The following is a 53833-nucleotide window of genomic DNA, read 5'->3' as shown; positions in this document are numbered from 1 at the left end:
TTCTCCAACAGAACACGTAGATTTTTCGAGCACCCTAGGCATTAAATTTACACATAGGGTCCCAAAGACTTCTTTAACAAGAGATCAATGTTCCTTAAGCCTATACTTTTTACACAATAATTGGAGAATAATGGTCCTTTCTTATCTGATTTTCACTGAGATCTTCTCATACAATGACTGGTGAGATGTGCAGTCCTGGGCACAGGCACAATATGCAGCCAGCAGCTAATATGTTCCTTGGCATAATAACTCACCTTGCCAGAGTGACCCAAAGAAGCTCTGCCTGGTGAATTCTCCTGAGCCATATGGGCTGTTAGTTGACCTTGGACTGGCTGCTTACATTTTCCTAGCTTCATTAACTTCCCTTACATAGTTGGGGAAGGTTCAAATGAGGTAATCCAGGTAAAAACCATTTGTAAACTACTAAAAGCTACAGAAACATGAGCTGTTAATATAAACATGCTCTAATAACGTACCAATAGGAGAAACCAACATAATTATTTAAAATTTTTAATAATTAGGTTCATAAAAATTCAAGGATTTTGGAATCACTCTCTGTACCTTTTCTGTATCTTTAGGTTTGGCAATACTCAAGAAATATCCCAATTATGGGGAAAATCACAAATGCTATTGACTGCACAAAGCCAGGAATTCAGTCTAGTGGTGAAATTCTTATGGTTAACCTTTTGTCCCCATTACTAAACCTTACCCCAAAAGAGAATGGAGAGAGTGTGTGGAATCTCTTCGGGAGACTATTCAAGAGGAAGTAACATTCCTACTTGTCCATTCTCTGCCTGCTTCCCCACACTGCACAGTACTTAGGCTCCTCCTCATCCTTGGTCTGGATTCTTTTAGTGATTCTAATTATATGCATGACCTTGGCTTTCAGTCTAAGGTAACCTTTATGGCCAATTTGTGGGCTATTTTCAAAGAAATTTCCTGGTGTTTTACAGGGACTTTACTTTCACAAGACCTCATCCATGTATTCATTATAAAGAACCATATTGGTTTGCTTTTCTACTCTTTCCTGCTCTGCCACCTCTACAGGAAATTACATTGCAGGCAGAGGCATCACGCAGAGAAAAGACGCCTCCTTATTCAGTGGAAGCAATTTCTGTCTTATGTGTTACTTCAACTGTCATAACATTCTCAGGCATGAACTTCACTCTCTTGATTAATATTTATAACCTCCTCTTTAGACACCTGTAATGTCAGTGCCTGTTGGGGTGGGAAGCTCAGTACATGGCAGGCAGGAGAGTTAATACAGTCTGTTAATACTTAAAGAGACGAGGGTTATCTAAAGGTTCCATTGTCAAAGGAAGCCCGGGGATGGATTCTGGCTACAAACCAGGGAGGGACATTTCTATCTAGCCTTGCACTAGTCCTAATTGGAAGTGGCATGACCCACCGGACTCGGAGCAGGAGTATCTACTTGCTGCTGGCTTGTTCTGTGAGTTGGGGTAATTCCCTGATGTCTGATACCTTTATTTCCCCAACTGTAACATGGACTAACTGAGTGATTGCCTACCTGGGCTTGTTATAAATAGGACAAATAGCATGTCTGTGCAGCTGCTTTAATTCTTCTGCTCTCAGAATGGTTAAAACCAGGGTATTTAATTTCCCTTGGAAAGAAAGATTTTTAGGGGCAGCTTGGAGTTATAGGCACTGAAAAGGGAGGATGGGTGCCCATCACTCTATTGGCTCTCAGACACTGCCCACCTCTGGAGCAACACAATATCACACACGTCTGGTAGATCATGATACAGGATCTGAGAAGACTTGAAGATTAAAAGAAAAATTAAAGCTGGGAATGTATATTTGGACTGAAAAGGGTTCATGGGGCCTCCTAAGCTCCAGTCCTGAACATTTAACAAACTGTTTTCTGCCTGCATCCTCTGCACCCAAACATTCAATTGTATTTTCAACCTGAAAATGCCTAAAATGGAACGCATTATTCTATAAGCTTTTCTAATCTTTGTCATTAAATTAGTGAATGATTTTTGATAATGTACATTGTTTCTTTGTGTCCATTTTTATCATTCATTAATTCATTTATTGTGATTTATCCAATCAACTTGTATTCCTGGAGAATCTAATATGTCTAAGACATAGAAGGTTATCCAAACATAAAGGTGCAAATGCTGCCTTTTCCACAATTTTTTTCTCTGGTACTCAGTTGCAGGCAATCTTCTTTCCTTGGCTTCACTACTTTCTAACTTTCTTACAATACTTATCATGTGCTGATACATATAATGTTATTTGTGTACATGTTTTATTTTCCATACTATAAGTTTTATTATCTTAAAACCTTTAAACTGTCTACGCCATCCCCTTGTGCTTTACAGATAATAAATATAGAATGGAAAACATATACAAAAATAACAATAATGTAACACAATATATAATGACATATGCGCATATGGGTGGTAGACATTAAAAAGTGCTCTGGGAATGAAGAGATGAATTGATCAGGGAAAAGCACTTGGAAGTAGGGCGGTTGATATGGTTTGGCCCTGTGTCTCCATCCAAATTTCACCTCAAATTATAATCCCCATAATCCCCATGTGTTGAGGGATGGAACAGGTGGGAGGTGACTGGATCATGGGGGTGTTTACCCCCATGCTGTTCTCATGATAGTGGGTGAGTTCTCACAAGATCTGACGGTTTTATAAGGCAGTTTTTCCTCCTCTTGCTGGCTTTCTCTCACCTGCCATCATGTAAGATGTGCCTCTTCCCCTTCCTCCATGACTGTAAGTTTCCTGAAGCCTCCCCAGCCATGCGGAACTATGAGTCAATTAAACCCCTTTCCTTTATAAATTACCCAGTTTTGGGTGTTTCTTTATAGCAGTGTGAAAATGGGCTAATCCAGTCGTCATGGGAGAGGTGGGGTGAAGTCATTCCAGGTAGAGAAAAAACATTAGCAACTGGTGCCCATAGGAAAGAATATATCTTTGGGAAACCAGGGGTGATGATGATGGACAGTAAATAGCCACTAGAGGATGGGACATTGCAAATGCCAAACTAAGATGATTAGGCTCTTCCATAAGCAAAGATTAGATAAAAAATTTTTTTGAGCAGTTGAGTGCCATATCAAAGAGACATTTTCAAGAGATTTCTCAGGTAATGGCATGCGAGTTGGTGAGACAGCTTGGAGGCAGAAAAAATCAGAAGAATTAGTGACTTGTGCAAGAGTATGTGAACATCTTGGAACAGATATAAAGGCGTAAGACAGAGTAACTAGAGCAGGAGAGTGGAATCCTCAGATTATAAAGAGATGATCAATAAGACATTGCAATTGAGTTTGAGGATAAGGAAAGGGGTAAATAAAAACCCATTTCTAGGTCTCGTGTTTAAATTATGTTAAAAATTGTGATACCATTGATAAACGGTGGAAAATCAATTTTGGAGGAAAAATAATGCATTCAGTTTTAGACATTTTCAGGTTGAAAATGCAATGGTGGAATGTTTGGGTGCAGAGGAAGCAGGCGTTAACCAGTCTGTTAAATGTTCAAGACTGGAGCTTAGAAGGGAGATCAGAGGTTAGAAAGTAAATACAAGGCCTGCATGTTAGCTCACACCTGTAATACCGGCATTTTCGGAGGCCAAGGCAGGAGGATCGCTTGAGGCCAGGAGTTTGACAACAGCCTGGACAGCATAGTGAAGACCTATCTCTACAAAAATATAATCAAAAAGTTAGCCAGGCATGTGGTGCATGACTGTAGCTCTAGTTACTCAGGGGGCTGAGGCAGGAGGATTGCTTGGGCCCAAGAGTTTGAGGCTGCAGTGAGCTATGATCATGCCACTGTACTCTACCCTGGATGACAGAGTGAGACTCTGTGTCTAAATAAATAAATAAAAAGGAAAGTAAAAATGTATAGATGAAATGATGAAAAAGAGTTGTCCACTTCCTTCCTTTGTTGTAATTTCTCTGTTATAAGCTCCTTGAAGGTAGGACCAAGTCCTATGTGTTTTTGTTATCTGGCTTTGCATGTGACATACCTGGTACATAATCCTCATTTTATGAGTCATTTTTCTGGAAAGCTACCTAGACCCATATGTCACCCTATGTTACTTGTGCTAACGAGATACAAAGAGAACACTTATGTGTAAAATTCACAGACAAGTGGAATTTTTAGGTAATAGCCTCAATCTTCCCTTTCTCCTAGAAAATAATTTATTACTACAAGTTACCAAATTAAAATTTATATATATTTTTTCATCTGATGATAGGTTGAAAGGCTTTAAGCCTATTACAGATAGGAAGTCTTAGTTAATTGCTATTTTGTACTTGCTGATTTCTCAGGTCCCTTAAAATTTTAAGAAATCTAAGTTTAAGTCGGGTGAGAAGGAACTAGATAAAGCTACGAATCCTTGACATATTAGGAGTGCACATTACTCCAAAACCTCTATTTATTTTTTTCTCCGTGTTTCTCTGTAAATTAGCCCAGCACTGAGAAATGATGGCTGAGCCTTGTAAAAGAGCACCTTCTGGTTCAACTTCTGTAGCTTAATCTGCTTCTCCCCTCCCAGCATGGGAGAGCTCAAGCAATGCATGTTTCCAAGTGTGGAGGGAAAAAGTCAGGGCCCTGTCTCCGCCAGCCCAGCAGTTCTCAGAGGAGCTGGAGCGATGCCCGGTTGCTCCTGGGAATCGTGCGGTCGCCAGTGCAGCTGCACTCCTCATTACATGGTGGCCAAGAAGAGTCTCTTTCTATGCGCTGATTTTTCAGCTCATAGACATTGAGGCACCAGGATGTTGTAGGGGATTGGGGAGGCACTCTGCCCTACAAATATGACTTTCCCAAAGTTGCCCCTCCTTCTCCTCACTCTGGCCACAGTTTACACAGGAACACAGGAGAAAGATTGCATATTTAAGTCTTTTCTTCCTTCAAGGGAGAGACAGTCACCCCTGCTTAGGTGCAGAGAAAGAGAGGAGAGTGGAGAGACAGAAAATAGGCCTCCTTTAGTCTCCCTTCAGTGGCTGGAGGAGGTGCGGCACAGTGGCACAGTGGGAGAGCCCCAGACTCAGAGGCAGTCAGAGATCTGCTACTGGGACTCTATCACCCTGGACCTTCATTTCCTCTTTGCAAAATGAGGGGCTCTAACCAGATCTCTAAAATCTCTTTCCTGGCTGGGCGTGGTGGCTCATGCTTGTAACCCTAGCAATTTGGGAGGCAGAGGTGGGTGGATTGCATGAGGCCAGGAGTTCGAGACCAGCCTGACCAACATGGCAAAATCCCATCTACTAAAACTACAAAAATTAGCCGGGTGTGCTAGTGCACACATGTAATCTCAGCTACTCGGGAGGCTGAGGCACGAGAATTGCTTGAACCCGGGAGGGGGAGGTTGCAGTGACCTGAGATTGCACCACTGCACTCTAGCCTGGGCCACAGAGTGAGACTGTGTCTCAAACAAAAACAACAACAACAAAACAAAACAAACAAAAAACAAAACAAAGAAACAAAAAGAAAAGTATCTTTCCTGTCCTAATATCCTATTTTTTTTATTTCATGAAATGAAAAATAATACACACCCCAAGTTATTCTTGACGTAATTCCACTAGAGTACTGGGCAACATCTAGCTCATGTAGAAACACTTCTCCATGCCTTTTGAAATACTTTGGAGGAGAATACGGAAAAGGTAAATCTGAGAGAATACAATTAATTCTGACATTTCTGTTAAATTTGGAAAACTACAATCTTGAACTAGAATTTGTAGGTTGGCCAGAACCTAAGTTTTGAGGAAGTATCTTCTAGGCTGAACTGATTTATGCTGGCCTTGAGCATGCAAGGACTCCCAGCCTGAAGGACTGCGATACAGTTTGGAGGCAAACTGTCTTTGATTAAACTGTTCCATCTAGTCCTGCTCCTGGTTACTGAGGGTGTGCTGTTAGTTACCACTGTGAGTGAGAAGTGGAGTCCACGTAGATACTTGGCAAGGGTTGGCATCTATGTGGTCATGTGTGTTGTTTGTGCTGAAATCCCATAATACCTCCAGGCAGTTTAATTCTGTGGCAGAACCAACTTGAATAATTAAACAAAGCTAAGATTTGACAACACTGCACTTGTGGTACAACACAGCTGTGATTCCATGAGCTCAGCAGGGAGAAGGAGTTGGGGGAGTCTGTCATAGCAAAAGCATGCTTTGTAACAAATAACAATTTAGCAGACATCCAAAGTGCTATGGAACAGAGGCTATAAAGAGTATGGTCTGTCAGGAGTGAATGGGTCATCGTGTCTGTTCTTGGGGGGTGGTTGATCACATCTGCTTGAATCATGGGTGTCTTATGAAATGAAACCTCTTGCCAGAGATGGATCGCCCCATGATGCTCTCCTCCTATAAACACTTTTGTCAACTGATTTATAAATTGTCAGTAAGTAAACATTTTTGGGGAGAAAAGATCACTTTTGGGAACCACTAAAAATTTGATACTTTTTTGTGTGTGTGTGTCTGGGATAGCCCTAGAGATTAAGGAAGACTAAAGACTCTTTGTTTATTAGATACAATAGAAGTTTGTATATTTGAAAGGATTTCTTTCCTGCTGCCTTTTCTTATTGGGTAAAGCTTAAAAAAATAAAAATCCTTTTGTGAAGTAACTAATTTTCTGATGCTAGACTTTGGGATCTCTATTGCAAAAGGGTTCTTCTTTATTTTATCCTGAGTGTGATGGCTTTTTGGGTTCCCAAGTCGTTCAGGAGATGCTTTTCAATGGCTGTTTCCTCGCCAGTCACATTTAGTCCTGCAGAAGCCACTTGTATAGCTAACATGAGCCACTCAGCAAGTGAGAGCTGGAGCATATTAAGCGCTGGAATCATTTTACTGCAGAGCAGAAAAGATCTTGAATTTTAATGTTTAAGACTTTTGAATTGTGGGGCTCAGCTACCCAAATAGATCAGTATGTGATTCTAAAGAGCAGTAAAATTGATACGTGATTTGCATGCTTGGACTTCAGAAGTCTTCAACATAAGTTAAATTACTATTATGCTTTTGTTTTGTGATTAATGTAACTGTAATTGCAGATGTTTTCTCAAAAGATCAGTTTACCTCAGAATTATGTTTTCTCTCTCTCTCTCTTTTTTTTTTTTGAGATGGAGTGTCACTCTGTTGCCAGGCTGGAGTGCAGTGGCACGATCTTGGCTCACTGTAACATCCGCCTGCCAGGTTCAATGCCTTAGCCTCCCAAGTAGCTAGGACTACAGGTGCGCACCACCATGCCCAGCTAATTTTTGTATGTTTAGTAGAGACGGGGTTTCACCATGTTGGCCAGGATGGTGTCTATCTCTTGACCTCAGGTGATCCACCCACCTTGGCCTCCCAAAGTGCTGGGATTACAGGCGTGAGCCACCGCGCCTGGCTTCTTTTCTCATTTTTAACATGGGCAATTCATTAGCTTAAAATCATAATAAACTTCTAGAATGATATATTTCAGATTTTATAGAAGATGTGTAAAAACAAATATTAAACACTGATTTATAAAAAACTCTTTAAAATCTTTCTTTTAATCTGATCTGTCTTGGCATTTTTTTTTTCCTGCTTCTGTTCCCATTAATTTTTCCTGTCTTGTCTCTGGATTCTTCTTCTTTTTTGTTTTTTAAATATAGAGACAGGGTCTTTCCATCTTGCCCAGGCTGGTCTTGAACTCCTGGGCTCAAGTAGTCCTCCTGCCTTGGCCTCCCAAAGTGCTGGGATTACAGGTGTGAGCCACCATGCCCAGCCTGATTCTTCTTTTGGAGGCATTTTCTTTTTGTCTTCTGAAAGAGATTCCACTGAGAATCCACCCCACTTTCCTGTTATAGTTTCTTCACTGTCCAGTGTCTTTATACTCTTTTTTTTTTTTTTTTTTTTTTTTTTTTTTTTGAGACAGAGTGTCGCTCTGTGGCCCAGGCTGGAGTGCAGTGGTGTGATTTTGGCTCACTGCAACCTCTGCCTTCTGGGTTCAAGCGATTCTCCTGCCTCAGCCTCCGGGGTAGTTGGGACTACAGGCATGCACGGCCACGCCCCCTCTAATTTTCGTATTTTTAGTAGAAATGGGATTTCACCATGTTGGCCAGGCTGGTCTTTAACTCCTGACCTCAGGCAATCCGCCTGCCTCGGCCTCCCAAAATGCTAAGATTCAGTCATGAGCCACAGTGCCCAGCCCTTCATACTCTTCTGATGACCACTGCACAACCCAAATATCTGTCAATTGCTCCAGTTCCTTCCTTCGTCAGACTTCTCGTGTCCCTGCTACACAATAGCTGCCTGAGAGGTCAGCCTACACAGAGCCTAAGTCATTTTCTTTATGAAGTACTTCTCTTCACTCAGTTCCTACGGTTAGTCTCCCGTCTCAAAACCCTACTCTGTATTCTAATTCAGTCACTCAGAGAACTCTGGCATTTCTTCTGATGGCTCACCCTCCCATTCTCAGGTATCTCTTGCCTGTATATCAAGCTTGTCCAACTCACAGCCTTCGGGCTGCCTGTGGTCCAGAATGGCTTTGAATGTGGCCCAACACAATTTGTAAACTTTCTTAAAACATTATGGAATTTTTTTTGGCTTTTTTTTTTTTTTTTTAGCTCATCAGCTATCATTAGTGTTAGCATATTGTATGTGTGGCCCAAGACAATTCTTATTCCAGTGTGGCCCACGGAAGCCTAAAGACTGGACACCCCTGCATATTTTTACTTGATTTTCCTGTCTGAAGTTTCTGGATTTTGGTCACCATAAAATGCTTCGGTGCAAAAATTTCTTTGCTTTCTGGTGTGTTTTTAACTCACTTTGCTTCAAATTCTTTCATCAGATTTCTTTTATCTTTACCTGTAATTTATCCGTTGGTAATTTTTAGGATGAAGCTTTCAGCCTCCTGTTACTTGTACCCTTTCTATAAAGTCTTGTCCATTGTCAGCCACATTCTTCCCACAGGCTTATTTCCAAATGTGCTTTACATCTTTTCCTGTGTTCTGGAATACACTCCTGTCTCTTCTTTGCCAAACCACCTTCTGTATGGCGTAGTGGTTTAGAGTATGACCACTGGCACCAGAGTGCCTGGTTTCAAATTCTAGCTCTGCCACTCACTAACTGATCCATGGTTGTATGGGACACTTAACCTCTCCAAGTCTCAATTTCTTCATTTGTTACATGGGGATGTTAATGATAGACCTGATCATCATTGATAGACCTTAGTAAGGCTGTTGTTAGGATTAAACGAATCGATACCAATGGTCCCCAACTTACATGGTTTGACTTATATGATTTTTTGACTTTATGATAGTGTGAAAGCAATACCCATTCGAGTAGAAACCATGCCTTGAGTATTCATACAATCATTTCATTTTTCCCTTTCAATCCAGTATTCAATAAATTACGTGAGATATTGAACACTTTGTTGTAAAATAGGCTTTGTGTTAGATGATTTTGCCCAACTTAAGCTAATGTTAAGTCCACTGAGCACGATTAAGGTGGCTAGGCGAAGCTACGATGTTTGATAGGTTAGGTGTATTAAATGGATTTTCAATTTATAATATTTTTAGCTTATGGTGGGTTTATTGGGATGTAACTCCATCATAGGTTGGTGAGAAGCTATACATATAAAGTGATTAGAATAGGTTCTGACACAGAGTAAGCACTATTTAAGTGTCAGCTCTTAATCATTTACTCATATCCAGTGTTTCCAGTCCAAACTCATCTCTCTCTCTGCAGCCGCTTTTCATTCCTCTTAGGACCTACCACAAGAGTCTGCACACAAAAGTTGCCCAATAAATCTTTGTTGAAATCATCTAGACAGTGTTACGAGAGAACTGAATTCCATGGATCTCGAATGTGACTCAGTTGCCTTAGCACAGTCTGAGGCATTGTCGTTTGTCACATTAGCTTATGCTGTATCCAAGTCCCCTAGAAGAGTGCCTAACATATGGTAAGTGCTCAAAAATTGTCAAATGAATGAATGAATGAATGAGTGATCAAACTGCTCAAAGCTTAATTTATTAGCCTCTTGGGTCACAATGAAATAAAAAATATAGTTTATTTAAAAAAATAACTTTTTAAGTTAGTAGAACTATATGTCTACATACAAAATACACTTAAATAAAATATAGAGTATATCTGATGTGTGTATATTGTACAACTATATGCATATAATTTATATATGCTTTTGAAAGTTAGCAAAACTAAAATATAAACAATCACATCATCAAAAATACTCATTTGGTGTATAAGTGTTTTCACATTTTTTTCTGTGCAGTATGTGTATAAATTAAAAAAAATTTGGATCATATCACACCTAACATTTAATAAACTCTACCATTTTGTTTACTTAAAATTATAGTGTGAATTAAATGTCTATAATAAACACCAAAAGTAGGTTTAAAAGGCCAGCTATTTTTGTTATTTTCTTCTTTCTACGTGTCTATTCTTTTGGTCTCACGTTCTTATCTTTATGATAAGGTTTGCAATATTACAATTTAAAATGCTGTTTCTGAAAGAAGAAAGTCTAACTTATACTAGAACATGTTAGCATTCCAGAAAATATGCTGAATAACTTTGCTTTATACTTTATTACTTTGGTTTTCCTTTTAGATTGATTTTTTAAAAAAATATTTTATTTTACGTCAACTCACAGGTGAAATTCCCTATTAGTTTTTAGAACAAACACTGAAATTAAGGATTTTATAACAAAGTATAAATGTGATGCACACTTAGGTTAGGAGGTCAAAAACATTGATTTTTGATTCAGGGGACTCCACAGTTTACCAATATTACAGGACCTCACCACTGGCTCTCTCCTCCTGATAGGTGTTGAGAGAGAGTAAGGACACTGCTGTTTTTCCAGATTCCATTTTTATTTAGAAACAACACACAATTTTAAAGGTCAGAATAGTGGCAAAATAGGTTGGCAAAAAGGGAACAACAATTGACCAAAAAGAAAAATGACAATAATTTAAACCAAGTAAATTATTGGGACAAAAGTAATAGAAAATGTGCTGAATCAAAATAAATCTGATTAGATCCTTAAGTGGTAACTCCTTTCCGGAGCATACACTTTCCTCCAGTGTAGCCCTATCCAGGGGCAAGGCCACGTCTGTACTATGAACCAGGAAGTCTCAGGTTGTCAATAAACTGCCTTTGCTTTCACAAATATTTACAAACCACCACCTTCTTCTCCTCATTGCTATAGAAATAAAAAAACAAGGGGAAAAACAGATAGGATCATGAATTTCAGTTTGAGACTTATGAAATATTACAAATAAGAAAATATAAAGAACTATTTTATTTAAAAAAAAACAGGATTTTTGACTCTCGATTCTCTAGCACAGCAAAGCAAGTAAATCTTTAACCAGAACTCAAGATATAATAAATGAATTTCATGTGGAACCTATAAATGAAATTTATCTAAATATCCAATCTATTTTATAAATTTTACTGAGTCTGGAGTTGAGAGGATAACAGGGGAATAAGTAATAATATTGTTATCTTATTAAGAATTATTAGGGTGCTTAATTACATCTACAGAGAAAATATTTAATGAAATGACAAAGGTAACTAAAATAAAGTTTCTACACAATTGCTATACTAAACAATACCTTAAACCAAAAATTACAACATATATACCAGTCAGAGTGTCCATGTAAGTATTTTGAATAATTATATATGTGGCGTATTTTCTTAGTTCAATGGTTAACATCATGCACAAGCCAGAGATACTTCATTATTCCAAAGGTTCTCTAAAAGGATTTTTCAGCTGAAGTGAATCTGTCACTATTAGTGCTCTAGTCATGTCCCTATAGCTATTAGTAGAAAAGTACATTTTTGTGACATTAAATTTTATTTGCTTGGAGTTTGTCTTCCAAATGAGTAATGTCTAAAGAGAATCACAATCTGAAAAGACAGTGAAGCTTCAGCTGGTCAGTTTCATTTCTCCCTCCCTTTAAATCTGTCTTTGGCTTATGCAATACCAACAGAATGGAGTAATTTTTGAAGTATTTACTTTGTAAAGATAGTAATTATCTAAACAAACTTTTTATATATCAGAGGGTGTATGAAAAGTGAAGCCTTATCTGTCTTTCTCTTTCTTTCTGCCCTCCAGTCTCTTGTTTAGTAAAACTTGTAGAGCAAATTGTTTCATTGACCTTGAACATTTTAATCACATTCTCCGAAGAAAGGCAAGAATACAGAATGATTTTTTATAAGGTACTATATTACAAAAGAAAAAGAGTGCCTGATAGTCAATGTTCCAGGTAATAATACTTCTCAGGCTTCCGATTTGGGAATGCACAGATAAGTAGAATATTACAGCTAGGAGGAAAGACTCTTAATGATAACATCAAACCCTTTTGATTTAATATAACTAGAAGATATTTAAGAAATTCCTTATTTCTGCTCCAAACTCAAAATACTATCTATTTTTTTGTTTTATTATTGTTACTATTATTAGTTTGAGCCAGGATTTGGCTCTGTCACTCAGGCTGGAGTGCAGTGGCATGAGCTCAGCTCACTGCAACCTCCAACTCCCAGGCTCAAGCAATCTTCCTGCCTCAGCCTCCTGAGTAGCTGGGACTCACAGGTGGGAGCCACCACACCCAGCCGATTTTTTCTTAATAAAAAATAATACGGAAGTTTAATGTAAAAATTAGGAAAAAACAACAATTACAAATACTTCTGTGCATTCTATCCAGCTTAAAATACAGAACATTACCCTAATCAATATAATGTTGAGTTTTGTATGTTTTTTTAAACTTGATATAGATGGGAATCACAATGTATAATAATTATATGTCTTGCTTCTTTGGATCAATATTTTTTTCATGACGTTGAGCCATGTTGATATGTGGCTGCCCATAGCTTATTTATTTTCATATCTGTATGACATTCCATTGTGAAAGTGTACAACAATTTATCTATTTTTTTGTGACTGAATGTTACTTCCAAATTTTGCAGCATAAACATTGCTGCCATGAACACATGACTACTGGTGGACACGTGCAAGAGATTCTCTACATTATATATCTAGAAAGAGAATTGCTGATCATGTATAATATGCGTTCTTCATTTACTAAATATTACCAAATTGTTTCCCAAAGTGCTTGTACCAGTTTATACATACATAAAAAGTGCTATCAACAGGGTTTAAGTTCTGATTATTCCACATCCATGCCAACACTGGATAAGGATAAACTTTAAAATTTTTGCTTCCCTGGTGGTTGTGAAATGGTATCTTTTGATCTTAATTAGGATTTCTGTGATTACTAACAACATTGAACATCTTTTTATGTGTTTTCTGGAGGGGGGTACATTCTTGTTTTCTTTTGATTGCTTTTCTGTTTAAGTCCTTGCCCATTTTTTTCTATTGGGTTGTTTATAGTCTTCTTAAAATTTACAGAGATTTTAAAGTGTATTTTGGGGCTGGATGCGGTCGCTTACGCCTGTGATCCTAGCACTTTGGGCGGCTGAAATGGATGGATGACCTGAGGTTAGGAGTTCGAGACCAGCCTGACCAACATGGTGAAACCCCATCTCTACTAAAATTACAAAAATTAGCTGGGTGTGGTGGTACATGCCTGTAACCCCAGCTACTCAGGAGGCTGAACTGGGAGAATTGCTTGAATCCTGGAGGTGAAGGTTGCAGTGAGCTGAGATCCCACCACTGCACTCCAGCCTGGGTGACAGAGTGAGCCTCCATCTCAAAAATAAATAAATAAATAAATAAATAAATAAATAAATAAATAAATAGTTTGGATACTAATCTTTTGTTAATTATGTTTTGCAAATATATTTTCTCGCATTTATATTTTTACATCATTTGCCTTTAATTTTGTTTTTATTATGGAGGTCTTACCTACAATCAGCAAAGTGAATAAACCTGTGTACAGAATTATTATATATGTGTATATCCACATAGCCATCCCCTGGATCAGTGTATAAAACACTTCCAAGACCACAGTAGGCTCTCTCATGCCTCCGTTCCAGGTAATGTCTCTGAATCTCCCACACCTCCAGTATTTTCTTCGCTCCCACTCGGGATTAATTTTGCCTTTTTTGAACTCTTAATGAATAGAATCATAAAGTAGGTACTATGTCATATTTGGCTTCTTTCACCCAATATTTTATGTGAGGGATGTTGTGCATAAAACGACTGCGTTCTTTTCATTGCCATGTAGTATTCCAATGTGTTAACATTTTATGATTTCCCATTCTACAATTGATGTGTGTGTAGGTTGTTTCATAGGTTAGACTCTTATGCATATCTGTACTCATCCTTTATTGTACAGCAGCCCTCAATTTCCTTCAGCATGTATCCAGGAGCAGAATTTCTGGGCATAGCATGTATGTATGTTTGGGTTAGTAGGTATAGCCAGAAAGTTTGCCAAAGGGGTTGTGCCAATATATACTCACATCCACGTGTATGACAGTCCAGTTTCTTTATGTCCTCATCAATATGTGGTGTGGTTAGTCCTTGAATTTTAGCCACATTATATTAGGTTGGCACATCTAAAATAATGTTTTTGTAGGTGATTTTATTTTCATTTAGTTAGTTTGTTTTCAGAGACAGAGTCTCGCTCTGTCACTCAGGCTAGAGTGCAGTGGTGCGATCTGGGCTTACTGCAACCTCTGCCTCCTGAGTTCAAGAGATTCTCCTGCCTCAGCCTCCTGGGTAGCTGGGACTACAGGCGCATGCCACCATGCCCGGCTAATTTTAGTAGTTTTAGTAGAGACGTGTTTTCACCATGTTGGCCAGGCAGGTCTTGAATTCCTGACCTCAGGTAATCTGCCTGCCTCGGCCCCCCAAAGTGCTGGGATTACAGGTGTGAGCCACCGCGCCTAGCCTCCAGCTCCATCCATGGCTTTGCAATGAACATTATCTCATTCTTTTTTATGTCTGCATAGTATTCCATTTTCTTTATCCAGTCCATCATTGATGGGCATTTACTTTGATTCCATGTCTTTACTATTAGCAATAGTGCTGCAATGAACATATACATGCATGTATCTTTGTAATAGAATGATTTATATTCTTTTGGGTATATACCCAGTAATGGGATTGCTGGGTTGAATGGTATTTCTCTCTGTAGGTCTTTGAGAACATAAATCTTTTTTATAAAGTCCTATTATCTTTTGCTTGGTTTTTCTGATATTGATTTGTATTTCTTTACATATTATGGATTGATATCCATTGTTGGATGCATATAATGAAACTGCCTTCTTCAGGTTTGTGACTTTCTCTTTTATTCTCTTCGTGTTGTCTTTTAATAAACAGAAGTTCCTAATTTTAATCAAGTCCAATTTATAAATTTCCTATGGTAGTGTTTAACATTACACAAAGGTTTTGTGTTTAAGAAATTTTTGCCTACTCCAAGATTATATGTTTGACTATTTCAGCTTTCATATTTAAGTCTATAAGCCATTTTGAATTTTTTTGTATGTAGTGTGAAGATGTCCAAGTTCATGTTTTTCTATATTAATATTCAATCAACCAAGCACAATTTGTTGAAAAGATTACCCCTTTCCCACTGAATTGCAGTGATACCTTTATCATAAATCAGGTGACTGTAAATGTGTTGGTCTCTTCTGGACTTTCTATCCTGTTCTATTAATCTATTTGTATCATCTCTATGTACCTTTTGTGGATAGTAATTCCAAGATTAAATCTACACAAATATATCAGTCTTTTTCTTTATAGTTTACACAATTTTTGTCTTCCCTAAGATAAGGTAATACAGATATATTTCTATATTTCTTCTAAAATATAGTTTTTTATAGTTTTATCTTCCAGGTTTTAAGGTTTTTCAAATTTATTTAATCAACTTGGCACTGATTTTTGAGACTGGTTTGAAGTAGAGATCTGATTTTATTTTCATTCATGTGTATTTACAATTGTCCCAGCATCATTTATGGAATAGTAATCCCCCTTGGTTTTTGTGTTTTTGTTTTTGTTTTTGTTTTGGTAGAGATGTGGTCTTACTATGTTGCCCGGTCTGGTTTCAAACTCTTAGGCTCAACTGATCCTCCTGCCTCATCCTCCAAAAGTGCTGGGATTATAGGCGTGAGCCATCACACCTAGCTGAATAGTCCCTTTTTTCATCTTTGAGCTACTATGCCAACTCTGGTACAAGTTAACTTTTCATATACTCATGAGTTTGTTCTGGGCTCCAGATTGTGTTTCATTTGTCTATTTCTGTGTCAAGATCATACCATTCTAATCGTAATAGCTTCAAGTCTTCCAGCATTGTACTCATCAGGAGTGTCATGATGATTTTTGATCATTTATAATTCCTTGTGAATTTTAGAATAAGTTGGTCAACTCCACAAAAGTCCCTGTTAGGATTTTGATTGGGTTTGTTTTTGTTGTTTGAGATGGAGTCTCAGTGCGTACTATGATTACATTTCTTTTTTCTTTTTTTTTTTTTGAGACTGAGTCTCGCTCTGTTGCCAGGCTGGAGTACAGTGGCGATCTCGGCTCACTGCAACCTCTGTCTCCTGGGTTCAAGTGATTCTTGTGCCTCAGCCTCCCTAGGAGCGCCCGCCACCACACCCGGCTAATTTTTGTATTTTTAGTAGAGATGGGGTTTGGCCATATTGACCAGGATGGTCTTGATCTCTTGACCTCATGATCTGCCTGCCTTGGCCTCCCAAAGTGCTGGGATTACAGGTGTGAGCCACCGTGCCCGGCCTTCTTTTACATTTTAAAATTCCCAAAGTTCTTTATGTTCTCTGAATGTTTTCTTTTATTCTTTCCTTTCTTTTTCTTTCTTTCCGTCTTTCTCTCTCATTCTCCTTCCCTCCCCGTTTTCTTTGCTGTATTTTTTTTTTAATCTTTAAAAATTTTTTTTATTCTGCTCTCTGCATTTTTCCCTATGTACTTATTTTGATCTTATTTGAGGTTTAAACCAATGTCTGTGGATCCTTGGCTAGTCATTCATACGATGAGTGAGGCACTAAAAACCTGATTGACATCTCTAAGAACATAGATTTTTAGCCAGGGGTGGTGGCAGGCCCCTATAATCTCAGCTACTCAGGAGTCTGAGGCAGGAGAATCACTTGAACCCGGGAGGCAGAGGTTGTAGTCAGCCGAGACTGTGCCACTGCACACCAGCCTGGGCAGGAGAGTGAGACTCCGTCTCAAAAAACAAACAAACAAACAAACAAACAACAAAAAACATAAAAACATGGGTTTCAACATTATGATTTTGTTTTAAGATTCTAGAAGGTCCTCTACAACAAATTTATTTAAGAACATTTTCTTCTATTACTGCTTTGCTAAGAAATGTTTCAAAAACAAAACCAAAAAGAACAGGAATGAATTTCATATTTCAATAAATGTTTTCTTGGCATACACTGAAATCATCATATACTTTTTAACCTTTACTTTGTTAATGTAGTTTCCTAATGGGAGGAGTTTTCTAACAGTAGTCTTTCAGGATGGCTTTACTACTCTTCTCCGAGGAAACACTGAAATATTTTTTAGGAAAGGGGAAAATTTGAGGTGGAAGTCTAACCAGGCTGTTTCTGCTTCCTGTGTCTAGGATTGGTGCTGTACTCTCTTTGTTCTGGGCCATGCAGAGGTTAAGATTTTCCTTTGCAAAACAAGGATTTGACCTAGAATCACTAAAACATATTTTAATAATTCAACTAAATTTGTTGCTATTCTTACATTTTTGTTTTAATGGAATTTTTGCTTCATAAACACTCCGTAAGAAATTAATCTCCTTATTAGCACTACACCTAACACATTGCATTTGACACATCTTAAGGGTAAGAAATGGAATTTACAAAATGTTTTTTCAATGAACGCCTCATCTGTGGTTCAGCTACTTTCCTTACCACAGCATAGTTTTCCTCCTACTCTTTATCCTAACATGGCAGTCAAGAGACAAGACTTTTTTTTTTTTTTCCCTTCTGCAGTATCTTTCTCTTCCATGTACTTCCCCTAAGAGGAGGAAAGAGGTAGAGATCTGCTCTTATCATTAGTATTAACTGTGGACCCAGAGTCTGAGTTGCCGAGTGTGCCAAAGAATGTTTGGCTAAGACTCTTCCTTAACCATTAAGCTAAGAAACTTTGCACAGAGGCCTCAGAATGATTGGTAGAGTGACAAAATGAGAGGCAGCTAAAGGTTTAGTAATGGAAGAAATCTAGACCTGGGAATCAAGCCATGAGGTCTCAGGCTAGCTTCTGTCCCTCTTGAGACTCTCTGAGTCTTAGTTTCCTCATATATAAAATAAGGAGGCTTGACTTTACTAGATTGTCTTCATGGTCTTTTTGGGCTGTAACATTCCTTTGCGTTTAAAATAATACCGGCTAGACATGGTGGCTCACGCCTGTAATCCCAGCACTTTGGGAGGCCAAGCTGGGTGGATCACCTGAGGTCGGGAGTTTGAGACCAGCCTGGCCGACATGGAGAAACCCCGTCTCTACTAAAAATACAAAATTAGCCAGGCGTGATGGCGCATGCCTATAATCCCAGCTGCTCAGGAGGCTGAGGAAGGAGAACCACTTGAACCTGGGAGGCGGAGGTTGTGGTGAGCCGAGATTGTGCCATTGCACTCCATCCTGGGCAACAAGAGTGAAACTCCATCTCTAAAATAAAATAAAATAAAATAAAAATAAAATAAAATAAAAATAAAATAAAATAAAACTGAGGCCCAACTGGTGGCTCACACCTGTATTAGTACACTTTGGGAGGCTGAGGTGGGCAGATCACTTGAGGCCAGTAATTCTGAGACCAGCCTGGACAGCATAATGAATCCCCATCTCTATTAAAAATACAAAAAATTAGCCAGGTGTGGTGGCACACGCCTGTAATCCCAGCTACTGGGGTGGCTGAGGCAGGAGAATCACTTGAACCTAGGAGGCGGAGGTTGCAGTGAGCCGAGATCACACCACTGCACACCAGCCAGGGTGACAGAGACCCCTGTCTCAAAAAAGTAAATAAATAATAAGAAAGTATCAACTCTAGAAAATCTTCAATAAATGTGTAGATTCCATTTAAGTGTGAACTTCACTGTTTAAATTGAAAGAGATCTTACAACGTTTCAGAATTGAATCATTTTCCTTTCTGTTATGAATACTGTTTTGTTTTTTAAATATGTGATACAGAAAGTTTCCTGGAAATCCCTAAAATATCCCCATGGTAGGCAAAATAATGGCCCCCCACAAAGAAGTCCATGTCTTAATCCCTGAAACCTGTTATGGTGTTATCTCACATGGCCAAAGGACTTTGCAGATGTGGTTAAGCTAAGGATATTGAGAAGGAAAGACTATCCTGGATTATGTGGGTAGGCCTAATTTAATCACAAGGCAAAGCTGCGATTACTTTTGCACCAGCCTAATAGAAGAGGTCAGAATGATGTCATATGAGATGGACTTAACCTGCCATTGCCAGCTTTGAAAGTAAAGGAAGGGAGCCATGAGCCAAGGAATGTAGGCCACCTGCAGAAGCTGGAGAAGGCAAGGAAAATGGACTCTGCCCTAGGTCTCCAGAAGGAACACAGCCCTGCTGATGCTTGATTATGGCCTTGTGAGACACAGTTTAGATTTCTGATCTCCAGAACTATAAGATAAATTTGTGGGGTTTTTTTAAGCCACTAAATTTGTGATAATTTGTTAAAGCAACAGTAGGAAATTAACAATATCCTTCACCTCTGGCCTTTATTGTGTTGAGCAAACGTACTTTAGTTTTTGTTTTTATTTCTCTGCTGTTCCTCACATAGTAGCAAACACTTCTGTTCTGCCTTAATAACCAAGAATTATGCCATGTTGAATTATTTGTTTATATTATAGCTAAAGGAATAAGTAGAAAATTGATTAATTATGCTTCTGTATACCGTTATGTTCCCAAGTCTAATTATTTCCTAGGACTATGTTTCATTCTTCGAATTCACAGAATGTTGGATCTGGAAAGAACCATTAATATGATCTAATGGAGTCTAACACTCTACTTTTTTAAGAGAAGAAATTGTGACCTATTAACAGTAAACCCATGAGCTTCCCCATATGCATCTAGCTAGTTGCTTATAACACTAGGATAAAATTTGAGGACCTCTGGCTCCCAGGCAGGCATTTGCCCCACAGTACCATGCTGTTTCCACAAAAGCGTGAGAATGTGAAAATATGTAATGAACCTGGTCTCTTAATGCAAAAGATGAAGGAACGTGAAATTCAAATATGCCTTGTATAATTCAACCCATTCTCACTTGAGAAGCAGTGTAATGCAGTAGTTACAACTAGGACCCCAAAGCTCGATTGCCTATATGCAAATCCCATGTCTACTACTTCCCAGCAAAATAACTCTAGATAAGTTACTTAACTTTACCATTCCTCTATTTCCTCATCTGTAAAATGGAGATGATAATAATAGTATTGAACTCATAGGGTTATGGGGAGGTTTGAATACATTAATAGGCCAAGTGCCATGGCTCATGCTGTAATCCCAGCACTCTGGGAGGCCGAGACGGTGGGTTGCTTGTGGTCAGGAGTTCAAAACCAGTCTGGGCAACATGGCGAAAACCCATCTCTACTAAAAATACAAAAATGAGCTGGGCGTGGTGGCGGGCGCCTGTAGTCCAAGCTACCGGGGGGCTGAGGTGGAAGGATTGCTTGAGCCCAGGAGGCAGAGATTGCAGTGAGCCGAGATCACACCACTGCACTCCAGCCTGGGCAGCAGAGCAAGACTGTGTCTCAAAATAAATAAATACATACGTACAGTAATATTAAGTTGGTGCAAAAGTAATTGCGGTTTTTGTCATTACTTTTAGTGGCAAAAGTGCAGTTACTTTTGCACCAACCTGTTAACTGTAAGGCTCATAGAAAAGGCTTTGGACCAAATTTAGTAATAAATAATTGTAAGCAATGATCATTATTAGTGGTAGACTCTATAATAAAGACAAATTATTTCAGTTAAACAAAGTAACAGTTTTATTAATATTATTATTAATATTTGTTCCTACTGTGCCTATTAGCCACCTCCTATGGTGAAGTCCTGAGCACTTAATCCTAATACAGGGCCCAAATGTTCTGGTGGACTGCCTGTAGATTGAAAATCATGTACTTTTCTATGCCAGCAGACATTTTGTGGACAGTTAGCACATGACAGTCATGAGTGTCCTTGCTAAAGTCACGTTAATACCAAAGAACTGTACAGTGACTTGTTCTATACTGTCATTTCTTTAAGTTGCGTTGTTTCAAGAACTAAGTGGCTGATGTACTGTTTCGTTTCTTTCATAATGCTGAGCATGGGTATCTGATAGACTTGCTTAGGCTGGCAAATTTTTGCGTAGAAGTGCTAGATTTGTATGCATCTTTGAGAATGGGGCAGTTCAAAGCTAAAGTGAGCTAGGAACAAAACAGGAAGTGAAAAAGTAGAACGGAAAGACATAGGTAGATAGAGGAAGAAAAAAGGGGAAGGAGGAAAGGACCCACAAAAGGATTTTAAAGATAAATGAAAATATTGAAGCTGAGAAGAGAGTTTCAGAGGCAGTTAAGGCAAAGAGGAGAGAGTGCAGGCAGAGGTGTTTTATATGAAGCGTCTCTGAGGCCTAAACCAAATTTTACCGTGCACGAGAGTCACCTGGATTGCTAAACAATTTCCTGCATCCCGGCCCTACGGGTACTGATCTAGTTGGTCACAGCAGAGCCCAGTCATTCGCATTTCTTTTTTTTTTTTTTTTTTTGTGGGAACAAAACAATAAACACCTTTATTACATGGGTGAAGACTGAACGAGGATTTATTTGCCTTTCCGGGCCTTGATTTTCCTAAGATAGAACTCCAATTATTTATCCTCTAGCATATAGCCATCTGCTCGGCCACACTGTCCCGGCCTTGAAGCAATGCACACAAGAAGCTTGCCCTGCTGGAACTGCTCCTCCAGGAGACTGCTGATTTTGGCATTCTCTTTCCTTTCATCGTATTTCTTCTGAAATTTTTTAGACTGAGTTTTGTTTAAAATCTCTTCTTCCTCAGGAGCCAGCTTGGCTCCCTTCTTGCAGCCCAGGGGCAGCGCACAGTGGGACTTGTACCACTGTCGGTAAGGTGTGCTGTCGATGAGCACGATGCAATTCTTCACCAGGGTCTTGGTACGAGCCAGCTCGTTATTAGATGAATTGTAGACAACATCGATGATCCTTGTTTTACGAGTACAACATTCTGAGCCCCAGGAGAAATTCCCCACGTCCAGCCTCAGGGCACGGTATTTCTTGTTACCTCCCCGCACACGGACTGTGTGGATGCTGCCGGGGCCAATCTTGGTGTTGGCAGCTGGACGCCCCAACTCATACTTCCGCTTCTTGTGGTAGGGCTTTCTCTTGCCCCCAGTTTTGCGGCGCTTGTGCCAGCTGTCCCAAGAGATGCCCATCGCTCGGCGCTGGCTGGAAAGAGCGATCATTTGCATTTCTAACAAGCTCATCAGTGGTGCCAATGCTGCTGGTCTGAGAACATTTTGAGAATCTTTGGGCTAAACTATATTTACACAAAGTAAATATAATTGTTCTCAGTTTTTTATGGAGCTCTGTTTTACATACAGTAAATTGCACAGATCTTAATGTTTTTGGTTTCCTAACATAAGCAATTCCCCACTAGGTTATGTAAAGATCTATCTGTTTCCATATACTGTCTCTGTCAAGAATACCAAGATACTTTTTTGAATAAAGTCCTAATGGCCTGATATTATTTTCCACCAGAATAATATAATGAACCCCAGTATGTTTTCTATCTTTTTGAAGAAAAATATGTATTTCTGTAACCTAGAATTGAAATGACAAAAACTACAAAGCACCTACATTACTTTGACTGCATGTGCAATGTTCCTGGTCTCATGTAAGCTATATATAGCCCATTTGTTATTCCTTATTATCCCACTTGAGAGGAGGAAATTTGTTATGTTATATTGAATTCTCCCCCCTTCCTTGAATTAGCAACTTAGCAGATTTATGTAAAAGGTAATCTCAAGACATTGGGCAAGAAACCTATTGAGATTAACCCTTCAACAGTGCTTCTCTAACTTCACTGTGTAACTGAATCACGTGGGATCTTATTACAATGCAGCTTCTGATTCAATGGGTCAGGTGTGGGGTCCAACATTCTGTACTTGTAACAAGCTCCCAGGTGATATTGATGCTGCCAGTCCATGAATTACATTTTCAGCAGTAAGGTCCTGTCTAGTGTATATAGACGACTCTCAGACTTCAGCATCAAAATTGTTGTTAGAACCTAGATTGTGGACCCCTAACCCAGTGTATCTGATTTAGGGGGAGTGGGACCTGAGAATTTGCATTTCTAAGTTCCAAGATGATGCTGGGAAAGTGTGGGGAATACATTTTGATGACTACTGATCTATGGACCAATCTTTGTTTTGCTGATGCTAATTGACTTGCCAGCAATTTAAATGGCTAATAGGTAACATCTCCCCTCAAACTTCTCTGCCAAAGTCACCAGTGGCCTCTTCACTGGCAAATCCAATGGAGTCCTCTTCACATTACTTGGCTTCTGACTGTTGTTACTTCCTTCTTGATCCACTCTTCTCTCTTGGTTACTGTAATAGAATTTGCTCTGTTTGCTTCTCACTTTCTAACTCAAACTCTATTCTATCTCAGACTCCTTTGTCAGTTTCTCTTTCTTGCCATTCCTCTGCTCCGCCTCATGACTGTGCCTTAGTTTAGCCTTACTTCTGCTCCTTTGACCACATCAGTACTCTTCTAATGAATCTCCCTGCCTTGATCTTGAGTCCCCAAGGCACCTCTACCACAGCAACCTTTCTGAAACACAAGGGTGACATGTTGTCACCCTGCTTAAAAACCTTAAGTTTTAAGGGTTTTTTTAAGGGTTTCCCATTTTCCATAGGACACATTCCAAACTCTTCAGCTTGACTAATGTGGCTGTCAATAATCTAGCCCTTCCTTATCTACCCTTTAGCATTTCCTTTCACCAGGCCTACTGTAGAATCTTACCAGATATACTTAAAAGCATCCAATATCTGTAGAGGTTATGTGATTGTATACCTCCGTACCTCTGTTTATGATACTTTCTCTTCCAAGAATTCCCTCCCTCCCATTCTTAACCCTCTTGGCCAGCAAACACTTCTTCAGCTTTTCTGTGTCTCTCTTCTTTGAACCCTTTTGTGACCATCCCAGGAAGCAGTGGTCACTTCCTTCTCATGCCTATACATAATAATGACGTTGTAATACTTCATTGTACTTACATGTCTGATTCTCCCTACCAGTTTATAAAGCTCTTGAGAATAGATTTATTTTTCAACTTTGTATCTCTCGTGCGTTGTCCAATGCCTGACACATTCATTGCCTGTTTGTTTACTGAACAAACGAATGAATAATAGAAATTGTGAAATTAGAAACTGAAAAAAAAAGAAAACAAACAAACAAAAACCTTAGTTTACTGTATTAGTTTCCTGAGGCTGCTGTAACAAATTATCACAAATTTAGTACTTTAAAACAACAGAAATTGATTCTTTCATAGTCCTGGAGACCAGAAGTCTGAAATCAAGTTGCTGATAGGGCACGTTACTCTCTCTGGAGGCTGTAGGAGATATTTTTTTCTTTTCTTCTTCCAGACTCTGGTGGTTCCAGTTGTTCTTGGCCTGTGACTTCCTCCCTCTTATCTCTGCTTCCATATTTCCATGGCCTTCTCTTCTGTCTCTCATAAGGACACTTGTCATTGCACTTAGGGCCCACCTAAATGGTTCAGTATTACCTCATCTAAGTCCTTAACTTGATGTCATTTGCAAAGACCTCTTCTCCAAATAAGACCATGTTCCCAGGCTCTGGTGGTCAGGACATGGACATACCTTGTTGGGATTCACCATACAACCCACTACAGAGATTGTTAAAAAAAGACTAAAGGGGTTGTCCATCAGTAGAAATAAGGGGCAGAAACTCTTTCTCCCTGTAGATCCATGTAATAACAATGAGTAGAAGGTGGCTGGGTGCAGTGGCTCATGCGTGTAATCCCAGCACTTTGGGAGGCCAAGGCAGGTGGATCACCTGAAGTCAGGAATTTGTGACCAGCCTGGCCAACATGGTGAAACCCTGTTTCTACTAAAAATACAAAAATTAGCCTGGCATGGTTGCATGCACTGTAGTTCCAGCTACTCAGGAGGCTGAGACAAGAGAATTGCGTGGACCCAGGGGACAGAGGTTGCAGTGAGCCGAGATCACGCCATTGCACTCTAGCCAGGGCAACAAGAGCAAAACTCTGTCTCAAAAAACAAACAAACAAACAACAACAAGAAAAAATGAGTAGAAAGTGATAGACAAGGACTCTGTTACTCCAGTTCTCTTCAAATCAATGATTCCCCCAATCATAAACTCTTTTTCTTTAAAAACAAAAAAACAAAAAATGGTGTTTGTGTGCGTGTTGGGAGGCCAAGGGTCAAGCACTGAGAATATTCTTTTTTGCCTAAATCATACCAAATCATCCTCCTTAAGCTTAAAAAACAGAACGATCTCATCTGTTGGTCTTTGAAAAATATAATCCTTTCTTAATTGGTTGTTTTATAACTTTACATTGGTTCTAGCAGGGAGGAACCTATCCGTTTCACTTCTTGGTACAGTATCTTTGCCTTCTTCACCAATTAGGAACTTCAATACTTCTGATTAAAGTGTTGATTTGTGTTGGAGAAAAACAGGCAGAGAAGTGGGGTTGGGATAAGCAGCTGTGGAAATTGTGGGGAAGGGAGACTCAGCCAAGGGACAGGAAGGCTGTTCCAGAGTTCTGGCCTGACCACTTATTCCATGGTTTGCACATGATCCCCCAGCACCGGAGCCAGGGTTTCCAGAGTGCACAGCTTTCATTTCCATTAGTGACTGACTTAGAATCGTCAAGACCAAACCTTTCCCTCTGACTTTACGATTGGAGTTCAAAGGCTTTTTCATCTAGTCTACACCTATCGGTGAGTTCAGGAGAGTTTTGGGAAAATAAAAAATACAAGTTAAAACTCTATAGAGTTACGTTTCCCTTTCTTTCCACAAGATGAGAGAACAATACAGGATACTGTAATTTGTCAAAACCCCAAACAAAACAAAACAGGTCTGTTGTTAATACAGACAAATGGTCACAGCTGCAGAAAAGTTTCCACATGAACTCTTTCAGTCCTAAATATTCATTTTTGCAGTTCTGCAATCACTTTTCCAGGACTCCTTTTTTCCCTCCTCAGTATTTATTCATATTAACTATTTTTTCCATGTTAGATTTGTTCTGTTCAATATATTTTTTAGACAATGCTGCTTCCTATACAGCAGCTTTCTAATATTCTACCCAGGTTCACCATACATATGTGTCATTTCAGTGCCACAATAGCTGTACAGTGAAAGTAAATATTTTGATTACATAGTCCATCAGAAGAACTGCTGTTAGATTCCTCTCTCTGCTCCCATTCCCGACATTCCCGTGATATAGGCCTCCCTTCCCAAGCGTGCTGCTAACTGTTGTGCCACAAATCAATGCAATGAAGCTTGAGGCCCAGGTTGTCATACAGCTGAAACACGCCAGGTGTGTTGAGAGTTTTCCAATGTTTGACTAATTTAGGTTAAGTTGAATTGTCTAAGCTGGCTTAAATTGCTGAGAAAGCAAGAAAGGCAGGCCTGGAGAACTGGTGTTTGATCATTTAAGGCTGAAATTTAAACCTCAAGCGAAACAGGGAATGCAAAACCAATTCAAAACAGAAAGAAGAAAGTTGTATGTGACATTTCTGTAATCGAAACTGATGAGTTATACATTTTTACTGTTGATTCTTAGCTTGTCTTCCTCTTTTGCCAGTATATATTTATCTCTTCGGGCATAATACCGTGTTACAGCAAAACTGCTTTCATTTTGACTCCATTTGTGATAGACACGTAGGGGTTGATGTTTACTTTTGAACTCACAAGAAAGAGTCTCTAAAGTTTGGAGTATAAGATTATGAGATCAATGTTTAACCCCATACAAGAAAAAAGGAATTTCTCGGCCTTTGAAAAACACTTTGCCAGCACAGAAAGAATTTAAATATACATGTAAATTATTACAAAATTGAAATGACAAAATATTCATATCTAAAGCAATGTTCAAAGTTTTGTACTTGGCAAATTTTATGAACTTCCAGAATTATTCAGTGTAAATGAAAGATATAAAAATAGAGCTAAAATACATAGTAATTGTTGGAATACTTTTCACAATATGTCCACTTATTCAGATGTACTTTTATCATTTAGATAAAATATCTTACTTATCTTTAAGATATTTGTGTATAGAGTCAAACTTACAAGTTTTTAAAGTTACATTTATTTATGTGCATTTTAAGCTATAATTTTGCAGGTTTTATGCTATAGCTAAAGGAAAAGAGGAAAAATGAACACGAAAATTTAAGAGCTTTATATATTTTTAGATTACGAAGTAATAAAGGTTTATTGTCAAAAATTAAGAAAACACAGAAAGGTATAAAGAAGACAAGAAAACCACTTATAATCCTATTACTTGGCTGGGCGCGGTGGCTCACGCTTGTAATCCCAGCACTTTGGGAGGCCGAGGCGGGCGGATCACGAGGTCAGGAGATCGAGACCACGGTGAAACCCTGTCTCTACTAAAAATATAAAAAAAAAAATCAGCCGGGCGTGGTGGCGGGCGCCTGTAGTCCCAGCTACTCGGAGAGGCTGAGGCAGGAGAATGGCGTGAACCCGGGAGGCGGAGCTTGCAGTGAGCCAAGATCACGCCACTGCACTCCAGCCTGGGCGGCAGAGCGAGACTCCGCCTCAAAAAAAAAAAAAAAAAAAAAAAAATCCTATTACTTAATAATAACTATCATTAATGCTTTTGGTTTTACAGTTGACCCTTGAACAACATAGGTTTGAACTGCATGGGTCCACTTTTACGCAGATCTTTTTCAACCAAACTTGGATAAAAAATACAAAATTTGGCTCTTCTGACTATGAAGTAGCCATTCTTTTATTCCTTTACTTTCTTAATCAACTTGCTTTCACTTTAAAAAGAATACAAAATTCATATTTGAGGGATGGGAAACTTGCATACATTGGCGGTGGGAGGGGACTGACTTTTCGTATACATGGGTTCTGCAGGTCCGACTGAGGGACTTGAGTATGAATAAGATTTTGGTATGCACAAGTGGTCCTGGAACCAGTCCTCCGTGTATACCAAGGGACAACTGTACTTTTAGCCTTTTTTGTCTGTATATTATACTTTTACAAAATAAACCAAGAGCAGCTGGGTGCAGGGCTCCTGCCTGTAATCCCAGCACTTTGGGAGGCCAAGGTGGGAGGATGGCTTGAGCTCAGGAGTTTGAGACCAGCCTAGGCAACATGGTAAAACCCTGTCTCTACAAAAATGCAAAAATTAACTGTGGACTAATTTTTAATTAATTTTAAACTAATGCCTGTGGACCCAGCTACTCAGGAGGCTGAGGTGGGAGGATCACCTGAGCCCAGGAAAAGTTGAGGCTGCAGTGAGCCATGATGGTGCTACTGCACTTCAGCCTGGGTGACAGAGTGAGACCCTGTTTACAAACAAACAAGCAAACAAACCAACAAACAAACAAACAGACAAACAAACCAAGATCAGTCAATCTACCAAGTCAATTTCCAAAGGAGTTAGCAATGCTGCTGGAGCAACTGAATATCCCTATGGAAGAAAACAAATGAACTTTGACCCATATCTCATTCTATACAAAAAAACTCATTTGAGACAGATCATAGACCTCAACTTAAAACCAGAAACATAAAGCTTCAAGAACAAAAAGAGAATATCTTTATGATCTTAGGGTGGGCAAAGATTTCAAGGAAAGAACACAAAAATCATTAACAATAAGAGAAAAAAATGTGAAATTGAATTTCACAAAAAATTTTCTGCTTTTTAAAAGGCATCATTCAGAAATGACTAGACAAGTCTTAAACTGGGAAAAAATATTCTCACCTTATATGCATGCAAAAAATTTGTATGCAGAATATATAAAGAACACCCAAAAGTGTTCTATTTCTTGTTGGATGGTAGTTATGCTAGTGTATACAATTGCCAAGATATGTAAAACCGAACACCTAAAATTTGTGCATTTTATTTTATGTTAATGTTATAATAAAAATAAAATGAAGATCACTAAGAGTTTTATTTAATGCTTCATTTAATTCACATTATTATTTTTCTATGCTCTTTACTACTTTTCGAGAAAATGTTTCTGATAGCTATGTATTGTTGCATGATATGAATACATAAAAATTAGGCTGAACTCAAAAAAATTTTAAAAGAGATAAATTTTCTTTTATCTTTGGATGTCTTGTTTTGTTTGCATTTCTGATTATGAGAAATCATATTTAAGCTTTTATATCAAGAATATCTGTGTTCCTGATTGAGCAATGAGGGTTAAGATTCTCTTATACTTAGTTGTTTTCTCCCTCCCTCCCTTCTTTCCTTTTTTCCCTTCCTTCCTTTCTCTCTTTCTCTTTCTTTCCTTTCTTTGTTTTTCTTTCTCTTTCTTTCTTTCTTTCTTTCTTTCTTTCTTTCTTTCTTTCTTTCTTTCTTTCTTTCTTCTCTTTCTCTTTGCATCTATCTCTCCTGACTTTTGTATTTTACATATATATATATATATATATTTTTTTTTTTTTTTTTTTTTTGAGATGGAGTTTCGCTCTTCTTGCCCAGGCTGGAGTGCAATGGTGTGATCTTGGCTCACTGCGGCCTCCACCTCCCGGGTTCAAGAGATTCTCCTGCCTCAGCCTCCCGAGTAGCTGGGATTACAGGCGTGTGCCACCACATCCGGCTAATTTTGTATTTTTAGTGGAGACAGGGTTTCACCATTTTACTCAGGCTGGTCTCGAACTCCTGACCTCAAGGGACCCACCCCCTTGGCCTCCAAAACTGCTGGGATTACAGGTGTGAGTTACTGCGCCCAGACTCATATTTTTATTTTGAAAAAATTCAGTTTTACAGAAAAGTAGGATGAAAGTAGAATATAATGAAGACTGTATATTCTTCACCTGGATTTGCCAATTCTTAACACTTTGCCACATTTGCATTCTGTGTGTGTGTATTCACAGGTTTTTTTTAAGTTTCAGGTGTTTCTTCAGTATGTGGAAACAAGTTAATATCTTGCATAACAAAATTATTACTCTCTCAAACTTTAACACTGATGCACTTATACCAAATAGAGATAACACATTCAAATTTTTCCCACTGTCCCAGAAATATTCTTTACACTTAAAAAAATGCAGGACCCAAGCAAATATAATGCATATATTAGTTATTGGATTTCCTTAGTCTCCTTTATTTTAGAAAAAGCTCTCTACTTTTTAAAATGTCTGACATACATTGATATTGTGAGGAGTCAAAATCAATTATCTTATAGAATAGTCTACACCTGGATTTGTCTGATTATTTACTCATGATTAGGTTCAGGACAAACATTTTTGGCAAGAATACTTTAAAGGTGATGTGTATAATCTGTTATATAATGTGCATTATATAAAGATTGGTGATGTTAAGTTTTATGTTTTTGGTAAGGTATTTTCACCAGATTTCTCTCTTTTTGGAGCTGAGAAGTATTAAGTGAGGTGATTGTATGAATATCCTGTCCTCCAATAACCCCTCACCCAATAGTATTAACATTTGTTAATAATGATCCTTACCTGGCTCATTTATTACAGTGATGTTTCCAAAATGGTGATTTTCTAATTTCATCCTCATTTGTACATTTATTAATTGAATAATTTTCTGTACAATAATGCTTTTTCTCTTTTCCTCTTCTTTATTTTAGTATCATGAATTTTTTTTAAAAAAAATTCAGAATGTTATAATCTTTTTTGGACACTTTTATTTGACTAGTGGAGACCAGAGACAATATTTTAAACTTTTTAGATCGTTTCAGGCCACTCTAGGCTCCCAGAAGTCCTGTAAATTTTCAAGTCCAATTGATTTCTTTAGTATTTGAAAGTGGTGTTCCGTGGTGTGATGGTTAAGTATTTACCAATCAGCTTTCTAAGAAAAAAATCCTATTTGTAGTAGTTGCTGATTTCCATGGTGTACACATTCCCACTTTGGTTGATTTTAAGTAAACAATGGCAGGAGTTGCATGATAGCATGCTATTATTTAGTATTTCCACCGTGCAAGTATAATAAATGTAAATAACCTCAACAGCATATGTGATAGTAAAATATAATCAAACAATTAGGAAGTGATGAATTCGAAGTATTATTACCTTCTGAAATATAATTTAATTTTAAGTTTATATGGTTTAATTTTTAACAATATTTGGGTTTAGCAGCTGGCTTACCAAATTTTTTGCCAAAATTTAACGATCAACTCTTGCAAGCAAGTACAAGCCAGCTTTAGTACCCAACCACAGTGTTTGCTTCCAGTCAAGGTCTAAGCCTAACTCTTGGCTTCAGTACTAATTAAATATGATAAAATTATGCCTAAAAGCAAGGTGGAATATTTTTGCAGATTTTTTTTTTTCCCAGAGAAATAACTTTGTCAAAGAAATCAATTTCCCTCCCTCTTCTCCACCTACACTTGATGCTCTCAGTTTAGCAGTGTCAGGAACCATAACTATCTTCAATTTATTGAACCGGAAAGTTGGGAAGAAATTCAGATGATATGCAAAGAGGAAATTAAAGAACATTTAGGACACTGGTGTCTTATCCATAGTCCGGATCTCCTGTGGTATAACATTGTTTCCTCTGACCAGCTTCCCTCCCTTTTAGGAATGGCTCCCCTTTTCCTAGTCAATGCCCTTTTCCTACATCAGGTAGGTATATGGCTCCATTCCCATAGTTGTTTGTTCCTTGGAAATTTTTGAACTGGATCCAGGAGAAGAGACTCAGTCCTTCTCTGGAGGAGAAAGTGTCATAAGAATCTTGGAAGAAACTGGTGGCCATGATTCCTACCATATTTGAAAAAAGAAAGCATAGAAGAGGTGGAGGAAGAGTTCTGGCAGAACTCCAGGGCCTTTCTAAATTGTTTGAGTCTTTTGGCAAATTTTTCTTCTCTGGCCTAGAACAATTTGAGTTGGGTGTCTGTAGCATGGCTTAAAGAGAAGGAATTTGAGTTCCAGAGAAATTCAGAAATACTAAGACTCACAGAGCTAGTTGGTAGGGGGGAAGAAGAGTAACCAGATTTCCTCTTCCAAGGCTTGGTGCTCTTAACACCACTGTAAAGCATAGCTCCATGTTCTCTGTGTCTCTAGAAGCCTGCGAATGCCTCTACTTAAAGTAAGATAGAGAAATATCACACATGTGGATATGTGTATAATATATACACTCTGCCTATATTTGTATCTGTATGTATATGCAGAATATATATACTTGTATACAATAAGCATATAATGATATATATATATATACACACATATACACACACTCTAACCCTAACCCTAACCCTAACCATATATATGTGTGTGTGTATATATATAGACACACTCTCATAATATATGTATATATAATATAAATACTCTGCCTATATATGTATCTGTATGCATATGCAGATATATCCATCTACCTATCTATCTTTTAGTCAGTTCAGGCTGCTATAGGCATGGTGGCTTCTAAACTACAGAAATTTATTTTTCTCAGTTCTGGAGGCTGAAAGTCTGAGATCAGGGTGCCAATATAGTCAAGTTGTCATGAGGGCCCTCTTTCAGGTTGCAGACGGCTGACTTATTGTATCCTCACATGGCAGAGAGCAGACAGAGGAAGCAAGATCTCTCATGACCCTTATAAAGGCATCAATCCCATTTATGAGGGCTCTACTCTCATGATCTCATTTAATCCCAATTACTTCCCAAGGTCCCACCTCCTAATACTATCACATGGGGTGGGGGTAGTGTTTCAACATATAAATTTGAGGGGGGGCACAAACATGCAGTCCATAACACGCTCTCTCTCTCTCTCTCTCATCTATCTAGCATTTATCTATTTCTCCTAATATCCTAATATATATTATATTATCTATCATCGATCTCTCCTTACATACATACACACATGCACACACAGTAATATAAACACTAATATATATTTTCTAAGTGAAAATTACAGAATATACACATAGATTCTGTGATGCCAATATTACTTTTTAAAAGTGTATATGCATGGAAAAAGGAAAAAAATACTACAAAATGAAGAGTAGGTGGTGGGTTATGAATGATTTTATCTTATTCTTTTTTGATATGTTTTCGTAATTTTAAATATTTTCAGATAAAGGCTAATTTGGTTGGTATCAATACTCAAAAACTATTGCATTGTTAGAAATATTGCTCAGTTACCATAGATCTTAAATTGTGTGGTGTATTAGCCTTCTAGGACTGCCATAACAAAATACTATGGCCTGGGTAGCTTAAATACAGAAACTCATTTCTCACAGTTATGGAACCTGGAAGTCCCACATCAAGGTGTAGGCAGGTTTGATTTCTCCTGAAACCTCTCTCTTTGGCTTGCAGAAGCTTTCTTCTTGCTGTGTCCTCACATGGCCTTTCTTCTGTGCATGCATGTCTCTGATAGATCTTCCCCTGCATGTAAGGCCACCTGTGCTATTGGGTTAGGGCCCCAGCCTTATGACCTTTTAGATCTGAATTACCTCCTTAAAGGCCCTATCTTCATATACAATCACATGATGGGTTAAGGATTCAACACATACATTTTTGGAGTAGAGGTTGGGATGGAGGAGCCACATTCTTCCCATAATATGCGGCATGTAAAAATGAGCTTTAACTTATAAAACTGGCTCAATATAAAGCAAAGAAAGTCCTTACACAAAACAAAATTTCTATGTGGATTTTTTTCAGCTAGTGATTATTTGTAACATCCTCATAGATTTGAAAATCAGTGTCTAGCCTCTAAATAAATGCTTCCATCTTCATTTCCCACATCGCTACCCCAATATTTCCTCAATTATGTTGTCATCTAATTATGTGAGTATGAATGATATTATTGTTAAGAATAATTTGTGCTTTAGAAATTAGCTTATCTTTGAGACTTGATCAAACAAACATTGTTTGATCAAATAAAATCAAACAAACATTGTTTGATCAAATAAAATCAAACAATGAATTGATTTTATTTTCTAAAAATTAACCAGGTGCACAGTTTGTAAATGACTCGATTATTTACATTAAAATGAATGAAAATTTATGTTTAGGTCTATGGAAATGTAGTCTTAAGTATAAGAAGAATTTAGAAAACTTTATTTGCTGGGTCTTTCATTATGAATGATGTATAATATATACCTAGTTTCTCACTTGAAGATAAATATGTCTATACATAAATATGCATATAGGTGTATATAAAAACATCAAGATACATATTTTTTTCTGATTTAAAAATAATATATGGGCTGGGTGCAGTGGCTCACAGCTCTAATCCCAGGACCTGGGGAGGCCGAGGCTAGCGGATGGCTTGAGCCCAGGAGTTCAAGACCAGCCTGGGCAACAGAGTGAAACACTGTCACTTAAAAAAAAATACAAAAATTAGCAGGATGTGCTGGCACGCACCTGTTGTCCTAGTTACTCAGGAAGCTGAGGTGGGAGGATTGCTTGAGCCCAAGAGGTGGAAGTTGCAGTGAGCTGAGATCATGCCACTGCACTCCAGCTCGGGTGACAGAGTGAGACTTTGTCTCAAAAAAAGAAAAAAAAACGAAAAGAAAGAAAAAGAAAAGAAAAGAAAAGAAACCACAACAAAATAGCAAAACCATGTTCATTGTAGAGATTTTAGAAAAGACAGAAAAGTATGAAGAGGAAACGTATAACCATTATCCCATTACTCAGAGCTAACATGTTTAGTATGTTGCTATGTATTTGTGGCTGGCCTCCAAGATAGCACCCAATTCTCACCTCCTGCTATTCACATCCTTGTGTAGACAGCCTCTTCCCCTATGGAATCAGACTGATCTATGTGACCATTAGAATAACTGGAAAGCAAGACTGGGCATTGTAGCTCAGGCCTGTAATCATAGAGCTTTGGGGGGCAGTGGTGGGAGGATCGCTTGAGCCCAAGAATTTGAGACCAGGCTGGGCAACATAGCAAGCCCTCATAGCTACAAATTTTTTTGTTTTAATTAACTGGGCATGGCAGTACATGCCTGTACTCCTAGCTACTTGGGAGGCTGAGACATGAGGATCGCTTGAGTCCAGGAGTTCGAGGCTGCAGTGAGCTATTATTGTGCCACTGCACTCCAGCCTGAGAGACAGAGCAAGACCCTGTATCTAAATAAATAGATAATAAAATAAAATAAAGAATAACTGAAGGCTGAGCTCAGTGGCCCACACCTACAATATCAGCACTTTGAAAGGCCAGGGCAGGCAGATCACTTGAACCAGGAGTTGGAGACCAGCCTGGGCAATATGGTGAAACCTAGACTCTACAAAAAATTAACGAGCCTGATGGCACGTGCCTGTAGTTCCAGCTACTCCAGAGGCTGAGGCAGGAGGTCAGCAGGTTGGGCTGCAGTGAGCCAGGATCCTGCCACTGCATTCCAGCCTGGGTGACAGAGTGAGACCCTGTCTAAAGAAGAAAAGAATAACTTGAAATCTACTGTGTATGATTTTTAAGTATAGGTCTTAAAATAAATTACAGTTTTTGTTTTGATCTCTTGGATTGGTTCCCCTGAAGGAATCCAGCCACCATGTTATAAGGATGCTATGTTATGAGGATATTCAAGGACCCCTGGGGAGACCCATGAGGAGTGAAACTGATGTCTCCCACCAACAACCAGCCTCAGCTTGCTTGCCCAGTGGGTGAGCCAGCTAGGAAGTGGGTCCTCTTTCCCTGGTCAGACCTTCAGAGGACTGCAACCCCTGCTAACATCTGATTGAAACCTCATGAGAGAACCAAGGAAAAACTGCCCATCTAAGCTATTCCCAAATTCATGACATATAAAAAATATGAGAGATGATAAGTGATTATTGCTGTTTTTAGCTGCTAAGCTTTTGGGTGATTCAGTGAAACAATAGATAAATAATAGATTATGTTTCCAATCTTTTGTGTTATAGTTATATTTTTATCCAATAAATTGTTCATTGAACATTTGTTGCATCAGTCAGGGCTGAACCACAGGGTCAGAACCAGAAGGAAATGTAGATGTGGGGTGTGTGTATTCATGGATTCACTACAAGGAATTGACCTATGACATTGTGGAGGCTCACTAAACAAGCCTGAAGTTCACAGGGCAGGCAGCCAGGAAGGAAAACCATGAGCAGGCTGGAGTCCCAGGGGCATGACCTGAAGCTTTTTGTCCACTGGTAGCAGCCAGAGAGGGATGAAGATGCAGACAGAAGGGAGCAATTGCACACCCAACTGCTGTTTGGAGTCTCTGAGTTAAGTGAAGCCCTAAGTCTTCTTTTAAAGGCCTTCAAACTAATTAACCCAGGTCCACCAAGCAAAATCTCTCTTTCAATTAACTTAAAGTCAACTGATGTAGTACTTTCACAAATTACATTTGTGAAACCTCTTCATAGCAGCACTTAGATTAGTGTTTAAAACGGGGAGAAGGTGCTTGCATGCCACAAAACAGCTGCTGCCTCCCTTCCATCCTCCAACTCTCAGAAGAGATTATTTCTTGTAGCCCTCTTTATTTGGAAACACAGTAGAAAGGGAACTCTAGGAGCTATAGGTTAGCCTAACGGGGTTGCACATCACAAAGCCATCACACACTGCATATGTGCTAGACATGGTCTGTGATATGGTTTGGCTGTGCCTTCACCCAAATCTCATCTTTAATTGTAGTTTCCATAATCCCCATATGTTGTGGGAGGGACCCAGTGGGAAGTGATTGGATCATGGGGGTGGTTCCGCCATGCTGTTCTAGTAATAGTGAGTGAGTTCTCATGAAATCTGATGGCTTTATAAGCATCTGGCATTTCCCCTGCTTGTACTTCTTCTTCCTGCCACCTTGTGAAGAAGGTGCCTTGCTTCCCCTTTCGCCTTCCAACATGGTTGTAAGTTTCCTGAGGCCTCCCCAGCCATGCTGAACTGTGAGTCAATTAAACCTCTTTCCTTTATAAATTACCCAGCCTTGGGTATTTCTTCATAGCAGCGTGAGAATGGACTAATCCAGTCTATGTCCTTGGGATACACTAACAAATAAAACAGACAAGATCACCTCCATAATGGAGCTTATAGCTTAGTAGGAAAAGACAAAAAATTAACATGTGAAAAAAAAACTTATTGAAACAAATAATAAAAACAATATCAGAATGTGATGAATGAAAACAAGAAAATAAAACTAGATAGTGGGGTATAGGGTGACTATTCAGAGGTTGCTAAGGTGGTCAGGAAAGCCTTCTTGGAAGAGATAATATTTGAGTGGAGCAGAACAATGAAAATTCACTGTCTAGTAATTGAAGGCCAACAGAAGAGCCTCCCACCCCGGAAATAGCAAGTACAAGGCTCTGAAATGGAAATGAGCTAGACTTCTTTCGAGGGGCGGCAAGCAGGCAGTGTGGATGGGGCCAAATGGGAGAGGAATAGAGGGTGAGTGCAGAGAGGTAACACAGGGCCAGGTCGGGGTTTTATTTTTGGTGAGATGGGAAACCACTGTAGGTTTAGAGTAGAAGAGTGACATGATGTGACCTACATTGTAAAAGCAAGCAAGGGCTGAAGCAGGGAGACCAGTCCAGATGGCATTGCTGGAATCCAGGTAAGAGATGATGGTGCTTGGGCAAGATGGATATGATGGCAGTGCTGAGTGAGAACTGATGAGAGTTTGAATATATGCTGAAGGTTTTGCTGATGGTTTGAATTTGGGGTGTATGAGAGAGAGAAGAATCAAGAATGACTCCTAGAATTTCTGAACACAGAATTTTTGAATGTCTGTTTTGTTGTCAAACAGGCTTGAAACAGATGGGACATTATAAAGCCAGAACCCTTCTTTCCTGAAACTTTCTTCCAGTGCTGGTTTTCCCATATTATCACCAGCTTATTACTGGTTAATGTGCTACTCTTCTGCAAATTTTGCTTATTCAGATTCACTTAACATGAACCATGCACACAATATTACATATCAATTCTGTCTTTCGTCCATGATATATATAATTTTTAGAAAGGTTTTTAAACATGTCCAAGCTATTTTCTATATTAAGTAATATGTCTAAGATATCAATGCAGAACAATAATAACTGACTTAAAAATCATCCACAAAACTCAAACATTGTTCAAATAATTTTTTATTGTTTATTATCTAAAGATAAATAACCATGCCTTGCATTTGCATTGGAGTTTTCTTCCCATTTTCAAAATATTTTCATATCATCCACCTCCTATATCTCTGCAACATCCCTGAAGGTGAGCAGGGCAGGAAGGGCACACAAAATAACGGACCAAGATAGAATGCGGTCTTCTGGTTCATTGTTAAACTATGAAGTTTAAGATTTAGAGAAGAAGGTACAAGGATTAGCAGGACTGTTTCTATCTTAAGTAGCTGTCAGTCTAGAAGGGGAGAAAAATATGTAAACAAATAGCTGTAAGAGATTTGATGTAATAAGTAGTATTATGAACAGCAGACAGAGATGAATTTTGGAAACATGGAGATGGAAAAGTCAGATTGAATGAAATCATGAGGAAAGACAGAATATGCCTCCCAAAATAGAGGCTGGGAGTGGTGACTCATGCCTAAAATCCCAACATTTTGTGGGGTTAAGACAGGAGGATCACTTGAGCCCAAGAGTTTGAGACTAGCCCAGGGAATATAGTAAAACCTCATCCCTTATACTAATACTGATACTGATACTAATACTAATACTAATAAGCCAGGCATGGTGGTGCATGCCTATAGTCCCATCTCCTTGGAAGGCTGAGGCAAGATGATTGCTCGAGCCCAGGAGGTCGAGGTTGCAGTGATCTGTGATAGCACCATGCACTCCAGCCTGGGCAACAGAGCAAGACCCTATCTCAAAAAAAAAAAAAAAAAAAAAAGAAAAGGAAAAAGAATATGCCTAAAATGTCCTGTCTGTAGCATATCATAGCTTTCTTGGCACATATTTGCCATGAAAACTTGGGCCACTAGCAAGTCATGAACGTAAACAACAAAAGTAGTACATGAGTCTGTCTCAAATAACATTTCCTTGAAGTAAGCACAGAAGATATTATTTTACCACGTAGAAGAAAAAGCTTTGTGGAAAACATGAGTTCTTTCCAGGGCATCGATTAAACTATGAATTTTCTGTGGCTGAAAATTTTCATCAGGTTGGTAAATGACATTGAATTTTATTTTACAAGGGATTGAAATCTTTTACTATTTAGAACATGTTTGTTATTGACATGGAAAACCTGTGGGGCTGGTCACAAATGGAGTAGGAGGAAGGGAAAACAACAGATGACAGCCAGGAAGGAGCCCTGAGGGTGCAATTGTGGCCCCGCAGTGGGGTGGCACTGTGGACATGCAACTACTGGAACCAAAGTGACTGCCATCCTGGTAGTCATCTTAGGCACTGCAGCCTCTGCTAGACAGGTGTGCACATTTCTTCAAGCAGGGACCATGCATAGTCTAATGGCAATTAAGTGTATCCTTCTGTCAAGGGGAGAAAGAAAGAAGCTTCTGTCCCTTCTGTAGGGAGGGTGGGGAAGGATGAAATCAGAAGGTATATTCTTCAGATGTTTATCTTTTAAGAGGCATTGACTTCCAGTTGTAGCTAAATAATATGATCAATAAGTCAGGACACTTCTGCACACTATGCTAGGAAACATCTCTTACTTAACAAGGTTCTTCCTCTGTTCTTTTGAGTGAGGTGTCTAATGGGAGCAGTTAATTCATTGTGTTTTGAGTAATAGTATTTTCTTAGAATGCCCTTAGGGGAAATCTCAGCAAATCATTAAATGTATATATATATATATGTGTGTATAAATATCGTCGCAATAAAAGTCATTATATTGCAAATCTCTATGCAATAAAACTGTTTCTGACAGTGTTTATTTCAAGCACTCTTTGCTTCAATACTCTTTTAACCTCCTCCTACACACTTGGAATGTCTTTGATGTCAAAATACATAACAGATATCCCTGACACCAAAAAAAAAATACAATCATTCCTTAAACTATTAGCAGCCAAAGGAAAAAATGTGGAGAAATTTCAGGGCTTCAAGGGAATGCTGTGTCTTAATTTTTATATGAATGACTTGAATAATGTTAATGTCAATGCATAATAGAATTAACCTGGATGGAGCAAGAAATAAACTTTCTTGTTTCATGTGTATAGTATCTTGATTTCAAATTCAGAAACCCCTAATTAACTGGAATTCAGTAAAGTGAAATTGTAAGTAACCATCATTTCCTTTCTTAGAATTTCTTCAAAAGGAGAAGAAAGATCACAGGAATTAGCAGGCTGCATGGTGGTCCAATTGAGAAAAAAATGTGACTGCACCATTCTTCTGCCAAGGGTCTATGAGTGGCTGCAATATAAAAAGAAGAAAACTCACCTCAAAGACTTTAAAAAGCAACAGAAATAATGGTAGGGTCATTGTGGGGGTGAACATGGATTCACGTCAATATTTCTTACTTTCCTAGTCAGATCTACATAACTATTTAATTGTAATTGCCATCAGATAATGACTCTAAAATAGGAACATTTTCAACTATAAGATAAATATTAAGACAATTTTTATACACTGTTTACTAAAGCAGAAAATATATTTAAAAATTTTAGAAAAATTGTCAGTCATTAAGATTGAAACAAAATGGGATGTCATTTGAGTCCACCTAAAATTTTGTTTGTTTGTTTGGTAGTTTTTGAGACGGAGTCTCACTGTCTCCCAGGCTAGAGTGCAGTGGTGCCATCTTGCCTCACTGCAGCCTGTGCCTCCTGGTTTCAAGCGATTTTCTTGCCTCAGCCTCCCAAGTAGCTGGGATTACAGGCACCTGCCACCAAACCAGGCTAATTTTTGTATTTTTAGTAGAGATTGGGTTTCACCATGTTGGCCAGGCTGATCTTGAACTCCTAACCTCAAGTGATCCACCCACCTCAGCCTCCCAAAGTGCTGGGATTACAGGCATCAGCCACCGCACCCCGCCTAGTTTTTATTATCTGAAAGACCTCTGTCCTTTAACTTCAGGCAATAATTAACTTTCCGTTTTGCTTTGGCCTAGGTATTGCCACTTTTTAAATGAATTCTAATAGCTAAAGGCATAAACTATTTAGTAATTACTAGAACTATTTTCTGAACTTCTGAAAAAAATTAAAATTTCAAAGCAAGCATGTTGGGAAATTTAAGGTAACCTCTTTTCTGCTCTCAAATTTAATTATACATGTACTCGTGATTATGTGATCATGTGCTCATAACATTGTGTGAACTGTTAGTTTGTTTCTCATTCTATTTCTGTTTTGTTTTGTTTTGCTTTTGGCTGTTATCAGAGCTAATTCACTCAACAAGCAGGTCCCAATTTGCATGGAAAAATATTATCTGTCTGGTTTTCTAATATCCATAACAAAGGAAATCTAGCCAAGCATCCCATTCCAGATTTAGTGAGAATGATATGTTTGGCAGGAAGAAGAATATGATTTACCAATTGAAGAGCAGAATATCAAAGTGAGTAGAGTAAAAAAAAAAAAAACATTTTAAATAGATCTCTATTTTTACAGGGAAAGCTGATGAAAATAACATTAAAAATAAAAGCTATCTCTTTAAATTGATTTTTGTGGTCTTTATTAATATTTAATATTTCAATTTTATGTGCTATATTTCCTTTGGTAATCTTCTGTTTTCATGGACAAGTTCAGTCTATAAACACGCACTTATTGTCAGTAAGTTCCATCTTCCTCTCTTACCAGGCCTTATTTAAAGCTAAACAAATTCATTCTGGATTTCAGATGTGTATGTTGTGGAGTTTTTGTTTCATTTTGTTTTTAAGTTGCAAGTGTAAGACGCAGTTCAGACACTAGCACTAAATAAAAATGATCGCAAATATATTACTTTTCTAAAGATTCCGGAAGGGTCCCTTTTTATAGGCTGGATCATAATTTTAAATGTTACTATGAAAGCAGGCACACAGCACAGTGGTCTTCCGTCTGACCAACTGCTTCTAATGTTTACCCAGCATCCCCGAGCAGCTCTCAGGAACCCTTTGGGTCTAGCTTCTGTGTCTGTGAAATGAAGGCTTGCACCAGCTGATTACTAAAGGTCCTCTTCTTACTTTATGATTCTGTAAAAACAATTATCTTTGCAATGTTCTTTTAAAATAAGATATAGGGGAAACTTTGGATCTTTTAGTATAAGAACTGAAGAAAATAGGGAGCAGAAAGTTATAATTGAATGTTAACCAAAGATACACGTTCTTATAAAAATTCTCATACAGAACTAGGTAAAATGAGAGTCCCACCAACAGTATCCACATGCGCTGAATTTTTTTCTTTTTAATATGTTTTGATACACTGTTGTGCCAGGGCTAACAAAATGAGTTTTCAAGCGATAATGTTTTCCCAAAGGAAAAAATTGTCGGTTTTTGTCCGTGTGGGAAGTGTGTGGGCAGGACTCTCAACTTTCAGGAAAACTTCTGTCTTTTTAGAAAGAAATTTTCCAGATACTTTTTGAATTACTTCTCTGAAAATAATGAGAAATCGATGAAAACATAATTGTCACAACTACTTGCTTGTTGGTAGGGGTGACCTGTGGCTGCTTCCACCTCTCTAGGTGTTGAGAGCAGAAACCAAGAGGAAGGAGGGAGAAGATGCCCACAGTGAGGCTAGGGAGCAGTGGGCCCACGGCTGCTTTGGATCATGATCTGATTAACCAGATCTCCACAAGGGATATAGATTCTGGATATATAATGTTTGTGTCCCACCAAATTTATATACTGAAGTTCTAATCCTACTCTTAATTTCTGAAATACGATAATTTTTATGTTGAAATACCATGTGTGTCAGTGTTAGAAGATAAGGCCTTTGGGAAGTGATTATGTCATGAGGGGAGAGCACTGATGAATGAGGTTAGTGCCCCTATAAAAGATGCCCAAGAGAGACCCTTACCCCTTCTACCATGTGAGGACACAGAAAGAAGGCACCATCTACGAACTTGAAAGCGGGTCATTACCTGACACTCAATCTGCCAGTGCCTTGATCTTGGACTTCCCAGCCTCCAAAATGGTGAGAAATGAATTTCTCTTATTTATAAGCCACCCAGTTTATGGTATTTTGTTATAGCAGCCTGAGTGAACTGACACATTTGTTATGGGTTGAATTGAGTCCTCTCAAAATTCCTGTGTGGGATTCCTAACCCCTAGTACCTTGAAATGTGACTTTTTGGCTGGGCGCAGTGGCTCACTCCTATAATCCCAGCATTTTGGGAGGCAGAGGCAGGCAGATCACCTGAGGTCAAGAGTTTGAGACCAGCCTGACCAACATGGAGAAACCTCGTGTCTACTAAAAATACAAAATTAGCCGGGCTTGGTGGTGCATGCCTGTAATCCCAGTTACTCAGGAGGCTGAGGCAGGAGAATCGCTTGAACCCAGGAGGTGGAAGTTGCGGTGAGCTGAGATTGTGCCATTGCACTCCAACCTGGGCAACAAGAGTGAAACTCCATCTCAAAAAAAAAAAAAAGATGTGACTTTTTGTAGAGATAGGGTCTTTATAGAGGTAATTACCATAAAATGAGATCATTAGAGTGGACGCTAATCCAATATGACTGGTGTTCTTATAAATAGGGGTGAATTTGGACACAGATGCACAGGGAGAATGTCATGTGAACACAAAGGCACTGATTTACAAGCCAAAGAGACAGACCCTGGAATAGATCCTTTCCTGGCAGCCCTCAGAAATAATGCTGCCAACACCTTGATTTTGAACTTCTAGTTTTCCGGAACTGTAAGATAATAAATTTCTGTTGCTGAAACCACTCAGTTACGACACTTTTTTACTACAGCCGTAGCAAACTAATACAACACCCAGTCTAAATAAATTTAAGGATTCAGTAAGCAGCAAAAATCCTAATTGTATTTGAGCTATCTCACAGAGTTAAGTAACATTTTTGTTTCTTTGAAGTCAAATTTTCTTGTGGTTTTATGGGTAATCAAAATAATTTTTAACTGAAAAATAATGTATATATGTATGCATGTGTGTGTATATATACACACACATATATTGTATAAAATGTTAAACTAACTGAGGCTGGGCGTGGTGGTTCTCTCCTGTAATCCCAGCACTTTGGGAGGCTGAAGCAGACTAATGACTTGAGGACAGGAGTTTGAGACCAGCCTGGGCAACATAGCAAGACCCTGTCTCTACAAAACATCAAAAAAGCTAGCCTGGTGGATTTCTAATGCCTATAATCCCAGCTACTTGGGAGGCTAAGGTGAGAGTATTGTTTGAACCCAGGAAGTTGAGGCTGCAGTGAGCTGCGATTGCACCATTATACTCCAGCCTGAGCAATAGAGCAAGACCCTGTCTGGAAAAAAAGAAAAGTTAAATGATATGGAATATAAAATAAAAGTCATTCTTCATCTCCCTTTCCCCAGTTTTAATTACCTCCCTAGAAGTTAGCTGTTTGGAACCTAACATTATAGTTTTACAGTGCTTGCTTCTTAATTCTACACAGTACAGACTTGAGTAAGATTCTAGCCTGATGTTGGAGTTTTGCTAAAACATCACATTTAGAGTTCATGTTGTGGAACTATGTTATAAGTAGGATCTTACACTTCTATTATCTCAGCACTATGGATAGGCTCCAAAATAGGCCTGTTATTTTAAAATTCCATCCTGTAATAGGCCACATGTTTAGAATTTAGTATATTATCAAGCAAGTGAGAATTTTAAAATATCAGTTATCAACTGTGTTATTATCTGGCTTTGTTTTTTACTTATTATTATTATTGCTATTATTTTTGAGAAAGAGTTTCGCTCTTGTTGCCCAGGATGAAGTGCAATGGTGTGATCTCAGCTCACTGCAACCTCCACCTCCCGGGTTCAAGCAATTCTCATGCCTCAGCCTTCCGAGTAGCTGGGATTACAGACACCCGCTACCATGACCGGCTAATTTTTTGTATTTTCAGTAGAGATGGGGTTTCACCATGTCATCCAGGCTGGTCTCGAACTCCTGACCTTAGGTGATCCATCCACCTTGGCCTCTCAAAGTGCTGGGATTACAGGTGTGAGCCACCATGCCTGGCCAATTTTTTTTTTTCTTTTTTTGAGGCAGAGTCTCGCTCTATCACCCAAGCTGGAGTGCAGTGGCACAATCTCAGCTCACTGCAACCCCCGCCTCCCGAATTCAAGTGATTCTCTGGCCTCAGCCCCCTAAATAGCTGGGATTACAGGCACGTGCCACCATGCCCAGCTAATTTTTATACTTTTAGTAGAGATGGGGTTTCACCATGTTGGCCAGGCTGGTCTTGAACCCCTCTCGTCAAGTGATCAGTCTGCCTTGGCCTCTCAAAGTGCTGGGATTACAGGTTTGAGCCACTACACCTGGCCTATTGCTTAAAATATTTTTATAGTTAAGAAAAGAACACTTCGATTGAGGGGAATGGAGAGATGTTGGTAGAAAGCATCAGTTAGAATGGATAAGTTCTAGAGGTTTATTGTAGAACATGGTGATTATAGTTCATAATAGTAATGTATACTTGAACATTGCTAAGAAATTAGATCTTAAATGTTCCACCACACACACATGCACACACAAAGATAAAAGTATGTGAGGTTATGGATGCGGAAATTAGCTTGATGTAATCATTTTAGAATGCATATATATATATATGTAAACATTATGTTGTACACTGTAAATATATATAATTTTTATTTGTCAATGGTATCTTAATAAAACAAGTGGGGAAAAAAAAGGAACAACTGACAACCTCGTGTTCAAGCTGTTTTCTAGAAACCAGGAATAAATTACCTGCCTTCTATGAAGTCTGAATCAGTTACACCATAGTGATACTCTTTTTACAGACAACTCAATAAATCAGTAGCTCACCTGCCTGAAATAATAAACTAGTACTTCAGCTATAACGATTCTGAGCAGATTAAATTAATATTACAAAAGCCACACAAGACTGTTCGTAGAGTGATAGACATGTTTCTTCAGTCCTTACTTGATGTCTGCACACTCATGATTCATATATCATTCTAACATTTTTTCCTGATGTAGTTCCTGGGTCCAAAGTCCTCTTCACACAAAAGAGGCAACATTTTACTTCTAATATGCTTCCTGGTTAAGATTAGGAAGAAAAAATTAAACTCCTAGTCATTAGGAGAGAACCAAAAGCTATAAAACGCTACAGTAGGTTGAAAACAGTTGTCTGGAGTCATTTTGTAACAAGGAAAAACTTCCCACTTGATTGTCTTGAAGTCATTCTTATATTAGAATTATTTTAGTTAGTCTTTTTTTGTTGTTTTTGAGACACAGTCTCCCTCTGTCACCCCGGCTGGAGTAGAATGGTGCCATCTCGGCTCACTGCAACCTCCGCCTCCCAGGTTCAAGCGATTCTCCTGCCTCAGCCTCTCGAGTAGCTGGGATTACAGGCACATGCCACCACGCCTGGCTAATTTTTGTATTTTTAGTAGAGATGGGGTTTCACCATGTTGGCCATGCTGGTCTCGAACTCCTGACCTCGAGCAATCTGCCTGCCTTGGCCTCCCAAAGTGCTGGTATTACAGGTGTGAGCCACCGTGCCTGGCCTTATATTAGAATTATTAATAACTGAAGCTCAAAAGTGGTCCTGAGTCATTTTGAAAAAAAAAAGTGTTGTTATCAATATGCCCTCTTTAAGAAGGTAGAAAATTGTGTAATATATTTAAGAATGATTTCTGGCCAGGTGTGGTGGTTCACACCTGTAATCTCAGCACTTTGGGAGGCAGAGGCAGGTGGATCACTTGAGGTCAGGAGTTCGAGACCAGCCTGGCCAATGTGATGAAACTGTCTCTTATAGAAATACAAAAAACTAGCCGGGCGTGGTGGCACACACCTGTAATCACAGTTACTCAGGAGGCTGAGGCACGAGAATCACTTGAACCCAGGAGGCGGAGGTTGCAGTGAGCTGAGATCGTGCCATTGCACTCCATCCTGGGTAACACAGTGAGACTTTGTCTCAAAAACAAAATAAAACAAAACAAACAAAGAATGATTTCCACCTAAAGTTGCTCAAATATCAAAAAGGTTTGGTACTTAAAGAGGGAAAGATTGGTTATCTAAAAAATTTTGCTCTCTAGATAGATGAGATTTTATTATATCCTAATTAAAGTATTTCATTTAAAAAAATAAAGTATTGGCTGGGGTGGTGGCTCACACCTGTAATCCCGGCACTTTGGGAGGCCAAGGAGGGTGGATCACCTGAGGTTAGGAGCTCAAGACCAGCCTGGCCAACGTGGTGAAACCCTGTCTCCACTAAAAAATACAAAAATTAGCCAGGCGTGGTGGCGGCTGCCTGTAGTCCCAGCTACTTGGGAGGCTGGGGCAGGGAGAATTGCTTGAACCTGGGTGGCAGAAGTTGCAGTGAGCCCATATTGTGCCACTGCACTCCAGCCTGGGCGACACAGCGAGACTCTGTCTCGGAAAAAATAAATAAATAAATAAATAAATAAAAAATAAAATATTTCATTTATTAAAATACCTGCATTTATGATTGCACCTTAGTCTATCAGACTTTAGTAAGATAGAGATTTATTCCATTGGTTGACAGTAAATTTTATATATATATATATATATATATACACACACATATATATACATATATATACACACATATATATACATATATATACACATATATATATATATACACATATATATATATACTTAAATGTGTGTGGTACTGTTATTTTATTAGGCAAGATGATAGCTATATTGTGTCAGAATAAAGTGCACTCAGTTTAGGATTGAAAACAATTCAAGGCTGGGTACATATCAGATGAAGTTTTCAGCATTATAATTAAATGAAGGCAATATTTGTCATATGGAACAAAGGAACTGTCTAGTAATAAAATTTACACCAACTTCTAAACAATGAACTTATGCATGCATGCTATTTGGTGATTCCTTGATAACATATCTAAGTGTGAAGTTAGGTGCATTAAGCTAACAAAGGAAAGAAGCTTATTTATAACGGCACTGTAGGCAGAGGTCTTTGAAAGTGCAAAGATACCATCTTCCCTTTCCAGGGAGCAATTGCTTTGCACAGATGCTCTACAAATATCAAGCACGAGGAACCTGGGTTTTAATTACGAAGTAAAATATCATTTCAAAATTGCATAATTGGTGGTTGCCTTTTGCAATGCAATGAGCATAAGGGAACCTGACATTAAATGTTTGATGTGTTGCCATGACATTTTCTGAAATTTTATTTTATGCTGCTTTTAAGCTGCAAACTATGTTAAATTTGAATTCTTTAAAGGGTGGGTTAACAGAATGATACAGTTAAAAAACCTGACTCTGATGTTGGAATGCCTATGTTCACAAATTGTACAGTTCAGATTTTAGAAAAAAAGTAAATACAGAAGTAAAGACATAATGGGGTCTTTATGTTCTCCTTACAGTAGTGACATGTTTTCCTGGAGATAGAGGCCATTTAGTCAGGGAGGGATGTCTCTAGCTTTCCCTTTGAGTAAAGGGAAAAATAATAGAATGAGGAAAATACAGTGGCAGTCAGTGCCCACCACATTTGAATGTTCAGGCCGTTGAAACTGGAGAAAAATGTCACAGACACTGTGTGGTTACAGAGCTGCTGGAAAGAAGAGTGGTAGGACTGGTGTTGCTCTAGTTTTCTCTGTTACAGAAAATGTCTTCAACAATTATATATATACTGATTGGCCGGTATGCACTAGAGTATATACTATTTTCTCAGCAGGGTTTGACTTTAAGAAGTCATCTATTCTATCTGTAAGAGCAAAGGACAATTAGGTATTGAATATTTTTCCTCATAGTAATGTGGTGGAAGAATATAAATAAATAAATTTATTTATTTTAATTTAATTTTAATTTTGAGACAAGGTCTTTCTCTGTCACCCAGGTTGGAGTGCGGTGGCACAATCGTGTCTCACTGTAGCCTCAACCTCCGGCACTCAATTGATTCTCCCACCTCAGCCTCCTGAGTAGTGAGACTACAGGCACCTGCCACCATGCCTGGATAATTTTTGTACTATTTTTGTAGAGAAAATGTCTTACTACCTTGCCTAGGCTGGTCTCAAACTCCTGTACTCAAGCAATCTGCCTGCCTTCATCTCCCAAAGTGCTGAGATTACAGGCATGAACCAACATGTCTGGCCCTTTAAAAAAAAAAAAATATATATATATATATATATATTTTTTTTTAAATAGAGATGAGGTCTTACTATGTTGCTCAGACTGGTCCTGAACTTCTAGGCTTCAGTGATCCTCTAGCCTGGGCCCTCCAAGATGCTAGGATTACTGGCATAAGCCACCATGCCTGGTTGAAAATAAATGATTAATGGGAAAAATATAAAGTCTTGGGTTGTTAAACCATTTATTCTCTCTTAAGACACCTACTCACTCATACAGGAAGATGCCTTCTTGGGTGGATACAATATATTTTGAATGCTTCCCTACATTTGACTGCTTAATGTTCATATTGAAATAAGTATTGTCAGGAAGGCTGAGAACGAAATTGAGCCCAAGGAAGTGGTTCACAGCCCTGTGCAGGTAGCATCGTCATATTTTGCTAAACGTTAGCATTTCTTATTCAGTTACATTTTGGGGTCAGTTTCTCTGCCCCACATGGACATTTTTTGTTTGTTTCAATGTCATTATTGAAATGTCATTATTGTCAAATAACAGACGTAGGACCACCTATATACACAAACAACCTGTATTTCTGGCATTTTCCTTAATTTTAGAAATATGCATAAAAGTCATTGTAAGCAGAGAAAGACCAAGACTCACTAGACTAATGAAAGAAGCTCAAGGCCGATACTCAAATTTTCCCTTCTTTCCTTTAAAATGATGATTTCATTACGAATTTAAAATATCAAATTATTTCTGTTGGTATTACTGATAATATTGCTTGCATTTATGAAGCAACACATACTCAAGATATTGATGAAGAAGCACTTCTGTTAACTGCTCTATAGGAAGTTGAAAGTCTTTCTCCCACAGTTGTTCAGCTTGAGGGCTAGAACTCCAGAACTCTCTTCTATTTCAGGGTTTTTTTTGCCTGTTGCCATGAAAAAATTTAGCTTGTCTACAAACAAACATTCCCATTTTATATGCCCTTTTAAAATATCATGCTTTAGATACGAAAGTGCACCCAAATCAGGCCCATTATGACATGCATAGAGGTTGGATTAATATGGAGGCTTCTAATTCAGCCAAAACAATTCTTCTTTTTAAAATTATGGTGCTATTTTTATTAGGTTGATCACCAGAATAATTGATTTGATTTTGTGTATAAGCTGCTTGAAGGAATGCTGCAGATGGACAATTCTGAATACTGTAGGCTGGGCGCAGCATCTCATGCCTGCAATCCCAGCACTTTGAGAGGCGAAGGCCAGAGGATCACTTGAGGCCAGGAGTTTGACACCAGACTGGGCAACAGAGCAAGACCTCATCTCTACAAAAAAAAATAAAATATATATATGTACGTGTATATATATATACATATATATACACGTATATATATATATGTGTATATATATATACGTATATATATGTGTATATATATATACGTATATATATATGTGTGTGTATATATATATATACGTATACATATATATATATAGAGAGAGAGAGAGAGCGCCAGGTGTGATGGCATATGCCTGTAGTCCCAACTACTTGGAATGATGAGGTGAGAGGATCACTTGAGCCAGGGAGGTTGAGGCTGCAGTGAGCCATGATCGTACCACTACATTCTGACCTGGGTGACAGAACAAGCTCCTACCTCAAATATATCTATATATATATATCTTTGGTCTACATCTATTTTCCAAGAGTGATTACTGATTCAGTGAAAAATCTGTGCTTTAAAAGATATATCAAAGACTATACTTCCCAGCATCATTGCTATGGTTCATTACTAGAAAAGTTTCTCCAACTTTGTAGAGCACTAGAAGCCAGAAGGAGTAGGTGCAGTGTTCTCTCTTTAGTGTGAAGCCAGCTTTGCTCTTCGGGAAGGAATGCAGTCTGAGCAATTCCATTTTTAATTTAAGAAGTTTCTTCTTAAAAAAAGATACAACAAAGAGAATCCAAACACCAGGTTAATAAGGCGGTGAAGATTCTGAGAGTTGTAGGAGATGTTGTAATAATCCTAGTTGTATTTCTTTCTCATATAAAAATGAAGGAACAGGATTTGTTTTATCAACCCTATAGAAGATTTGTTTAATCTCCTATAGAGAGTACATATATATCTTTACAATCGGGATTAAAAATATTATTTTCAACAATTGGCAGGCTTAATTTGTACCAGAAAGCTAAATTTAGGACTTAGACAAATATGGTAAGAATGGTGGTAAGTTGTAGTGCCTTGGTTCAAGACACTGAAACATGTAAGCAGAAAATTTCATTTTCAGAAATTAAAAAAACTAAGGAGAAAAATCAGCTTATGAAAAGACCACATCCATTCAAATGAAGTGAAAATAACAGCTATAATAGACTTTGATGTTCACAGAATATACTTATGGGAATTATGAACCAATTTTATTTCCTGTTGTTGATAATAGATTAACAATATATATAGACTTTTACTTTTTAATTCCTTATTCATGGTTCTTGGCACATAGTTTAAAATATTTGTTGTTTTTTAAGTAAAAGAATGAATGACACTATATTGGAGAATAATTCAATCTAGTTTTACTGGTATGATTTAGGCTCATATCTGATTTGTTCTATACCAGTCATATTATTATATAATTTATCAGCAGTAAATGACCGTGATTATATATGGGTTCACATTCATAAAACATGTATAATATAAAAACCCAGGTTGTTTCACTTGAAATGGTTTTCAAAGGTTCAGTACAGACCAAATGCCTTTCACCTCTAAAACATCCAACATAGCTGAAAATAATACATTGAAGTTAGTGAGTGAATAGTAGTTATTTTGTAGATTATCATGAGTGGGGTTGATACAGAGATTTAAAAAATCTATTGTTTTTAAGTTTCACACCAGTAGCCTATCTATGCATTTTAACTCCAAAAGCTAAATGTTTGGGAACGAGTCCTTATTTATTTCCTTCAGTTCTGCCTAGAATGTTCTTGCCTTCCCTTCTGCCTATCCAAACCCTCAGAACCAATCTAAAATATCACCATCTACGGCCCTGTTTCCATGAGAACTTTAAAATTCTAACCCCAACACGGTGTTATAACCTTCACTGAGCCCCAATGTTATTATTATACCTTTCTTACACCACTTTCTATATTCTGCCTTTTTACCTGTGTCATTTACCAAACGGCTATTATAAGCTGCTTATAACTATTAGCTTTTCGTGATATTCTTATATTCTACTATTTTTAGCAGTGTTTTGCATATACCAATTACTTAATAAATATTTGCTGACCTGGGTCAACAGCTGCCTTCCTGCCAACCACAAGATACCATTTAGAATTTTCTTACTGTCAGGAGCTAGTCATCTGTTTGTTGACCTCTTCCTGCTCCACAATGATAAAAATACAGTCTAATAGAGATATTGAGCTCACCTCAGAGCTTTGCTAAGAAGTTCAAAAAATTATACACAATAGCTAACATTTATTCATATTTTACTATGTGTCAGACATATCAAGGTCACTGTGCTAAGGCTTTTGTGCTAAGACTTGTATAATCATGATCTCATTTATGTCTCAGAACAATAATTTTGTGTAATAATAGTTTTACCCCATTGAGATCTTAGAATTATTAAATAATCTGCTTAATGCTACTCAACTCGCTAATGGCAAAGCAAAGACTTAAACCCATGCACCTAACTACTAATTCTATTGTGTCTATTCAAGTGCCCAAAGCCAGTCAAGAAGCCGGAAGAACTGAGTTCTAGAGTTCTTAGTGCATGGTTGAGCAAGTGGTTCATTTTGACCCCTTGATGCTTATTAATTCAATTTATTTATTTGAGACAGAAGTCTTACTATCTTGCTTAGCTGACCTTGAACTCCTAGGCTCAAGTGATCCTTCCACGTCAGCCTTCCAAGTAGCTGGGACTGACTACAGGCTTGCACCACTGCATCATGTGATGCTTTTTTTCTAACCGAATATTGTAAATCCAGTAATACACCTGAAACATTAGGTACATAGAATATTTGTGGAAGTATTAAGTCAGCCATCTAAATATGGTATTTATCAAAACATACCTTATGTTGAATTTTAGTTTAAGAATTTGTTTCATTTATATCAAGTGCTGTACATTACAAAGCATTTTCATATATGTTATATCTCACTAGATTCTTACAACCATAAGGTCATTGGCTATATATTATCTAGCTTTACTGCACAAGATTTGGGTTTGAGAAAGGGTAGGTAATTTTTATCAAATCACGCAGCAGTAAATGTCCAAGATTTCACTTTTTTATTACACTTTTCTGACTCCAGGACATGGTAGCACGTATTAATAGCTCAACATGTAATGTGCATTTATAAGCAAGATTCCGCAAAACTACTAGACATACATGTTTACTATTTATGTATTTATTTATTTATTTTTGAGACAGAGTTTCACTCTTGTTGCCCAGGCTGGAGTGCAATGGAGTGATCTCGGCTCACTGCAACCTCCGTCTGCCTCCTGGGTTCAAGTGATTCTCCCGCCTCAGCCTCCCGAGTAGCTGGGATTACAGGCACCCGCCACAATGCCCAGCTAAGTTTTGTATTTTTAGTAGTGATGGGGTTTGGCCATGTTGGCCAGGCTAGTCTCAAACTCCTGACCTCAGGTGATCCATCCGCCTCAGCCTCCTAACGTGCTGGGATTACAGATGTGAGCTACCGTGCCTGGCCCTACAATTTATTAATAACAACAATAATAGTAGCTTTACTACATTCACACAG

At 38.3% G+C, this 53833-nt stretch overlaps 1 protein-coding gene and 1 pseudogene across 1 annotated transcript; one reads left to right on the top strand and one right to left on the bottom strand.

Annotated features, from left to right (window-relative positions):
• Positions 1-21644: 21644 nt before the first annotated feature.
• On the bottom strand, positions 21645-22336 carry LOC129463156 (small ribosomal subunit protein eS8-like). Its single transcript, XM_055243718.2, has one exon. The coding sequence runs from the start codon at positions 22316-22318 to the stop codon at positions 21737-21739; it is 582 nt and encodes a 193-aa protein (XP_055099693.1). The 5' UTR covers positions 22319-22336; the 3' UTR covers positions 21645-21736.
• Positions 22337-50846: 28510 nt separating this feature from the next.
• On the top strand, positions 50847-50997 carry LOC129478229 (uncharacterized; annotated as a pseudogene).
• The last annotated feature ends 2836 nt before the right edge of the window (positions 50998-53833 follow it).

This window comes from Symphalangus syndactylus, chromosome 2, assembly GCF_028878055.3.
Source record: "Symphalangus syndactylus isolate Jambi chromosome 2, NHGRI_mSymSyn1-v2.1_pri, whole genome shotgun sequence".
Lineage (NCBI taxonomy): Eukaryota > Metazoa > Chordata > Mammalia > Primates > Hylobatidae > Symphalangus > Symphalangus syndactylus.
The sequence above is the reverse complement of the archived record's forward strand: the minus strand, read 5'-3'. Positions and strand labels throughout refer to the sequence as shown.

Coding starts and splice junctions, on each gene's coding strand:
- LOC129463156 (XM_055243718.2), bottom strand. CDS start 22,318: ATGGGCATCTCTTGGGACAGCTGGCACAAGCGCCGCAAAACTGGGGGC.